The sequence below is a fragment of the Aegilops tauschii genome, chromosome 2 (genome assembly GCF_002575655.3).
Source record: "Aegilops tauschii subsp. strangulata cultivar AL8/78 chromosome 2, Aet v6.0, whole genome shotgun sequence".
NCBI lineage: Eukaryota > Viridiplantae > Streptophyta > Magnoliopsida > Poales > Poaceae > Aegilops > Aegilops tauschii.
In genome coordinates, this window is record NC_053036.3 from 13418703 (window position 1) to 13490331 (window position 71629).

The window sequence follows — 71629 nt, forward strand, 5'->3', positions numbered from 1 at the left end:
TATGATGATTAAATAGCTAGTGTTGATGGTAATGACTATGATGATTATTATTAGCTAGTGTTGGTGGTGATTAGATAACTACACTATGACTATGATGATTAAATAGTGTTGGTGGTATTGACTATGATGATTATTAGCTAGTGTTGTTGGTGATGATATGATGCAAATAAATATATATATTAATATGATGATGATGAGTTATTATATCATTGCACTACTGGAATCAGCTAATTTGCCATCTGCCGGATCTTTGCCGTCTGCTAGCTGACGGCAAAGAAGCTCTTTGCCATCAGCTACCCAAAAGCAGATGGCAAAGAAACGGCAGACGGCAAAGAAGCTCTTTGCCATCTGCGAGCTCTTTGCCGTTAGCCAGCAGACGGCAAAGAATCTTTGCCGTCCGCTGGCAGACGGCAAAGAGTGAGGTGGCCCCCACCCCCCGCCCGTTTGGAAAAAACTTAACGGCCCACCTCTTTGCCGTCCGCCAGCAGACGGCAAAGAGGCAAAAAGGGCGGACGACAAAGATAGGCGGACGGCAAAGAGGGCACTACCTAACGGCCCGTACCCCCCCCCGCCCGTTACTCACTTCTTCTCTCCTCACCGTTCTCTCCTCCCACCCCATCGCTGCCGCCGCCGCCCGCCCCGCCCCGGCCCCCGCCGCCCCGGCCCGACCTCCACCGCACCCTCGCCGCCTCGACCTCCACCCCACCCTCGCCGCCTCTTCCACATCGCCCCGCCCACACCAGCCCGTGCCGCCGCCGCCGACCCCGTCCGGCGTAGCCGGCCTCCCCGCCGCCCCGCACCCCTCCCCAACCTCCATCGCGGCCCCGCCGCTCCTTCCATGTCGGCCAGCCGCGCCGCGGTGGTCCAAGCCCCGTACCGCCGCGCCCGTCCCCGCCCCCGACGCCCGACCAACCGCCGCTGCCGCTGTAGCCGCGGGTCGACCGCCCCCCGAGGAGCGCCGCCCATCGCTGCCCCTCCCCTCCCCATCGCTGCGCCGCCTTGCTGCCGCCCCCTCCCCGACCCGTCGCCGCCCCCCACGGTGAGCCCCTGCCGCCCCCCTGTGTCCTATTTTTCTGTTTTTTTGTTTTTCTTTTCTGTTTAGATAAGGTTTTTTAGTTTAAGTTTTTTCAGTTTAGAATTAATTAGTTTAGGTTATTTAGTTTAATTAGTTTAGGTTTAATTAGTTTAAATAGTTTAGTTTTAATTAGTTTAGGTTTAGGTTATATAGTTAGCTAGATTAGATTAATTAGATTGGATTATATTACACTAGTGTTAGGTTTTAGTTAAATAGTCATAATTAAAGGAAGTGAAAAAAGATGAAAAAAGAAGACGAAAAGTAGAATAAGTAGAAGGGGGAAGAAGAAGAAGAAGAAGAAGAAGAAGAAGAAGAAAAGAAGAAGAAGAAGAAGAAGAAGAAGAAGAAGAAGAAAAGAAGTAGAAGACGGGGGATGAGAAGAAGTAGAAGAATGAGAAGAAGTAGAAGAATGAGAAGAAGTAGAAGTAGTAGAAGAATGAGAAGACCCCCTGACCCCCTGACCCCCAACCCCGACACCACACCCCGACACCCGACCCCGACTCCACCCCGACACCCGACCCCCTAACCCCCTGACCCCGACACGACACCCTGACCCCCCGACCCCGAAACAGCACCCCGACATCGACACGGCACCCCGACACCGACACGACACTCTGACCCCCGACACGACACCCCCGACACCCTGACCCCGAGACCCCGACCCCGACCCCGACCCCGACCCCGACACCCCGACCCCGAGCCTGACCCGACACCCCGACCCCGACACCGACACGGCACCCCGACCCCCGACAGCTCCCGAAAAGGTGTTCTTTGGCCTTCCAGAGGCCGACGGGGTCATATATTTGTGAATTATTAGTTAGGTCATATATTTTTCGATTTTGTTATGAAAAACATCATATATAATTGTGTTGATCGGGTAGTTTTAAATGTGCAGTTGTTTCATCGCTGCGAGGTTTGGTGTTCGACGACCTCGCCGTGCGTTTGACGAGCTCTGCCCCTTCGTTCGTGGGTGAGCACAAATGACATGTCCTCCTCCCCCATTAATTATTTGATCTATTCCGATGAAACTTGATAGCTAGCTATATATGTGTCTTGAATCATCACTATGCGTAACCAATATGTGTCTCCCGTTCGAAAGCGTCATAGTTATAAATATGCATGCATTTGCATATTTATAACCTTGATTTTTTCGAATTGTCCAAAGCTATCCATGGACAGCCCGAGTATGTTTAGATTGGGTTCGTTTTCCCATATGCTTTGCTCCGGATCCGACGCATAAATTTCGTCAGTGCCTCCCCTGTTGTTCTCCGGGTACACATCCTCTCTGTTTATTGCAGAGACGTGTATCAGGAGAACAGCGGGGAGGTGCTGCCGAAATTTTGCGTAGGATCCGGAGCATAGCATGGGAAAATGAACCCAATCTAAACATACTCGGGTGGGATTAGGACCTATCATTACCTATTAGAGTGTAGGTTGCATGGACGTAATAAAATTGACAAAGTAGATCAATTGATGAATATATACATGCTGAATTATATATATATATATATTTGTTGTGTGTCTAGTAGCTCTGAAAGTCAAGATGAGTGATCGTGCGTGGATGTACACCGGTCACACTGGTCAGAACAAATGGAGCACTGAATGGTTCACAAAAACCAAGGGGTTTGTGCGAGCCGCATTTGCAAATGGCCAGAGGAAAACCTGGTGCCCCTGTTTACGGTGCGGCAATTGGGAAAAGAGGACAGAGGCTGAAATGGGCAAACACCTGCAGAAGAGTGGTTTTACGCCCGATTATACGGTGTGGACATTTCATGGTGAGTCTGCCCAACGTGACCGAGCTGAGGTGGATCGTCGTCGCACCGACGAGCGTGGTACCGGGATGGAAAACATGGTGCAAGACTTTGATGATGCTCGGGATTCGGACGAGGAGATGGAGGAATCTGCAAAGGCCTTCAATGAAATGTTGGAGTCTTCAAAACGTCCGCTCCATGAGCACACTGAGCTTTGTCAGTTGGATGCCATCTCACAAGTAATGGCTCTGAAGGCTCAGTTCAACTTGGGCAGAGAATGCTACGATGCAATGATGACAGTATTTGGACGCTTTCTACCCAAAGGCCATGTAATGCCTGCAAACCTGTACCAGTCGGACAAAATCCTCCGTGCACTAAAGATGCCCTATGATAAGATACATGCCTGTGAGAAAGGATGTGTCTTGTTTAGGCTTGACTATGCGGACTTGAACTATTGTCCCATTTGCAAGTCTTCCAGGTATGTTGTGGTAGACAACGGTATGGGTGAGAAGACACAGACCAAAATCCCCGTTAGTGTTCTTCGGTATATGCCAATCGTACCAAGACTTCAACGTCTTTTCATGGTCGAAGAGACGGCCAGACAGATGACATGGCACAAAACGGGCAAAAGAACCGAACTAGATGCAGATGGGAATCTGATGATTGTACACACATCGGATGGTGTTGCGTGGAAAAAGTTTGATGAATTACATGGTGACAAAGCGGCAGATCCGAGGCATCCTCGAGTCGGCATCAGCACGGATGGGTTCAGTGTGTTTGGTATGACGGCAGCCCAATACAGTTGTTGGCCCGTATTTGTCTTTCCACTCAATCTCCCCCCCCCGGACAGATTATGCAAAGAAAGAACATTTTCCTGACGTTGATAATTCCAGGGCCCAACTATCCGGGGAAAAATATGAATGTGTACATGCAACCGCTTAAGGACGAATTGCAAGAAGCCTGGGATAATGGGTTCAAGACATACGATGCCTATAGCAAACGGAACTTCATAATGCATGTCTGGTACATGTACTCGACGCATGACTTGCCGGCGTATGCGCTATTTGTTGGCTGGTGTGTGCATGGAAGGTTCCCGTGCCCCACATGCAAGGGAGCTCTTGAGTTTCGTTGGCTTCAGGCCGGTCGCAAGTTTTCTTGCTTCGACATGCATAGACAGTTCCTGAATCCTCGCCATAAGTTCAGGAAAGACAAGAAGAACTTCATCAGAGGTAGAGTTGTCAAAAACTCTGCACCACCTGCATTGACAGGCCAATAGACCCTGGATCAGTTAAACGCTCTCGAGCCAGATCCAGAGCGTCCAGGGTACTTCAAGGGGTATAATTCTAAGCACGCCTGGACTCACAAAACATGCTTATGGGATCTGCCTTACTTCAAAGACCTCCTTTGCCCACACAACATCAACGTGATGCACACTGAGAAGAATATCGCCGAGGCACTTTTTGGTACATTGTTCGGCATAGATGGGAAGTCAAAGGATAATACTAAGGCTAGAGTCGATCTGGAGGCGCTATGTGATAGGCCGTTACAAAACATGAAAGAACCGAAAGGAAAGCAGAACTGGACGAAGCCAAAGGCATGGTTCAATCTTGGAAGGCCAGCTATGAGGGAAATTATCTTGTGGGTGAAAATGCAGTTGATGTTCCCCGATGGGTATGCAGCGAATCTACAGAGGGGAGCCAGTCTTGATAAATTGAAGATATTTGGTCTCAAGAGTCATGATTGGCACATATGGATTGAGCGGGTAATGCCGGTGATGTTGCGTGGCTTCATCCCTGAGGATGAATGGCTAGTACTGGCAGAACTCAGCTATTTCTTCCGTGTTCTTTGTGCGAAAGAACTATCGCCTGGCGTGCTAGAAGAAATGGAAGAGTTGGCGCCGGAGTTGATCTACAAGTTAGAGAAGATCTTTCCACCGGGCTTCTTTAATCCAATGCAACATTTGATTTTGCATCTCCCGACCGAGGCAAGATTGGGGGGGCCCGTGCAAAATCGTTGGTGCTACCCAACTGAGAGGATGCAGAAGACGCTTCGACAAAAATGTAAAAATAAACGTAGAATTGAAGCATCGATGGCTGAGGCATTCATCACTGAGGAGGCGGCAAACTTCGTGACAGCACACTACGAAGCCAAAAATCGTCATTTGCCTAATCCGAAGCCTCGGTACAATGCTGACGACCCTAAAAAGGGTGGATCCAACCTCAGCCTATTCAAAGGGAATCTCGCACCAGCCAGTGTTTCAAATCCAGTATCTTTGGATAACGAACAATGGCGGACCATTTCGTTGTATATCTTCAACAACCTGATAGAAGTGCGGCCGTACATCGAGTAAGTTCTCGGTACATAATTTCGCAACTTCTATTTCCTTTGAACTGCTCTTATTCCTGGATATTTCATACAGTCGATACGTCGCCTTATTCTCGTATGGAGCGGTGATCCAAAAGGATTCTGTCGAAGAGTATGAGCTTCTCGCAAAGCAAGGAGGCGGCTATCCCGGTTTCATCTCTTGGTTCAAACAAACGGTAATTTCTATTAGACTTGTAGGCTAATTTGTAGGCGGCTATCCCGGTTTCATTCGCTAATTTGTGCGTAATGCAACAATCCTTTCATATTAAACTTGTAGGCTAATTCAGAGTCTATGGACGGAAAATTGAGACAAGTCGCTAATGGTTTTGACTATAAGGTCCGTTCATTTGACAAATACGACATCAACGGGTATCGCTTTCGTACCTATGGCAAAGAGCTATCTATGGCCGACCGAAAGTCTACAAATTGTTGTGTATCTGCTATCGGCGAAGGAGGTACCGAGTATTATGGGAGAGTTGAAGCAATTTATGAACTTCTATTCTATGGTGAAAACCCACCGAATGTCGTAGTCTTCAAATGTTATTGGTTTCAGCCGAAGGAGACTAGAAGGACTCATGAACATATAGGGCTAGTTGAAATCAACCAAAGCACCCATTTAGATGTTCCTGATGTCTATATTACGGCTCAACAGGCGACCCAAGTATTCTATCTACCGTGGGCCTGCCAAACTAATCCAAATCTGAAAGGTTGGGATGTCGTTTATGAAGTGCCGCCACATGCTAGACTATCTCCCCCAAAGGAAGAGGATTATGAACCTCACATTAACCCAGACACATATGAAGGAGAATTCTTCCAAGAGACACGTCTTTCCAAAAAGCGTTTCAAGAACCGCTATACTTCACCCCAAAACATTGAAGTAGACAGCGACAGTGAATCCGACATCACCCCAGAGGAGGAACAAGAAGAGCCGGAACAAGAAGAGGTTACTGCTGCGGATGACCTGTCATTGCTTGACCGATTACGTCAAGGTGGCCTTCCACATGTTGATGCCACTGAACCCTATGAGCCCGTCATTGATTATAGTGATGATGATGATTATGCATTTATTGATGATACTGATCGAGATTATTAGTAGTGTCAGGTATTAAATTTTTTAATGTTGTACTTGATGATGATACACTTAAGTGATACACATATTATTATTCATGTCGGTCCTTTTTTATGTTGTACTAATTTCGTTTACTGTTTGTCATGGCAGGTGTTGAAAGATGGTGGGCGCTGGTCGGGAGCGCGCCAAGGCCCCTTCTTCGTCGGCGCGTGGTCTGAGGTCTTCGATTCCAGACGCACCTCTCCGCCGAGCGTTGCTGGACAGTATGTCCACACCGCCGGGCCCTTCTTCGTCGACCGCGGTGCCCAGCAGGGGACGAGGTAGGAAGAGAGGAGGTGGGGCACGTGGTCGCGGGAGAGGAGGTAGGGTGACTGCTACGGCGCCTTCCTCGCCGCCACCCCCAGCTGTTTCACCCGAGCACGTGACTGCTAGGGTGGACTCGTCCGAGGAGGAGGCTACACGGACTCCGGTCCACGAGCCTCCGGTCCACGGGTCTTGGGCCCACGAGCCTCGGGTCGACTGGCCTTCGGCCCACGAGAGTTTGGCCCACGAGACCCCGGAGGAGCACACGTCCGGATGGGGTACCTGGCCGGATCAGCCCGAGGAGCCGAGTGGCCATGCTGATGATGGCGGGGAGCCGACTGATCTTGAGGAGGAGGGTGGCACCGTCTACCAACGTGGTGCTACACGGCTCCCGTCCGTGCCGGCGACCCGCGAGCAGAGGTGGTTGATCTTCCCTGATGGGGAGAGGTACGTAAGTGCATTTAATATTTTTGTACCTTCTGCATTCATGTTTCTTCAAATAACTAATGCGTTGGCCTTGTCATGCTGCAGGGGTTGGGACCACCATCATAGTGTCCGCCGGCCCAACTCCGTCCTTTGAGTTCTTTGCCGGCAAAACTTCCCGGGGTTTGTCACGTTGCCTGGTGAGGGTCGGCTTCCAGAGCTTGGGTTGAGCTGGGAGCACTACGTGGCTTCCCCGGCCCCGCCGGATGTCATTATCGACGGTGTCGTGTGCGACACGAGGGCAGACATGGTGATCAGGACGTTCTGGGTAATTTCTCCTTTACACATTTCAAAATCTTCAACTAGCTAGTTATTAATTGTACTAATCAATATTGTCTCATTTGATTGCAGACATTCTACAGGTGTGAGGAGGGATACGAGGAGGACGCGGCAAATGTTATCCAGGACGTCTGCAAGCGCCTACTCCAGAACTTACGGCACGAGGCTCGGGTGCAGGCTGTTCGAGACTACTACGCCTTGCGTGGTATCAAGAAGACCAAGCCGGCGTGCCGCGATAAGTTCCTGAGTAAGGAGCAGTACATGAAGGTAATTCTTAAGGCCTTCTACTTAAGTTCCTTCATTTAGTAATTCTTAGCCGTAGCGCTCAAGTTTCTATTTGCTAACTTAGGCGCCTCCGAGATGGTGTGCGGATCGGATGGATTGTTGGGAGGTGTTGGTCGATGAGTGGTGCTCAAAAGAATGGCTAGCCCTCCACAACGAGGCCAAGGACAAACGTGCCCAAATGGAAGGTGTGCCACACCATCAAGGCAGCTCCAACTTATATCAGTTCGGGCGCAACTGGGTATGTGGTTTGCTTCATGATTCATGCAATTCATTCATCATGCTAGCTTGAGCCCTTTAATTACTAATTTTCATTGTTTCTCTCTTTCAGGCACGCTACAATAAGGCGGATAAGGTGCCAGAGGTGTACGACCTGTATGCCATGGCCCACACTGGCTCTTTCAAGAAAGTCAAGGCTTTCTCTCAGTCTGACCTCGATGATGCAAACAACTTCACCAACATCTCCTCCCACAACAAGCTCGTGAGATATAGAGATGAGGGGAAGGCGAGGAAAGGGGAGGACTTTAACCCGAGCCAGGGTCCCATTGATCCAGAGCTGGTGATGATATCTGGTGGCGGGAGGTCCCATGGCTCCATAGCCATTGGAGATGGACTTATCCGTTGTCCTAGCACTCTCCCGGAGATCAAGGCGCGCCAGTCGAGCTCCGCTCCTAAGATAAGGCCTCGTGAACGGCCAGTGCAACTCGCCATCAAGGTTAGTGATACGTACTCAGTTATTTTTCTCCATTACATTGTGTGCGCTTCCATCAATGATTACAAATGGTCATGTGAGTGGTGTTGCAGGCTGCTATACAGACTGAGAGAGATAGAACGGAGAAACTTCTGGCGGAGGCGGGGGAGAGGCAGCGGGAGATGGAGGAGAGGACGAGAAAGATGATGGAGGAGGAGAGGGCACGGAATGACATGCAGGCAAGGGCCATGTATGAGCTCCTTGTGGTAAGTTTCTTCTGCAGATTACTTGCTAGTCTTAACATTTGAGTCTCATTACTAACTAGTATGACTCTGTTCTAAAAACCAAATGTGCAGTCTGTGTGCGAGAAGTCCGGTCAGCCCGCTCCGCCGATGCCAGTGATTGCTCCTGGGAGCACGGTGAGTTTAATTTGAATGGACATTACTTGCTAGTCTTAACATTTGAGTGTCGTAATGCTAACGAGACATTGGAAATGATCTTTGGTGTAGCTTAACTCCAGAAACGCATCGCACGATCCTTCTCCAGGTAGCGGCACTAGCCACCCCGCTCCTACACCTCCCTGATCACGGTAAGTTTCTCTAGTGTTTTGCTTAACAAATGCATAAAGACCTAGACTTAGCTTTATTTCCTCCAATATGCTTACCATAATGACCTAGAGTTAGCTTCTTTTCCACCAAAATGACTTAATAAGCTTACTGACCTCATAAACCATCCATTTTACCTAAGTTAGCTCTAAAACGATATGTACTTAGCTAACTTATGTCAAAAATTGCATAATTAGCTCATAAACGACCCATTTCACCTAGGTTAACTCATAAACGACCCATTTCACCTAGGTTAGCTCATAAACGATCCATTTCACCTAGGTTAGCTCATAAACGATCCATTTCACCTAACTTAGCTCATAAACGATCCATTTCACCTAAGATAGCTCATAAACGATCCATTTCACCTAGGTTAGATAATAAACGATCCATTTCACCTAAGTTAGCTCATAAACGATCCATTTCAACTAATTTAGCTCATAAATGATCCAGTTCACCTAAGTTAGCTAATAAATGGCATATACTTCTTCTTCTAGTCTTCTTCTTCTTCTTCTATTCTTTTTCTTCTAGTCTAATTCTTCTTCTAGTCTTCTTTTTCTAACTTTCTTATTTGTCATTTTGCAGGTTTCGTTCACTTCACGGAAGCCAGCTTTCTATGATGGATTGCTTGTTTTATCCTTTGATGCACTTCTTGTATTCTGCTCGCTTGCTATGATGAAACTTTGCATATTGTAATATGTATGGATCGATGGAACTATGTGCAACCTACTATGTATGTATGGATATATATGTGCTAGATATTTATTATGTTGGATATATATGTGCTGGCTCCTGTGATATATTTGCTGTGATATATTTCCTGTGATAATTGTTGGATATAAGAAAAACAGAATAAAAAGAGGCAGTGCAGGCTCTTTGCCGTCCGCCGCGGACGGCAAAGACACCTTTGCCATCGGTGGCAGACGGCAAAGGGGGCACGTGGCGCCCACTTGTGCTTCCTGAGAGATGGGCCATTTGGCAAATTTGCCTACCGTGGCGGACGACAAAGCTAAGCTGATGGCAAAGACTTTGCCTTTGCCGTCCGCCGTGGCAGACGGCAAAAAACAGCGGGCGCTGACGCATTGCTGACGTCAACTGGCGGACGGCAAAGAGGCGCTCAAATTTGCCGTCCGCTGGCGGACGCCAAAGGCCGCCGTTAGCTGCCTAACGGACTAATGCTGGCGGACGTCCAGTATTTTTGCCGTCCCTCCTCTTTGCCGTCCGCCGCTGTAGGCAAAGGACTCTTTGCCGCCCGCCATAAAAAGCAGACGGCAAAGGACGTGTTTACCATAGCCTACTTTGCCGGAGCCTTTTGCCGTCCGCCGTTCGAGCCTTTGCTGTCCGCCGTGGCAGACGGCAAAATAGCTGTTTCCTGTAGTGTTGGGTGAAAGAACCGCAGATTAGTTATCCCATCCACTTGAAACTAATCCGCGGTTCTTTCACCTAGTGATTTAATAACTTATTATAATATACAAACAATCTCTAAATTGCTACTGTATGAAAACTTGTATAAAGGTGTATGAATACGACATGAAAAAATAGAATACGAAATAATAGTAGTAGCGCGGGCAGTGAGACGCGCTACTAGTAATTGCCAGTAGTGCGTTTTGCAGGAAGCGCTGCTACTAAGTAGATATAGCAGCAGCGCGGATGAACAAACGCTACTGCTAACCTTTAGCTGTAGCGCCGTAGCAGTAGCGCGGTCACCCGTGCTACTGCTAGGCTTTTCCCTAGTAGTGGGAGATCATCAATTATCTCTCCCATTGCTTCTCGTAAAGAAATATCTTTCCCGTTGCAACGCACGGGTATATGTGCTACTAAAGTCAATTGGTGGTGTGTGTTTTTCTGTATCATTGATGGTCCGCATTTTTTTGAATTCATTTCAAGCCTTCTGGTGATGTGCGTTCAGTGGGAGAAGACGTTTTCGTCAACTACGAAGGTGTATGTGGTAATTTTGTCAATCTCAAGATGTTGTTTCGGTTCAGTCTGTTGAAGGTGCTCATAGGAGTAGGCTGAACGTGTGTACCTTCATAGAGGTGGGTAACGAACCCAATGGCCTTTTTTCAAAAGAAAAGAAAAAAAGACGCGAATATCTGGCAAACGTTCGCCCGGAGAGAGTCGCCGGCGTTTGGTACGGGCTCGCCGCGCAGGAAAGGGAGAATGAGTTGCCTGCGGATGCAGTGTGATTTTATTTTGCACGGGGCATCCATTTGATGTTCGCTGGGAGCTGCTTCCCCGCGAACGTTCGACCGTTACTCACAGTACATTTTTTTTCCAAAAAAAAAAAGAGTACTCGTACTCCACTAGTGTAGTGCGATCTTCGCGGAACCCGTCCGGAAGGGAAGCCGTCGGCACAGCAGGACGTGCCGCGTCGCGTGCGCATCGCCGTCGCGCCCCCCACACCGGGTCGACCACCCAACCCATCCATCCGTCCGTCGACGCAAAACAAGACAAAGACAAAACAAATCCATCCCGATCGGTCGACCGATCCCCTCCCACTCCTCTTCCCCTCCTCCCCTCGGGCAGCCCAGTCGTCGTCGCGACCGAGGACCAGACACCAGACGCGGGCGGGGAGCTCGAGGCGGCCTGCGGGACAGCAGCATCGGCGGCGGCGAGTCGGGGCAGGGCCAGCAGCGATGGGGTTCGTCTCCTTCGTCGGGAGGGTGCTCTTCGCCTCCGTCTTCCTCCTCTCCGCCTACCAAGAGTACGTGCGCGCGCACCCCCTTCTTCCCCCTCTCGCCCCGCCAGATCTCGGCCCTGCCGCCTCCCGGGGACGCCCGGGCGGGCCTCCGGCGGAGCTAGGCCCCGCGCTCCTCTTCGTCGGCGCCTGCGCTTGGGAGAATCGAGGGCTGGTTCGCGCGGACGCGGCGCCGTGCCGAGATCCGGCCGGGCGGTGCATCCCGTCGCGGTAGATCTGGGCGGTGTAGGGTAGATGTCGGCCCGCCGTGGTAAATCCTAGAGGTGGCGACACGCCGGGGAGCACGCATGTTGCCTGCTTGCTGATGAGGGTTTCGGATCAGGCTGGCGGTCCATTTCATCATGCGGATAGCCTAGCGGGTAGAAGCGCGCGGATCCCGTGGTGGCCCCATCTGCTCCGGTTACTCCCAAGTCTAGCGTCTGGCCGTGAACGCCATCCGGGCTCATCTTTTACTAGCTAGCTGGCGTCGCTTTGCTGGCATTTTGGTTCGATACCAAGGGCTACGGTGCATTTGGATGCCAAATTCTCCATGGTACTAGCACAACAATGGACGCAATGGTGCATAGCTAGCTAGCTATAACTTCATCCTGCTGGCCTGCCTTTGTTGGGCGTTGGGCCGTTGGTTCTCATTTAACCTCATTTTACTGGCATACCTGTAGAATTGTTTCCATATCAGGGGCCATGTCAATTGTCATTGTTTGAATTTCATTTTTTATCTGGTAGTAGTAGTAGTAGTAGTAGTAGTAGTACAGGAAGTGCTGTGTTGCTTCTTATGCTAGTCCTGTTATGCTTCTGAGTTGGCTGTACAGGCCCAGTATCGCTTCCTAGTCGCTAAATTTCTGGTTCGTTCTTCCAATGTACACGCAGGTTCAGTGAGTTTGGAACGGATGGAGGACCAGCAGCAAAGTCTCTGAAGCCCAAGTTCAACCTGTTTGTCAAGCAGGTGTCCGCCGGCATTGGGATGGCGGTGCCACACATTGACGTATGGATATTTTCTGGTTGATTGCCCCATTGTACATCATTGTTTCCTTTTTAAGGATCCATTCACCTAGTTCCTGTTTTTTATGGCTTTTGTTCTGTTTGTTTGCAGATCAAGTCTGTCATTGCCTTTACCATGTTTCTTAAAGCCTTTGGTGGTCTCCTTTTCATCATCAGCAGCTCGTTCGGAGCGCTCGTACTGGTGTGTACTCTTCTTCTGCATGCGCTGTATCAAGAATTATTGTATCTTGAGGGGGGTATCAAGATGCATACTGTTGTGGTTGCCATTAAATGTAAACTTGCAGCACCATGTCTTCTCAAACTAATAAAAAGGAAGTACGGTTGCCATGCCATTTAGGTAGTTTTAAAAAACTTTTAGTGTGTCCATGTCACAGGCTGTAAAATGCCAAATCTGGCATTGTTGCTGCTTTGATGTTTGATCTTCATACGTTTTGCTTCTGCAATATCCTGTTGTAGCATCTGACAGTGGAATGCTTTAACACTAACCTTCCTGAAAGATTCCAGATGTGGTGGCAGGTTATTCTTTTTGTTTAACCACTTGATAGGCTCATGTCTGTTGAGTTTGTGCAACTGATTTGCTGTAGTCCAAAGTTATGTGTTTATGTTTATATTTATTGTTTGCATTGTTATCTATATCTGACAATGCAACAGTTCTTTGAGACATCAATCCATGATAACTGGGCATATCTGTTTATGCTTATATATAAAGAAACCAAATATATATTCTGTCTTATTATATGGAACCAATTATATTTAATCCATGTTAAAATGATTGTGCATTTATTATGTTGGTTTTGCAGTTGCTCTTTCTCCCCCGTTACATTTCTTAATTTCTTTTTTGGAACAAATGGAAATACTGATGCGGCTCACTTGTGCAGCTTGTTTACTTGGCATTCATAACCCCTGTCGTGTACGACTTCTACAACTACGAGATGGAGTCCCAGCAATTTGCCAAGCTCTTCACCATGTTTTCACAGGTTTGTTACACAAAATCTCGCTCAGCGAAAAGCTTCACCTTCTTTGAACAGTTCCATCAGTAGCTGTCATCAGGTATTCTAACTCAGATTCCTCTCTCTCTCTGCTCAGAACCTGGCCCTCTTCGGCGCGCTGCTCTTCTTCCTGGGAATGAAGAACTCCATCCCAAGGAGGCACTCCAAGAGAAGGACCGCAAAGGCTAAGACAACCTGAAGCCAGTAAGGGGATTGTGATAGGAGGGGAAGCTATCAATATGGAAACTCGTCGTGTTTTACGCATACTTTTGGAGCAGTACATGTCCCGCTTTTTGCCCATAGGATTCGTGAGCTGGGGACCTGCAGAATTCGATATGTAGGAGTTTTAAGCCGTCTTGCTCGGTTCTGTTTTTCGGTTTTATCGCGGTGGGTTTTATGCCTTGGTATGGTAGTCTTGTGTTTTGCTACAGAAGAAAACTGCTTGTCTCCATTCAGGATCGAAGGATACATTCTTGGCTGCCGTTGATTTCGAGCGTGTCCTTCATTGATCCCTAAATGCGGAGATGTTTTTTTATTTGGTGGGGAAAATGCACAGATGTTTTGTGTTTTAATAATTTCTTATTAGTCATAATAAACTTGATAAAGAGATGTATTCATCAAGGCAAATTTAGTGTTTTTGTATGTGGTTGATCCATTCCACAGGATTTTTTGAGGGAATTCCATGGGAATATGGGGATATATCTTATTATCTTAAGTAGTATAGTAGTCTTTTTTCTCGGCCAAACTGTTAAAAAAAGTCGCACTGAGCGAGAAGTCGGGGCCTAGAGGTGTATCACTAATTATAACAAACAGCATCATATTCATATGAGTAAGTAAACCATATCGAGTAAGGATTCTAAAAACACGGGAACAGAAAAACCGTAGGATTGGCATGACATGCACATCTCAATCCTACATGATTTTGGTTTGTTTGATTGTATCATAGGAAAAACAAAGGATTCTTTAAAAAAGGTTTGAGTGGATGCTAGAAATCCTATGGGAAATGGTACAAGAAATTCGTAGGAAAATTCCTATGGGATTTGATCGTATTTATCAAACAACAAGCATAGGAAAAATTCCTAAAAATTCTAATCCTCAAAAGTTCCTATGAAAAATCCTTTGAATCAAAGGAGCCCTCAGTTTAGTTTGAAATCCTTGACTCGAAAAGGCTAGGACAAAACAAGATTTTCATTCTAAAACCTAGTTTTGGAGTTGTGGACATGTTGTGCTCAAACTCATTTTATGAAAATAGATGTTGAATTAGTGACAAGGGTTAAATAAATGGTAAAATAAACAATAGTCGGTTAGATAAGCTGCGTTATCATAATCTACCACAATACCAAACGCAACTCAGGCAAGGCCTATGCATGGTGTTATTCTTCATATAAATATAGTACTTCTATATCGTGGCATGAAAAACCTTTTTTTTAACCAGAAAACAGTAAGGAAAATCCTTACCGCATGTCGTTTTCGTTATAATGAATTCAGAGAGTTGTGTTACATGTGCATGAAAGACCACTTGAAAAACGTAAATTAATTTTTCCGGTCTAGAAGCAAACAGAGCATCCCAAACGAAAAGAGCAACACACCAAGCACCTAACACATTTGCCGTGGCGACTTCAAGATGACAACGTTGTACTTACAAACTACTCGTATTTTACAAGGCCGGCAAATGTCGTATCTTGTCCTATGATTCCAAACAAATTCAAATAGCCGAGAAAATGGGGTCGAATTTGGATTCAAACCGAATGTCCACCCCCAACGCAATAGGAGAGCAAAGGAAAATCACGTTCGATAATGAGCTCCGTTCGATGTCGATCGGACGGCCGACGTTACCTCCTCCCGCCCCCAAACCCGCGGGGAGCACAGCCAAGCCCCGCTCCGCCCTGCTCCGCCGCGAAGAGCCGCCGCCTTCAACTCCGGCGCCCCCTTCCGCCGCGGCCGCCCGTCCGGGCCTCCAGCCTCCGCCGACGACCAGATGGTAAGCTCCGCCACCCCTTCCCCCCCTCTCCGGCTCGCGCGAATCCGGCGGGCCCGATTCGCGCCGCGGGCTAAACCCCTCCCGAGAAACCCTAGCGAGTTGCTGCTCACGCTTGTGCTCGCAGGATTACCTCAAGACGGTGGTGCCGTCGCAGCTCCTGGCCGAGCGCGGCTCCAACCTCGTCGTCATCAACCCAGGTGCGCCCCGCCCCGCCCCGCGGGAGGGAAATCCCCCAATCCCCCGCCTAAATCGCTCGCCCGTCTTCTAGATGCGCATTTTCCTTCGCCTGTTTGTTCTGACGATTCACGCCTGCTGGAATCCAAATTGGTTGTGAAAAACAACGTGTGTAGTTAGTTCGAGCAAATTTCGAGAAGCTCAAAGCGCCCAGTGAAACGCATAATGTGAATCAGAAGGTTGATTTTGTACGATATACTACTGCTGAGGTTCTAGAACTGGTGATGAAGCAGGATTGTTGTCTTCTTATACGGTGGTGATTTTTGCCTTGGGACATGGTCGTTGTCACCTGACCGAGGGCCCTTCCTTTTTGCAGGCTCTATGAATGTGCGCATGGGGTTCGCTAGTCAGGACGTGCCGTTCAATATACCGCACTGCATTGCCCGGCACAAGAACGATGCGCCGAAGCTGTCGGTGCGAGACCAGGTGATGCAAATGCAGGGGTGGTTCGCCCTTACTGTACCGGCATTGGAACATCATCGATGTAATCTCCAGTGTATGACTGTTGTTTTGGTTTGCAGAGGCTCAACTGTCGCGCTGGGTCGACGCACAACGCAGAGCGGGAGAGGGCGTATGATATTGTAAATATCTACTTCTTGCAATTACTTTGGATCATGTGTGTGGCTCGAACTAATCAGGCCTGACTCTTGCAGATCGCTTCAATGCTCAAAATCCCATTTCTGGGTGAAGTATCGCCTTCAGAGAACCAACCATTACCTCCTAAGGTACCGTGTACAGTCTATGTGATGAATACTTTGCATACCTGTTTTTGTGACGGTAGGATATATAACCTTTTTCCACCCAGCTTAAGCTTTTTTTCATATTATAACTGGGAAAAGTACCACCTTGGATGTAGGTTTCATCTCCTTGAAGTTCCATAGTGATGTCCAACTAGTCTAGAGTATGGGCAATGCATTTATCTTTTCCTACACATTGGTTACTTATCAATGGTTATTCTTATGCTTCTCGAGGAGTTATTTGGTCTGTCTATCTGGTTGCATACTATACTTGGGCATTAAAGGAGAACTAGCTACTTAGAGCAAGTTACCAACAAAACAGTGGCCGTGTGCCACATCTCACTAAATTAGTCCTATTTTTAGATTGTGAAAAATGTTTCTTCAGACCGAAATTATTTCATCTGCAGTACGCTGCATCATAATAATATTCTGATAATGATCCAGTTCACTACGGGACATACAGCAATTGGGAGCAATTGGGAGGAAGGGAACTTTGGGACTTGTTTTGCCCTATAGCTTAAGCTTGTTTGATAAGCTTGTGGCATTGAGGCTTACAAGCCGAGTTTACCTAGGATTTAGGGCTTAAACTATTATGAAATTTGTTGTCCTTATAGTTTATAAGTTCAACATACTACATTGTGTGGTAAACCTGACCTCTTGCACTGGTCCTCCATCCAGGAAAATATGGGAGATTTTGTCAAACATTTATACATATTCTTAAAAAGAAAGGTTAAAGTATTTGACAGGCATTTACATGTGGATATTCTAAATTTCTACTCATTAGCTCATCCACCCTCTTCCAAATTTATAGAATTATGTTTGAATTACCTATTGCCAAGTTCAGAAATTGTTGCCATTTCTTGCAATGTTACAAATCCTTATTGAAACAAGTACGCCTGTTTGATGTGTGCAATATAGATGTATTATATGATTTTACATCAATTTCCTTTTGTTTAGAAAGGTCAAATCATGGCCTCTGTTTGCTGATGGGGTTATATTGATCACTTCAGATGGGACGTCTTGATGGTCTTTCTGCACAGCAAAACAAAGATGATAGTATACTCACATGGACAGATGTGATGGATAAAAGCATCAAAACATCCACGTCAATTGGTACTTTCTGATATTTTACTGAAGTACCTTCCTATTTTCCCCCTTTTCCACTCTGGAGTCTTCTTTTGTCCCGTCTCCATATGACATGTATCCATCAGAACGAGATCTCATCAATCACCATGTTTTGTCTAGCTGCTTTAGATTGTTTGATGGGGCATCACACAGTTTTACATTTTTAATGGAATAGTTGGAGTTATATTATTTTGTCACTTCTTGCCCCTATAATCAGAGTTACTTAGTTATGCTCAGTTCTTTGGGTTATTAAGTATTAACAGTAGATTCAAAGAGCAGTTCTGCACTGTAGTAAAGTGGCATATATTTCGGAGCATTTTATAATATCAAAATGTTGATGACCCCTCAAATTGGCCAGAAAGGTCAGTAAACAGTGATGCCGATGAAGATCCTTCACAAAGCACATCCGATGATGGTAACAAGCCCAACTCTGAAGAAAACAAGTATAAGGAAATGATATTTGGAGAGGATGCTTTGAAAATCCCTCATTCTGCACCATACTGTTTGGGTCGCCCGATCAGGAGAGGCCATTTTAATATTTCTCAGAATTATTCGTTACATCAGGTATGCCTCTAGATTCCGATGATCCTCACCTTAAAGAATCATTTAGTTATAGTAATGCCCCTCTTGATATGTATTAAACAACTTTGCCCTTTAAATGGGAAGTTCAGTTTGAGTTCATTGGCTGAGACTTTCCATTGTTACACTGTCAGTTCTGTAAATATCTAGTAGGGGTGTATTGTTTTGGCTCCACTGTAATGAGTATGGGGAATGATATTTCTTGCAGCATTGTTTATCAAGGGAAAAAATGTTTTGAATCAGATTTGTGCCAGGATTTTGGTCAATCCAGTTGCAAATATTTACTGAATTTTATGGAAAACAGTAGGCGAGAGGTCTACTGAAATGTACTGAAGAAGGCTTTAACCCAATTTCTTCCATCTAAAACAATTAGTAGGAACACGTTGAAATTCTGCCTATTTGTTTGCGCGCAAATGTTCCATCAGCCAATCCTAAACAGATCTTCATGAAAAAGCTCCACTGCACCTTGCATACTCTAAAGGCACCATATTTGCCCAAAAGGGTTTACCTAACTTTGCAGCTACTTCACTGGTAAAACATAAAATTGAGCAGTTTATTCTGCCGGTAAGGCAGTTATTAAGTTTTAAATATAATGTCTTGTGGTCTAATATTTTAGAGTATTTATATTAGCTTAAAGGAATTGAACCATGAAGTCCTTATGCTAACAACTGTGGAGCTTGGGTTCAAAGCTAAGAACTAAAATTGTTCCATATTACCTGTTATTCTTTGCTTTTATGGTTTATTTATTTTACTGCATTTGTTTGCTGCCAGTGACGAACCGTGAAGAAAGACTAAGAATTAGGTCATGAGTTGAAACCCTGGCCTACATATTAGAATATTTACATTAAAAACACAGCTGGATTATTTTTCTTGGTTGAAATTGATGGTATCTGGTGCAGAAATTGTTGGAAAAGAGATGATGCACATGATAACCCTGTGTTTCTAACTGGTTACCGAACCTATGTGCGTCCATATCATTTTTCCTTATATATAGCATCATAATGGTAGATGATTTGGAAAAGCAAATATTGGCCGTTGCAGGTTTTAGAAGATTTGCGCACTATTTGGAACTGGATGCTGACGGAGAAGTTGCATATCAACCCAAAGGACAGACATCTATATTCTGCAATTCTTGTTCTTGGGGAAACATTTGACAACCGAGGTATTTCTCTTTTCATGTAATACTAACTGTGATATGTAGATGTATGTCATGTAGTGCTGCTCATATGCGCCGCCGCAAGGATGAGTATCCTTTAGGGCTGGTGACATGATCCTCAGGTGGAGCAGGATATCCTTAGTAATAATTATGTAGTTAGTTTTTAAGTTTGTTCGTTTGCCTTATCCTTGAAATTTGCTCAAGCTTTCCTCATCTCTGAAACCTATATATAAGGGAAGCTGCCATTGTAATATCAAGAAATCATCATATTGAAGGACATTAATCCAATCCCAAGGCTGTCCGATTGTCATCTTGGCAACTCCGAAGTCAAAAGCTGTACTCCCTTGTCCACAATTGTAACCTAAGAAACTCAGGCATGGTGCTGTGGAACGGCTGTAGCAGCAGCATACTCTTCACATGCCCCCTGCTGGAGCAGTATTAGTTGAGAAGGTGAAATAAAAGTAATTAGTCTCCTTGTTAGTTGGGTTTTATTCCTTATAGATATATTCCATGCATTAGGGCATGTACACAGCCGTAGCTGACTTTTCACTCACAGGCGTTATCGCTGACGTGGAGGAAGAGTGGAAAGTTATCTCTTCAAGGAAACTCAGGCTCTATAGTGGCGAAAGCCCTGACTCTAAAGAGGCGAAAGCCGAAGAGTCGACCCCAAACCACTGAACGTTGTTGTCCCTTAGATTGACTCTTCGTGTAAAGGGCTTAAGAGATAACCCATTGCATAAGATGTCTTTGGTGTTGACTTAAGATGACCTGGAAAGGTTGAAGAGTCAGCAGTTGCTCTACCTTTGTATATGCCCTTAGAGGTAAGTTTGCTTAGAGATAGAGATCCATTAATTAGGTTTTAGATCAGGTTTGTGAGCCCAAGAAAAGGCATATCATGCAGGTAGAGATCAGTTAAAAATTTGGTTTCAAATAAAGTTTGTCACCCTAGTAAAGGCATATCATGCATTCACTATTCATTATTAATCAAGCATTGAAGAATTAAATCTCCCATCTAAAGTTCATCATCCCAATATATTGTCTCTTTCTTCTTAACTCCCTCTCCTTCGTCCATGTCATCTGGCCACCTTCTGCATGGTAGTTTACACTGATGTGGAACAAAGATCACCTCGTTTTGCTTTACCTGTCAATTTGGACATCAACACTGTAGTTGTCCCACATGTACAACAGCAATGAATACCTTTCACTATTATTTTCCCTAAATTACATGGCACTAAACAACAGTCGCAGGAAAAAATAAATGCAGAAATACCTTGTGCATGTGACGATCAAGATTTCCAGCATTTGACTAGTTGTCAATGCCATGTTTTCTGCCAATACCGATGTTTATGTGCAATTCCTTTTTTCTGAACTTCTAACAACTCAAATCTGTTCATTCGACATGAATTTCAAATGCTGGGCAGAACACACTTCCTTAGCAACAAGAGAAATCTACACTGTTAGTTCTTCAATAGATTCTTTCATGCAATCCATGATCCATTACTCCGTTAGTGTAATAGCCTTGAATTGACGATTCATATAGGAAATCTTGAGTACATACTGTTTGCTTTATCTTTTTTCAACACCTTCTACAGTTCCAGTGCGAAGTGCATGTTCTACTGCATAAGGAATATTTTCTATTTGTTTTAATTGTGATTTTTTAAATATATGTCCATCAATCAGAAATGAAAGAGATGCTGTCCATTGTACTTTGCGATTTGGGGTTTAGCACGGCAGTGGTACATCAGGTTCATCCCCAATCGTCCATTTAGCATTTACTTTCTATTATGTTTTGAATGCAAGATTTGTTTCTCCATTTGCAATTGCTAAGCAAAGTAATTGGACCGTTCATCCCAAAATGGAACATCTTTCGATAATTTATGTAAGTTTACTCCATGGATGCTGGGATAATTTCCTCAATTCTGAGACTATTGTACTATGCTAACCACTTTAAAGTTGTATGTACCGAGTGGAGTGCGATCTGGCATAGTGCATGATGCGGTCACCTTTACGGAATTGCTGTGATGAAGTAATTTTACTCATGGGTTGATGTTTATATTCTTTTTCTTTTTATATAACTACATAAGTCCCATAGGTATGAAACCCATTTGAGCGAGAGTAGTACTAGGATGGGTGACCTCCTGGGAAGTCCTCGTGAAAGGGTTCCATATCTAAGGGTTGTGATAGGCTTGGCGAGCCAACGTAAAAACTAGCCAGTCTTTTGGGTATGAAACCCATTTGGGCGAGAGTAGTACTAGGATGGGTGACCTCTTGGGAAGTCCTCGTGAAAGGGTTTCATATCTAGCCTACCCCAACTTGTTTGGGATAAAAGGCTTTGTAAAGTAAGTAAGTACATAATTCTGGCAAGGGGGAGTCCGATTGTCAAAACCACTTGCGGTGAAGCAAAACCATTCATTGCGAAAGAGTGAAAGTTTCTTTATATATATGATAAAGGGAGCTGTACCTTTATTAGTCAATACCACCGTTTCTTTTCATAAGGCGTATTTTCGTCTAGAACGGGGATTATGGAAGGCATGCAGCCAAGATAAGAGTAGAGAGAAATTGCCATGCTACAGCTTGACACTGTTTGCCTGGTGCCAAGTATTCTGGATTAACACCAGTCCATATTTTGTTAGCAGCTTGGTACCTTAAATTAGGTACGCATGAAACCTTTCATGCTATTGGGTCAATATTAATATTTTGCATCTAAAGGCTGGATTTTAACTTTCATGTTTTTAATCTGGTGTGCTGTACACTTGGAGTTAGCCCATTTCTGGAGTTGTTTGCGTGCTAGTTGCCTGTTTCTAATTTTAGCTTATCTCTATTAATATACTATAGTACTATGACAGTTAAGTTTAATGTAATATTACTAATGAGAAACTAGAACTCGATACCTTCATTTTGGGTAATATTATCCACTTTCCAGACTATAGGCTTTTTTTTGTCTAGAATACCTTTCCAGACTATAGACTTGTAGAGACATAACCAAGCTCTTGTATTTGATGATTCACAAATTGAAACATGAAGAAAATTGAGCTTCCTTATTTACTCTGCTTATGTTAATACTTAATTAGGAAGCTCTAGCTGCGGCATTTGGGAATGGTTTGTCGACAGCTTGTGTGGTCAACATTGGTGCTCAAGTTACACAAGTAGTTTGTGTTGAGGTAATAACCATAGTACTTCTATATTTCTTTCAAACCACCAAGAAATTTAGATATCATCATATTAATGTATGATCTGCCCTGAGTGTTTGCAGGATGGAGTAGCTTTGCCCCACACAGCTTTGGCGCTTCCATATGGTGGAGATGTATGTTCTCAACTGTTCTCTTTAACGTAGACAAGATATTTCCGTTACTTGAGCAATCTGTTGTTCATGGTCATTATATCTGTATAGTTTGGTTACATGGTACAAATCTGTGATTCTATTTTTTCAAGTTATTATCTACTATCAATCTATCATGCACCCAGTCCCTTTTTTCTGTCAGAAAAACGGATCTTTGTTAGTTTCGTCTCATGTGACTTGTGTACGACTTTGTGTCATGCCACTTTTTTCCCAATCGGAAGATATGCATATTTTAGCTCTTTCATCCTGTTTTTAGTATAATATCATCTTACAAATACGAGCAACAATCTATTCCTTCTGAGTAGTTTCTCAGTTGAGATTTGGCTGTACTTTGGTTTCGAAAAATTATGCCACTGTCATTGCAAAGAGCAACATCTAGCAATATGCCATTGCAAAGGCATGGAAAGTATCATGACAACCAGAGCTCATTGGCAGTGTTACTTGGCACAGGTTGTTTATGGGGGGGGGGGGGGGGGGTTGAATCCTTATGTGGCAATTCTGGGAGGGAAGGCCCGAAGAGTATATGAGTGTGGGTGCGTGTCAGGGGTAGATTTGGCTTTAAAATGAAAATTAGCTGAACCATCACATTGACAGTATTTCTGATGATTTTTGGGCCTTTTTGATGACACTGATTTGTCAAGGACAACTTCAATGGAATATTTCTGTAAATATCAGTCATTGTGATGTCACCTTAGTTATAACATGATTGTTGGATGGTATTATTGTCAGTTATCAAGTGCTCTTTTTTACTGAGGATCTCCCTCGAGGCTACATGATAGATAGTCTGATGATCATATTCCCACTTTACTTCGTATAACTGCATGACTTGTTTTTATGGCTTTTGAACGTCAATATATTATTATTTTTATTATGTTTCCTTTTGTTACATCCTCTGCCATTTTTATTTTCTTTTGTAGGACATATCCAGATGCCTACTTTGGGTTCAACAACGTCATCGCACATGGCCAAACTTTAAAACCGATCCCATGAAGAAGCCTATAGATATGCTAATGCTCAACAAGATAAAAGAGGGATATAGCCAGATAAGAGTAAGTGGCTTATTCTAACTTCTAAGCTTTACTAAATCTTGAAAGCTCATATCTGTAAAGGATTTGATTGTTGGACAGTCTGCTTGTGTTTCAGTTGGAAAGAAAGATTTGTGTCGTCCACGCAAAGTTCATTATAGTGTTGTTGTATATTGCTTAAGTTCACCTGAAACTGTATATAAAGAGGATAAACCACAATAACGTATGCATCTGCCTTCGCACAATTCATGTATACAGATTTTCTCCAGTGCATGGGACCAGAGCAGTCCTAGAATCAATGCATTCATAACCTGAAACCTTTTCTCTAAATATCTGTGTGTGTGAGCAATGTCCTATCTCGTCAAAGCATAGTAAATTAGTAACCGACCTTGTGGAAACATTCAGACATGGGACATAGGAAGATGAATAATCTAATGTGCTGATGACATAGGGCATATCTCCTGTTTCTATTGTATGTGCAAGTCACTGAATCCTCTAGGAAGACAGAGTAATTTTCTTAATGCTTCCCTTGAACTTATTCTAGAATTTTTTTCCACAGAGCGGAAGTTATGATGCCGTTTCTGTTGTTCATTCATATGAGCATGAAAAGTCTGTTGGGCATCAGAAGACAAGGCTGTCAGCTCTCAGTGTAATTTTTTAAACCACTTATTCTCTTCTTCTTTTGTCTGTTTTTTGTGCTGAGGGTTTGTTTTGAAAAAGTGCACAATGTTTTGGTATTTATTTCTTCTTAGCAAAAAGAAAACCATGCAGGCACTCTCGCTCCCTCCTTCGCTCCTTCATTCTCTATTTGTAAAATCTATTGTGATGGTTGAGTTGTAGTTGGAGAGTAATTATATTTATACTTAAAGTGTTTCCTACTAGATCATATATCTACAAATTCAAATTTATTGTGATAAAATAGGTTCCTCCTATGGGGCTTCTTTATCCTCGGCTTCTCATTCCAGAAGAGTTCCCTCCACCTCCCCGACCTTGGTGAGACTTTGTTCTCTACTTTGGTGATTGTGCCCTTTGATACGATGATTTCAGACAAGATATGTGTATGTTTGCAGGTTCCAAGATTGTGATGACATGCTTGAAGATACTTGGCAAACAAACGACGGTCTTTCTGGAAATGGTGGGCTTGGTGCATGGGACAGTTATCAAATGCTTCCCACTAGAGTAAAGAAGTTTGATAATATCGGCCTCGTAGAAGCCATTGTCAGCAGTGTTCTTTCAACAGGTAGTCTCTTTCTTAGTACAGTATCTCGCTTCCCTGAGAGAGAATCTTTTCTAACAACTCCCTACAACAGGACGTGTTGACCTCCAAAGGAAGCTATTCTGTAGTATTCAGCTGGTAAAGTATCAGTGTTTTTTTTTTCATATCAGTATTGCTCTGATGCAAGAAGCAATAGTTGAGAGGAATGCTCTTTGCAGGTTGGTGGCGCAGCTTCAACAACAGGTCTTGCACCAGTTCTCGAACAAAGGTTAATTGTTGCCTTCTTCTGGCATTATTTAAGGAAGACTACTGGAATAATTGCGCTAACGAATAGAAATATTCCACCCTTTATAGCTACAAGTGTGCCAAGCGACTGTTCTGATCCTTTTTATGTTTACTACTCCCTCCGTCCCATAATATAAGAACGTTTTTGACACTAGTGTAGTGTTAAAAACGTTCTTATATTTTGGGACAGAGGGAGTAGTTATTATTAACAAGTGTTTGTTGAAAGGTTGTTTGTAAAAATGAATAGCACAGAGCTGCTACAATAAAAAACGCTGATGTGGCCCCTGTGTTTTCGGGAGAAAATACTAATGACACTTGACCTTTTTTTTAACATAATATCTTGGAAATCAACAATAAATTTATTGATCAATTTTGTTTTCTTTTTTATCAGGGTTCTTAATACCATTCCATCGAATCAACCCGTTGAGAAGGTTGAGGTATGTTTTCTTGCAAGGATATGCATCTGTATCTTTTTGTAAATTAGAATGCACACTCCATTTCTTGAAATTAACACACCTGGATTAATTGCGTGAGGTTTATATCTCAGTTTTACATTATACCGTAATTTATACTCGTGATTTATTTGTCTTGGCTTAACCTCTCATTTTAAATTCACAGGTATTACAGTCAAGGAGGAACCCCTTGTTTATCCCATGGAAAGGTGGAGTGGTAAGTAGTATCTATTTTGAATTCCTTTATATCTGTCCTTTCTTGTGCTCCAATGTTTCGGGTCCCTAAATCCTACTTTACATGCTCGGACAGATTTTGGGCGTCCTTGATACTACCCGTGATGCTTGGATCCATAGAGAAGATTGGATTAAAAATGGCGTTCATGTTGGGAGTGGCAGAAAATATAAGGATTCCTATTTCCTTCAGTCGCAACTGATGTGTTACTACAATTCATAACAGGTACTCTTATTGCCTGCTCAGTTTCTCCAAATTGTATTAATTATTGCATCTTCATATAGTATCAGCGTGTTAATATGGATATCAGGGTATGTATATTGGATGGTCTGGCCCTTTTTCTGTAAGATGCACACTTAAGAATAAGTTAATGTATAATTGAAGGTCCGGTCCTAAGAGTCTGAATATCAAATGAGCGTTGAAACACGAGAAATGAACTGACCTGCTTTTTTTTCTTCGAAAAATTGAAGCTTTTAGTTGAAATGGTTATCGTGCAAGCTATCTATCTATCTATCTATCTACTGCCAACTCATAAGATGCAGAATTTACATTTTTTATTTGTCCCGATCTTTGTTATGGTAACAAAGGTGTCTTTGTTATGGTAACAAGCTATCTAAGACGCTGCATTGCCCGATGAGTCTTGAGTATCAAATTAGTGTTGAAACATGAGAGATGAATTCATGTGCTTTTTATTCAGCAACTCGAGGCCTTTAGCTGAAATGGTTACTGCCATACCGTGCAAGCTATCTACAGCCAAATCATAAGACACAGAATTTGCATTTTATTTTGCAGGTGGTCTGCAATTGCCGGTGTAATCTCGGATACTTGAGCAATGCTGAACTTCATCCTTGGCGAGGTTGTCGAGGGACATGGAGAAGAGATTTTGATGATGAAGGCCCGCCTCTGTCTACCCTTCCATTCAGAAGAGATTCAGAGATTTAGAGGTGCCATGTAAACACATTCTCTATTTTCAGAGTGATTTACTGCCTGTAACTTGTAAATTAGTAAAATACAAAGCCTCGTCAAGCCAGATTATCTAACAGCAGTAGACTTTTCAGCCAGATTAATTATTTGTTCTGAAAAGGCAAATATGTGTACTAGTTTAATTAAGCATCAGCCATTTCCATTTGTACACTTGATCATGTGGTTGAAAGCGCTCGGACTGCCAGAGGCAGCCTGACCAGGTGATCTAGGCTGCCAGTAAGGACTATCTCTCCGAAGCTGAAAGCCCCTGACGCCCTGCTCACATTCATCTCAATCACAACCTCCTGTGTCTCTCCGGGAGCAATGTCGAACCACCCCGGCCGCACGCCGACGACTACCCCGTCCGGCGGTAGGGCGGAGCAGAGGTATCTCTCGGCGTTGCTGGCCACATTCGTCACCCTGCGCCGCATGGTCAGAGAACCTTGCAGTGCAGAGACAGTGATGGTCGGCAGGTTGAGGTCCGCTGGAGAATCAAGTGCAGCCTGGCATGTCTCTCCGGTGGCTCCTCGGACATCGTCGGGGCTGAGCTGCGGCAACGAGCAGAGGAAACTGATGTAGTCGTTGAACCCAGACTCGAGAACGAGTCCGGGGTCCATTGCGCCGGCAGGGTTGATGAACCCTGCGCCGCAATCGAATGGTGTCGCCGGCTGCGACATGCCAAGCTCGAAGCCCTCCGCCATGATGGGTCTCCCGCGGTTGTCATGCCTCAGTGCGGTGGTCGACAGCGCGGAGGCGATGGTCGACGGCCCCCACGATGGATGCCGCTGCTTGATGAGAGCGGCGACGCCACCGACGTGCGGTGCCGCCATGCTGGTGCCGGAGATCATCGCGAAATGGTTGCCGGCGAGCATGGGCTCGTTGGCGCTCAGCGCGCTCCAGGCCGCCCATATCTGGTCGCCGGGCGCGAGCACGTCCGGCTTGAGCACGTCCGCGGGCGTGGACTCTGCGTCGGCCAGGTCCGGCCCCCGAGACGAGTACTGCGCCACCACCGGCGCCGCGTCTGTGAACGCCGCGGCTCTCCCTTCCGTGATCGCCGCCGTGGCGAGACCACCGAACATCGTGCACTCTGCGTAGTATGACCACACCACCTGGGCGTCGGCGACGCGGGGGACCATGACGCCGGGGATGGGGAACGGGATGGGCTGCGCGACGAAGTCACCGTACCGAGCATCGGCGAGAAGGACAAAGCCGGCGAGCCCGAACGCCTCCGCCACGGTGATGACGGCGGCCACCGTCGACCTGCCCTCGTAGAATCCCCGCGAGAACGAGCAGAGGACGACGTTGCCGTGCACCACCCCACCAACGCGCCTCCGCAGCGCCTCCGCGTCCTGGCATTCCTCATCCTCTCCGGCGGCGACAAGCCTGTGCTGTAGCAGGCCACCGCCAGGAGTGGGTGCCGAGAGGCCGAGCCCTGGGACCCGGCGGTTGTTGCCGAGGACCAGCCACGGCGTGTAGGTTCGGCCAGTGGTGCCGGCGGCGACGGCCGTTACCCACGGGCTGTAGGAGGCGATGGATGACTGAGCCGGGCCGCCGTTGCCGGCGGCCTGAGCCACGAACACGCCGGCCCTCCTCGCGAACAGGAGAGCCACGTCGAGCATGCCGAGGAAGGTGACCTTGGTCGGTGGGGGCGCGCCTGGCCCGATGGACAACACCAGCACGTCCACCTCGTCTTGCACTGCCTATGAATTCAAGAGCAGAAATGTCAATTTTCTTTTTAAAAAATCGTACATGTTCCTACTTCTTTGTTTGATTATTACAAGAAAAATGTGCATATCTTTACTTGATCAATGGCAGAAATCAGATCGGCGGTAGTCCCCCCTGCCGGGTACATTGCCTTGTACACAGCTAATCTGAGTATATCGTGGCGAAAACAAAATGTGGTTATTCCAAATGTTTTGGTTAAATTGCAACATTTTAGTGGTGAATAAATTCAAGCTGTACTTGATATTTATGTAGATTATAGTTTCGATTTTGGCTATATGCATGTCTTACCTTGCATGTGGTGCCATTCCGCTGGCGAAGCCATACATTGCGCCACCGACAACCACCGGCACTCCATGGTTCCCCACGGCAATTGAAGCCACATGGCTACATTAATAACTTATGTCATTGAGTTAGCCTCTAGAAATCATGAATGGAAGTTTAAATCAAGATGAAACGTGAAATCACAACATCGAAGTAATTTGTCTTGCACAATTTTTTTCCCCATACACCGACATTTACCCGGGTTCCACTATCGTAATGATAATGGAACATAATATTGGGTTCAAACATAGTAAAAGTCAAGACTCTAAACTCTATGTGGATAGTGCACTCTTGTAGTTACTCACTTTGAAAAGAAATATAAGACCATGCTCTAAATGCTCTTATATTTCTTTACGGAAGGAGTACTTGGTAATTTTGGAAAATATAGTACCCGCCTTCAAAATATTGTTGCGCCAACTTTTAGAATTTGAAACTTTTGATTTACAAACGTTTCTCACCTTTTCTTGGAAATTTGAACTTATGGAAGTTGAACTTTCAGAATGTTGAGACTTAACAAAAAGAAAAAGAAAATAGAAAAGCTAACAAAAAGTAGAGCATCAAGTGCCTAGCCCACACTGGAGAGGTTTGCTCGGTCCGCTGTTTTCGGTGATCAGAGCTAAATAACTCGATTGAACACCGCACATACCTGCCGTGGCCGTCGGCGTCGAACGGCGACAGGTCGCGCGAGGCGTCGAGCGGGAGCACGGCCACGGCGCCGGCGGCGAAGTACCTCGCCGTGACGATCTTGCCGTTGCACGAGCCCGGCGGGAAGCGCGGCCCGGAGCTGCAGACACCTGTGCGAGGAGGCTCCCCGGACGGCACGTAGGCGAAGCTGGGGTGATCGGGGTTGGCCCCCGTGTCGATGACGCCGACCAGCATGCCCTCCCCTTCGTTGGTCTCCTCCCGGCCGCCATCGTGTTTATGCCGCCACACGCGGCCGGGGAGGCCGAGGAGGCGCGGCGTGTAGGTGGTCATGAGCCTGGTCCCCTTGTCCTCCTCCACGGCCGCCACCTCCGGCGCCGCTCTCAGCCTCTCAGCCGCCCGCGAGCCCTCCGCCACATGGACAGCGAAGCCGTTCACGGCGTGGTGGAAGCTGTAGAGCTTGCGGTACTTGCTGCCGCCTGCGCCGGCCATGGCGCGGCGGAGGATGCCGTCGTGGAGACGCGCCCGCTGTCTCCTCATCTTCTTCTTCTCCTGTGCCCGCAGCTCGAGCTCATGGTACCACGTCGCGTTGTCGTGCTGCCGCCGTCGCGGTGCCTTCAGGTGCGGCTCGCCGCGCAGCAGCACGAGGTAGATGGCGTCGGCCGGCAGGTCCCCGCCATGATCATCGACGTCGGCGAGCTTGGCAGCAGCTGCTCTCGCCAACGGTGGTGGCGCAAAGAAGATCACGGTGGCCAAGATGAGGATGAGATCATGGCAGCACGGCCGAGACATTGCAGGTTAATCGCAGGGTAACTGTGCAGGAAGCCTAAAAACTTTGATGCCCGATAGATGGGAAAATGGCAACGGAAGCCAGAGAGAGTGGAGCAAAGATGGCACATTTCCTGCTTCCGTTTTCCAACTTCTGTGTTCTGCCGCGTCATATTTATCTTTTACCAAGTAACCCCATTTATACTTTCTTTTGTATAATATTCGTATCTAGAGTAGTAGCCAGTAATTAACTTTGCTGTATAGTATGCATCTCTTTTGTAGATAAGCAAACAAAATATAAATACATGCACCATATAGTAGTGATGTTTTTTCGCACAAAAATACGAACACTCTTGATTCCGGTTTGTAAGCCCCCCTCGTATTTTTTCTTTTACAAAATTTTAACTATAAATTTGAGTAGCAAGATATAAGTTACATGTAATGATGTAACAAAAAATTATACCTGTGTTAGATTAGTGTTCGAAATAAATTTTCCCAATGTATAGTTTTTGTCGTATAATTTACAAACAACTACAGAAATGGCTTTTGGTGCTCGGGCTACATGGAGCTCATTTTCTCCAAAAAATTTAAAATATGTTTGAATTATTGTTTTTAGCTCGTTTGATTGTCGAGCCTTCTATAAGTAGCTTCTGATTAAGTTACACCTTTGGTTAGTACAAGCATGATTCTGAATAGCCTTAGTTGGTTCACAAAAGCGGATTCCTTCAATCAGCAGGCAATGTCGTTGTATGCAGTATGGAAATTATTTTTTGTGATTTTTCGGCAATTTCAGTAACTGTTGTATGTACTGAAATTTTGTGTTTCGGTCAAATTATTTCAACAGTTTTGGTCAAAAGAAATTTCCCGCCAGCGCCATCTTTGACAGCAAAAAGGCCCAGAAGCCCCAAACTCACTGCATAGAGGCATACGAATCACTCGTACCATCCTCTCCCGTGCCTTCTACTCCCTCCGTTTCTAAATACTTGTCTTTCTAGGCATTTCAAATGACTATCACATACGGATGTATGTAGACATATTTTAGAGTGTAGATTCACTCATTTTACTCTGTATGTAGTCACTTGTTGAAATGCCTAGAAAGACAAGTATTTAGAAATGGAGGGAGTATTCGGTATCTCCTATTTAGCGATAGGTCCCATGATAGCGACCAAACGCATACCCCGCATTCGTGATGTTTCATATTGGGCCAGCCCAAGTAGGCTTGCACGCAGACTCCATATTCCCTTTTTTTTTGTTTTCTTCCTTCCTTTCTTTTTTCCTTCTATTTTCTGTTTTTCCTTCTATTTTTATTTTTATTTTTCCTTTTCCTTTTTTATTTTTCTTCCTTTTCCATTTTAAGAAAATCTTCAAGTTTGAGACATGTTTTGAATTCACAAACAATTTTTCTAAATCATGATATTTTGAATTCATGAGTATTTTATTACAAATTTGCGAACATTTTTTGAAATTAATATTTTTTCTGAAACTCATGAACAATTTTTTGAATTGAGGAACATTTGTTGAAATTTGTGAATAATTTTTAAAATTCATGAACATTTTCTATGCATGACCATTTTTCAAGTTCGTGAACATTTTTTTAATCATCGATCATTTCTGGAATTGACAAACTGTTTTGAAATTTGGAAAAACTTATTGAAATTCGCATTTTCATAATTCATCAAAATTTGTTGTATTCATCAAGTTTTATTATATGATGATCATTTTTTGAATACATGGACATTTTTGGAAAATCATGGACTTTTTTGAATCGACGAACATTTGTTTCAGAACTGTGAACATTTTTTGAATATCGAAACATTATTTCCTTCAAAATAAACAAATATTTTTAATCCGAATATATTTCATGATTTCCCAAAGTTTTCTCAAAATCATGAACATTTTTGTGAATTCACGAACATTTTATGAGTTGTCATTTTTTTGGATGTTTGGAAGTTTTTTGAAATGCTGAATTAATTTAAAGACGTTAGAAAAAACATAAAAAAGATAAGATGAAAAAAAAACAAAATGAGAAAAACTTGATGAGCTGGCCGAAAAGCGCGTGCCGACGGGAGCGTAGGTCGTTGAATAGGAGCTGCCTTTCCATTCTTACTCTAAACCTGAAAATCCAAAAAAGATATCCTTTTTTGCTCTATTGTTGGCGCTGCCACTGCAGGCGGCTCCTCCTCCATTGAATCCAGGCAAAGTCCCTCTCCTTGCGCGTGCCTTTCCCCTTGCGTCTCTATGTTTTCGCGTCACTCGCCACCCCGCCACCCTGTCTCCTTGCGTCCGTGTACACTGGCAAGACCGTGGCACTGGCATGACTGTGTACGCTGCTGCCGGTGAAGATCAGGTCGGCATGAGCAGAGAGGTTGGATGCATTCTTGCCTACTTTCTTCAGATGCATTGTGTACTCGACTCCTCGTGGCTGTGTCTGATCCTTGATTATGTCCGGCCAATTTTCAGTTGGAATTTAAATGAAACTATTGGCCATTTGGTCGAACAGAAAACCATAATCACTGAAATTCAGTGATTTCAGCACTAGGTGATATTTTTATTGAACTGGTATTTTTTTCAAGAATTACAGGGCAGGTAGACATTTTTTCCATTTAATCCAAATTTTAAATAGCGTGCTATAGCTCCAAGTCGCTCACATGCAGGAGCATACAATCACCCCTATAAACACACACACGCCATTGAGAGACTGAGCCAGCAGCAACCAACTAGATAAGTAGGGTTATCACTCGTATACAACTTAAACATGTACCATGATGAAACTCAACAGAAGACGTGCTTAATTCATGCGTCAGCATCAACTTAGACATCTGGCAAGGACAGAAGAGGGTACTTCCTACATGACATCCTGGAATATGACCTTTGCGATGTATTTATCGACTGTTTCATGTGAGCAATGAGCCGAGTAATAGAAGCTTTTCACAACGTTGAGAAATGTCTTCCTGGTCTCTGTGTTGATGCCATGGCAACCCTGATGAACACGCCACGATAGTTCTTGCATCTCCAAGTTCACTTGCCGGTGTAAGTCCTTTGTGCTCTCCATACTTGCCCCATTCTGTTTTTCCCCATTGAACTTTTTTTGGTTATAATTTGACAAATCACATGCAACTCAAACGAAGGTAGATGCATTTATGAATCTAGGATATGCAATGCATGTACACACGCACCTGAGCAAGAACTATTGTGGCAAGCTTGCGGCAGATGGAAGAGGTGAGCTGCTCCAGCTGGGAATAATCCCAAAGGTTGAGGTTTTGCTCGGCCGTAACATGCCTTCCCGAGAAGATCTCGACTGTGTGAACCAACAACAGTGCTGTATCCCCTTCAATGGATCCATGGCTCTCCTTTGTAGTCCATGCCATGAGCCACTGCTTCCACTCAAGGTTCCAAACAAAATACTCAGTTTCGTATCTCGTAAAGAAAAATTCAGCATTATATATATGCACATTCATATCTGAGTGTAGTTGTTCCATGAATTATACAGCTTCATGAAGAGCACCAGAAGCGTCGTCAAACAAGACAAGGTCAATAAGGTCTTCAAGATTCTCTGTTGAGTCTTTTGGTCCCCTGCAATGCGTGCACACACATGTTACATTGACCACCACTAAAGCTAGACTCCGGAGAGGGAAAAAACTATGAAGCCGTATGCATTTCATACCCAGTGTGTCGAAAGTGAGAGGTCACCGCCCCGGCAAGCACCGCCATGCGAGCCCACCCTAGATGCTCTGCTGCTCGATCAGGTTCGAAGATGTTTGCTGAAGCTAAGAAGTAAGCCGTGAGCGCACTCTTTGGAGTGCCACCATACCTCTGCAGACGGTTCCTGAAATACCACCTGCATGTACTCTCGAGTAAGAATCTTTAAACTGACCCAACGTCTTATATTTAGGCATGGAGGTAGTAGTTGTCATTTCCCCCTAGCAAAGTTCCCTTTTATTAAATCTTAACATAACATCAATAGGATGCAAAGCAAAATGAGTCAACACCCTGCCTCTGCATGACAAGGATTCATACAACCAAATCTAGTTGTCTTATGTAGAAGCGAATTAACTGAACGCGAGGATAGAGTGGTAGATAAAATTGACCGTGACTTACTTTCTGAGGACATTCCACTCAAGTCGGGAGAGTCTTTGATATTCTCTGAAATCAGCTTTTGCCATTTTAAGGTACAAGTCATTGCTCACAAGTTTCATTCTGAAAAGTCAGGTGTCAGAACCAAATATATGACTTCCATAACTGCAATTAAGACTTGGTGCTAGCTGAATACCATTACTACACACTACATATAGGATGGTTGTTACCTGTAGAGGACCTTGCCTATCCAAACATCGGTGTTGCCTCCATACTGATCCAGATACATCCTTGTTTCAATCGAGGCAAACTTGCTTTCGAGGGGAAGTTCAGTGTGTACTCAACCTATTTTTACAAGCACAAGGCACCATAGAATTACTCATTACTCTGTGTCTATTGTCAACCAAGGAAATTAAGTTCTAGCTGGACCGCATTCCCTCATATATAATTAACTTGAATGTGTTGGGACATACCTCACCCGGCAGGTCCTTGGCGATGATCCACTTGTCGTACAGTTTGTTGGAGGCTTGTCTCTCTTGGAGGAATGAATGTCAATAGTGCCCAGCCCGTGCTAGGACATCGTCGTCACCGGGGAACATAAATTCAGATGCACGATAAGTGTTGTGCATTGGGGTGACAGATGAGTGGTTGGTCTCCATGGGGAAGCATACAAACTTGCCGTCCTTCTCAAAGTGCTTAAACACGGCTGCATTGTGGATACACATTAGTCAAACTTGATCTAGCATGACAGAGTAGTTATACAAGCCAAAGCGCTACTACCTCAAAACAAACAAAGAAGCACTTCTCGAATTTTGAATCTAGTTTCATTCATAAATTTGACTGACAAAATATTAGTTACATACATGGAGTGACGTCATAGCCATGCTGACGGAGGAGACGGAAACCCATGGCCGTGTCATCAATATCCGTGGTTGGGCAGTGCGCATTATGAGCCAGTCCCTTTTGAGTCCAGCGCCTGTTCAAAGTGTATATATACACAGCTCCGCTCAAAATAGTACTCTATTGGTCTTGAGGAAAAACACTATTAATACTCCATTTCAAAAAATATATAACTAGTACTTAAATGTATTGGGTGAAGGTAGTATCACTGAAATTATTAACATTTAGTCATATAAAATATGATTTTGGCTAGTTTTGTGCTAATATATAGGTATGAATAATAGCGGTCATGAATGTGGGAGATCAAGTAAAAGTCTGACTTAAGTTTAGGCAATGAGTTTCCAAACATGTACTCCCTTGGTTAAAAGTGAAATCTGATTTATGATTTGGAAGTCTCCACCATGCCTCTAACTGCTATTTTGATACGCAATATGTTGCTAAACAAAATATATATATGAGCATGTATTTTATGATAAATCTGCTGATACTTTGATGGCTTTACCAAACAAAATAGTCGTGTATATGCCTCAATTAAGTTAGGAACTCTTGAGTGGAATTATTTCCATCATTTATTTGCAATACAACAGAAGTAGTTTATTCTACCTGTAAATATAATCCATGCACTGCTCAATTTCACTTGTGAAGTGCCTTGATATCCCCAGACGCATCAGCCGATCGACCACCCATAACTGCTCAAAAATATCCATCGCATGGGTACATGGCACTGAAAAAAGGGAAATTCTTAGTATACACATTGGGCATTGCAAGGGTCTCCTACCCTAGAAAAGTGTGAATTTGTGCCGGTTATACAAGTAGAGAGATTTTGAATTACCTCCCCCGTCGAACTTCTTGACGAGTCTCTCCAGAAATGCAAGGCATTCCTTGTCACCAGTGTGACTGAGGGCAGCAGCTGTGGCAGCAGGCGAGGAGTGGAAGGAGCCGTCCGGACACTGCAACTTGAGTAGCTTTTCCCAGTCCAACTGCAAGTCTGTCATTCCCTCCAAGCTGAAAAGTAGGGTAGTTGGTGTGGCGTGTAGTAGTTCCAGAGGGATCCTATAGTTTGAGACTCAGATTAATTATTGCCTAATACTACATAAACTATTCAACTGAATGTGCAAATCAAGGTTAGATGTAGGTATGCATACTTCGAGAGCTTTAGATTTCTCTTGGCATATATCTCTTCCAAAACAGGGTGATTATAAGGGATGTCCAAATTTAGGTCCTTGGCCCTGTCTAGGGGTGCTGGGAAGTTAATCTCGAAGCCGGATGGCATCCAATCCTGTTCCTCTTCTACCAACCTGCTCATATTTTCTTGGATAAATGACACACCTACAACAGAAATGGTCCTCCACACATTAGACAAATGATCTTTTTGTGGGGATAAACAAGTCAATTCTTAGTCAAAAGAAAGAATCCAGCGATCGATATACCTCTATCATACAAGTTGGCGCTGTCAATTTTCCAAGACTTCAGTGCTACCACACATGCCAGGGTGCTAATCATCCGATCTTGGACCATAAAGAAAGCGGGGTCACCCCATGAACCATCCGGTAGTTGATTTTGAACAATCCAGTCAATGCATGAGGGGAATTGCGGTCCATCACCTCCCTCAAGGTTCTTGACAAGGGCGACCAATGCCGTGTCATAGGCAGAAATATTCGTCGACGTTTCACCATCACCCAATAACTCCAGCGTCATTCTTATGGCATCGATCATCTGTTGCATCTCGCTGGGTTCTTCCTTTAGGAACATTGCCATTTTGTTTTGATTAGTGTTCAGTATAGTAGTGTATGTTTGTAAGCTTGTGTGTAGTAGCCAATTAATCTGCTCAATGAGTTAATTCATATGCAATGTATGCTCACCATGTGTCGTCTGTTGTTATCAACATCCAATTCACCCACTTCTACCTCTGGATATGATGGGGATTTGCTAGTTAGCACCAACCCTAAATATCAGGCATGACAAATGGAAAAATAACATGTAAGTCATATGGAATTAATACCCATTTAAAATTATCAACTGAAGCACCTTATCACCAATTCACCAACGAGGCCTGCTTCGGCACACCCCCCTCCCCCCTAAAACTTTGAATAGGATATTATCGTCCATCCACCTTAATCAAATAATTAATCCCCTCAATTACTCAGAAATTAATCAGGGCTTAGGGCCTACTTCATCCGTCCGGATCAGCATTGTCCCTGATCAGAGTACGTAATTTTAGACTTCACTTAATTATTTCTTAACATTTCAAAAAGGAAATTCTTAATGCCCACCACACCCTTAATTATGAAGGAGTACGGAGTGATCTTAACCATTCATGTGTTTAGGGGATGTACCAAATTAAAAGTGTTCACGATTGGATGCAGTATGGATTTTTTTCCGGCCGGCCTAAACCTCTAGATCAACATCACTCCAAGCGCTAGGTGCACAAGAGACAAGATGCATAGAAGAAGTTCTATTTATTTTGAGAGGCGACAAAAGCTACCATGAAAACATTTTTTTGTGGGAGGGTGAGCAAGGAACACTGATTAAGTAGAGTTTTTTCCGGAGCGCTCAAGTTCTTTCTTAACCATGCATGCATTTTGGTCAGGAGATTACCACATTGTCGACGCTGAGAGTTTAGCAGGGAACGTCGTCGCCATGGCTCGGCTGTCGACTGGCCGAGCACGGGAACATGCTGGACTGCAGTGGTAAACGTAAGCATTCTCCGTCTTCTCTTTCTCTCTCTCTCTAACCTCGTGGATGTTGGCTCAGTGATGAGCTGCTGCTTGTCGCCATCATCAAGTATTTGTAGAAGAGCGCTCGAGGTGAAGATTGCACTTGCTTGTTGACAAGTACTCCCTCCGTCCCTAAAAAATTTGTCACAGATTTTTGATGTTAGATTCATCCGTATCTAAATAATTCTAAGACAAATATTTTAGCACGGAGGTAATAAGGCCCTGTTTGTTTCATAAGTCCTAGGACTTTTTTAAGTCCCAACTTATAAGTCCCGAGTCCCTACCTGTTTGTTTACAGGATTTATCATAGGCTAGAGGTTATTAAATGACATGCTAAAAGACCCAAATCACCACTATAAGTCCCTATAAGTTCCTCCCTGAGAGTCTTTTTTGATAAGTCCCAAATCACCACTTTAAGTCCCTATAAGTCCCTCCTGTTTGGTTTAGATGGGACTTATAGGGACTTTTTTAAGTCCCTAAACCAATAAGTCCCTGGAAACAAACACCCTCTAATAGTGACAGGACCATGGTCGTAATGAACCCTGGCCTTTGATTGCGGATGTTTTCACTGTGCAAAAAGATTATGTGGGATCCTCTCCAATTAATGCGTCGTCACATAAAAAGAGAATACTAATGCACATTATTGTACTTAAAAAGATTATGTGGGATCCTCTCCAATTAATGCGTCGTCACATAAAAAGATTATGTGGGATCATCTCCAATTAATGCGCCGTCACATAAAAAGAGAATACTAATGTACAATATTTCCTAAACAAGCTACCATATAGTAGTATTTTTTTAAGCTATAAACTATACACTTTATTCACCAAATCAAGGGGAACACATTAGTTAACTCCACATATTTGAAAATCAAACATACAAATTGTAAAGAGCTTTTACTTCCCGTAGTACAAGGATTTGGCACCATGCAAAAAAAGTACAAGGACTTGGCATACTTAAAAATGTTCTAATGCATTAGAAAAACAATTTTAATATGTATCAATAACTCCAAAACTTGTACGTGCCTTAAAAAATCCAAATAAAAATAAACCAAAGTTGTATGTGGAACAAACTATTATCAATGGATTCTCAAGTTTTGTTTCATAGAAAGACATATCTGATCGAAAACATATGCAATAATTTAAAACTGTATTTAGCACATATGTAAAATTAGCAATTTATCAACCTTGCTGAGTATACAAATTAACATGCACAATGTACTATGAAAGATAGTATTTTATTTTCACCTAATACTCGATATGGTAAGAGTTGTTAGCAATTTATTTTTATATCATTAATTGTTGTTATTGCAGAAAAATATTACCTATTCAGTAATCTTACCTCTTAGAAGGTAAGAGATTATATGACCTCTGGAGAAAAGATACATATGGACCGCTAAAATAATTTGGGGCCATGTTAATTTTTCTAGTTTTGGGCAATTTATATCCTGTAGGAGATGAGCAATGTTCATTTGGGATTATAATAACACTGTAATTTGCGAAAACAACCACATGAAAACATAGCATGTTCATATCGGCTCAACATAACTTGAGCAAGCGTGAGCTTCTCAATTAGAAAAAAAACTACTAATTAGGAAAGAAGTTGTGGAACAAAAGTGTTCCCGAGCCTTCTACGACTATCTAAACCATTCCCTACGTTTTGAATTATAAGATGTTGTAACTTTTTCCCGATTCAGATGTATATAGACGAATTTCAGTGTGTTTGTGCACTCATTTCAATCCATATTGAAATATCTAAACGTCTTATAATTAGAAAGGAGTTGGTACAAATTAACGTATATATTCTTAAAGCCAACCTAGATATCATTTATGATCGAACGAGATGTTGCAAACAAAGAGAAACCCTAGGCCCCTGCATTGCTCGCGAAAGACGACTCGGGTGACGCCCCAAACGCCGACCCGCCACATCTCCCCCTCATCAATGTCGGTTGGTGCCACGGCGGCGGTAGGTCCCCCCCTCTCTCTCATGTGCTGTGCTCATCGCCGTTGCCTCCGCTAGCTTTCTCACTGGATGCTGTTCGCAGGGTCGTGGGGCTTGTGCCTTGGCGGGTGGGGTTGTCCCGCTCTTGTCATAGGCCTGTGGCTGCCTCCGCCTAGATCAAGTGGAGCCGGATGCCAGTTGCTGAAATGGCTGATTTCCCCCCTAGATCCAGACATGGTGGAAGGTCGGCATACCCTGGGTCGTGGAAGGAGGCCTTTTCATGCAACTACTTCTCTGGTTGATGCTTTCCTAGACTCGGTGGTTGATCGGGACTCTCCTTTGCCAACATCTAGCCTTGGTAGTTAGAGCATCTCCACTCGTTCGGCGTCCCTAGGGATGAAAATAGTGCCTCCCGGGGCGAGCCAGCGTTATTTTTGCGGTGGGGGTGGCCGGGTTCCCACTTGCCGCCCCAAGTTGGCCCCCAGACGACTTATTTTGAGAATATAGTTCGGCTAAAGTTTGAAGAATTTGGACGACATTCATTCATATTTGTACATAATTTAAAAGACGTAACTTAAAACCTAAAACTACTCCGCCGCCGCCGTCCCGAGCCTTCTACATGCTGAGGAGCTTGTAGAAGGTGGTGTAATCACCGCCCTAGTCGCCCCGTCGCCGCCGTCCTCGTCGTCGTCCTGCATGCCGCCGCCGTCCTTGCTGTAGCCCTGCCCTGGGTCGCCTTGCCGGACGGGGTTGGTGGGCGGCGGTGCCTCGTCGGCGTTGTCCTCAAGGACGATGACGCCGGCCTCGTCGCGGCCGCAGCGCCGAGCGGCGATCTCCTCGAGGGCGCGACATTAGCGCTCCATCTTCAGCCGGACGTAGTCGTCCCGCGCCCATTTGGGGGCGGTCTCCTCGTCGGCGGCCATGTCCTCGTGCTCCTTCTTCACGGCGAGAAGCCCCGGCTCGGTCTTCACGGCGAGGAGCCCCGGCTCGGTCTTCGGCTTGACGAGGCGGGAGGAGGCAGGTGAGGGGCCATGGCCACCCTCATTGAGACGAGGGCGCCGCACCCGAGCGGCGTCTCCACGGGCTCTGCCTTGACAGTGGCGAGCGCCGGCGAGCCGGAGGAGCGGGAGGAGGAGGAGGGGGAGGAGCCGCTCGCCATGCGCCTCGGCAGCTAAGAGCTGCCGTTTCGTGGGTGACTGGTGCCGGGGCCGCCGGGTACTCGAGCGGCGGCTCGTTGCCGCCGTTGAGGTGCTCGAGGACGGCATGGAGCGTGCACCCGGGGACGCCCCACCACAGGCGGCGACCGTCGGTGTTGTGACGTCCCCTCACCGGCACATTGTTGGTGGAGGCGAGCTGCTCCTCGTGGCGGCGATGGCAGTACACTGTCCACAAAACGTGGTTGTCGTCGGCATACTTCGGAAGGCCCCACACCTCCTCCGGTAGGGACGCCCGAACGCGCGTGATATCGGCGAGGCGGCGGTAGGCGGCGGGGGGACGGGGACGCCTCCGGCGCTGAGCCTCCACGAGCCCGGCACGTGCATGTCAGGCGGCGTCGGGTAGTTCTCCTCGTGGAGGAGGTACGCCTCCCACTCGTGAAAGTGGCGGTGGCCGAAGCCGTTGGCAGCCGCTCCATCGTCGGGGAATCACACGCCCATCGACGGTTGTAGACACGGTGGCTGTAGACGTGGAGAGAGAGGGCGTCAGTGGCGAGAGAGGGACTGTGGCGAGGGAGTGTGCGGCCAGCGACGGGGGAGAGCGGTCTTTATAGCGTCGGGTGGGTGGCGAGCGGGCGGCAACCACATGGATGCATGGTGGGAGGGGGCGGGGCGCGCGGCGGCGCGCCTTCACTGCGCCGCCTGTGAGGAATCAAAGGAAGGCTGACCGCCGGCAACCTTCACATTGATTCCCCGCGGGAAAACGAGGCGATGAGGATGACGAACGCGCCTAGTCGCTGACTCGACGGGTCCACCAAGCTTCTGTGCCAAAAAAATTTCCCCCGGCGTCCCCAGTGTGCCGGGTTCGGCGTGGGTTCGACGGTGCCAAATTTGGCCCTAGCCGGCGAAAAATGGGCTTCTTGGGGCGCGACTGGGCCATTTTTTTGCGCCGGCGATAAAAAATGGCCTTGGGAGGGAGGGGGGCTGTGAAGGAAATATGCCCTAGGGGCAATAATAAAGTTGTTATTTATATTTGCTTATATCATGATAAATGTTTATTATTCATGCTAGAATTGTATTAACCGGAAACTTAGTACATGTGTGAATACATAGACAAAACAGAGTGTCCCTAGTATGCCTCTACTTGACTAGCTCGTTAATCAAAGATGGTTAAGTTTCCTGACCATAGACCTGTGTTGTCATTTGATGAACGGGATCACATCATTAGAGAATGATGTGATGGACAAGACCCACCCGTTAGCTTAGCATAATGATCGTTAAGTTTTATTGCTATTGCTTTCTTCATGACTTATACATATTCCTCTGACTATGAGATTATGCAACTCCCGAATACCGGAGGAACACCTTGTGTGCTATCAAACGTCACAACGAAACTGAGTGATTATAAAGATGCTCTACAGGTGTCTCCGAAGGTGTTTGTTGGGTTGGCATAGATCAAGATTAGGATTTGTCACTCCGAGTATCGGAGAGCTATCTCTGGGCCCTCTCGGTAATGCACATCACTATAAGCCTTGCAAGCAATGTGACTAATGAGTTAGTTATGGGATGATGCATTACGGAACAAGTAAAGAGACTTGCCGGTAACGAGATTGAACTAGGTATGAGGATACTGACGATCGAATATCGGGCAAGTAACATACCGATGACAAAGGGAATGACGTATGTTGTTATTGCAGTTTGATCGATAAAGATCTTCGTAGAGTATGTAGGAACCAATATGAGCATCCAGGTTCCGCTGTTGGTTATTGATCGGAGATGTGTCTCGGTCATGTCTACATAGTTCTCGAACCTTTAGGGTCCGCATGCTTAACGTTCGATGACGATTTGTATTATGAGTTATGTGTTTTGGTGACCGAAGATTGTTCGGAGTCCCGGATGAGATCACGGACATGACAAGGAGTCTCAAAATAGTTGAGAGGTAAAGATTGATATATTGGACGATGATATTCGGACACCGGAATGGTTCCGGACCGTTTCGGGTATTTATCGGAGTACCGGGAGGTTACCGGAACCCCCCGGGGAAGTTATGGGCCTTCATGGGCCATAGGGGAGAAAGAGAGGGTAGCCCACAGGGTGGCGCGGCCCCCCCAAGGGAGTCCGAATTTGACAAGGGGGAGGGGGCGCGGCCCCCTTTCCTGTTTGCCTCTCCCTCTCCCTCTCCTTCCCTTTTCCCTCCGATGAGAAAGGAAAAAGAGGAGGGGGGGGGGGGGCGAACCCTACTAGGAGTGGAGTCCTAGTAGGACTCCCCCCTTGGCGCGCCCCCTTGGTGGCCGGCCTCCTCCTCCCCTCCTTTATATACGGGGGTAGGGGGCACCCCATAGCACAACTGTTATTCTGTTAGCCGTGTGCGGTGCCCTCCTCCACAGTTTACTCCTCCGGTCATAGCGTCGTAGTGCTTATTCGCCCTGCGCGGATCACATCACGATCTCCGTCACCACGCCGTCGTGCTGACGAAACTCTCCCTCGACCCTCTGCTGGATCAAGAGTTCGAGGGACGTCATCGAGCTGAACGTGTGCTGAACTCGGAGGTGCCGTACGTTCGGTACTAGATCGGTTGGATCGTGAAGACGTTCGACTACATCAACCGCCTTAACCTAACGCTTCCGCTTTCGGTCTACGAGGGTACGTGGACACACTCTATCCCTCTCGTTGCTATGCATCTCCTAGATAGATCTTGCGTGATCGTAGGAATTTTTTTGAAATTGCATGCTACGTTCCCCAACAGTGCCATCCGAGCCAGGTCTATGCGTAGATGTTATGCACGAGTAGAACACAATGAGTTGTGGGCGATAATAGTCATACTGCTTACCACCAACGTCTTATTTTGATTTGACGGTATTGTTGAATGAAGCGGCCTGGACTAACCTTACATGACCACGTTCATGAGACCGGTTCCACCGATAGACATGCAACTTGTTTTGCATAAAGGTGGCTGGCAGGTGTCTATTTCTCCAACTTTATTTGAATCAAATTTGACTACGGCCGGTCCTTGTTGAAGGTTAAAACAGCACACTTGACGAAAAATCGTTGTGGTTTTGATGCGTAGGTAAGAACGGTTCTTGCTAGAAAAGCCCGTAGCAGCCACGTAAAACTTGCAACAACAAAGTAGAGGATGTCTAACTTGTTTTTGCAGGGCATGTTGTGATGTGATATGGTCAAGACATGATGTGATATATGTTATTGTATGAGATGATCATGTTTTGTAAAAGTTATGGGCAACTGGCAGGAGCCTTATGGTTGTCACTTTATTGTATGAAATGCAATCGCCATGTAATTGCTTTACTTTATCACTATGCGGTAGCGATAGTTGTAGAAGCAATAGTTGGCGAGACGACAACGATGCTACGATGGAGATCAAAGTGTCAAGCCGGTGAGGATGGAGATCATGACGGTGCTTTGGAGATGGAGATCAAAGGCACAAGATGATGATGGCCATATCATGTCACATATTTTGATTGCATGTGATGTTTATCTTTAATGCATCTTATTTTCCTTAGTACGGCGGTAGCATTATAAGATGACCCCTCACTAAATTTCAAGGTATAAGTGTTCTTCCTGAGTATGCACAGTTGGTACAGTTCGTCGTGCCGAGACACCACGTGATGATCGGGTGTTATAAGTGAAGGAAATATGCCCTAGAGGCAATAATAAAGTTATTATTTATTTCCTTATATCATGATAAATGTTTATTATTCATGCTAGAATTGTATTAACCGGAAACTTAGTACATGTGTGAATACATAGACAAACATAGTGTCACTAGTATGCCTCTACTTGACTAGCTCGTTAATCAAAGATGGTTGAGTTTCCTAGCATGGACATGAGTTGTCATTTGATTAATGGGATCACATCATTAGGAGAATGATGTGATTGACTTGACCCATTCCGTTAGCTTAGCACTTGATCGTTTAGTATGTTGCTATTGCTTTCTTCATGACTTATACATGTTCCTATGACTATGAGATTATGCAACTCCCGTTTACCGGAGGAACACTTTGTGTGCTACCAAACGTCACAACGTAACTGGGTGATTATAAAGGTGCTCTACAGGTGTCTCCAAAGGTACTTGTTGGGTTGGCGTATTTCGACATTAGGATTTGTCACTCCGATTGTCGGAGAGGTATCTCTGGGCCCACTCAGTAATGCACATCACTATAAGCCTTGCAAGCATTGTAACTAATGAGTTAGTTGCGGGATGATGTATTACGGAACAAGTAAAGAGACTTGCCGGTAACGAGATTGAACTAGATATTGAGATACCGACGATCGAATCTCGGGCAAGTAACATACCGATGACAAAGGGAATAACATATGTTGTTATGCGGTTTGACCGATAAAGATCTTCGTAGAATATGTGGGAGCCAATATGAGCATCCAGGTTCCGCTATTGGTTATTGACCGGAGACGTGTCTCGGTCATGTCTACATTGTTCTCGAACCCGTAGGGTCCGCACGCTTAAAGTTCGGTGACGGTTATATTATCAGTTTATGTGTTTTGATGTACCGAAGGTAGTTCGAAGTCTCGGATGAGATCGGGGAAATGACGAGGAGTCTCGAAATGGTCGAGACGTAAAGATTGATATATTGGACGACTATATTCGGACATCGGAAAGGTTCCGAGTGATTCGGGTATTTTTCGGATTACCGGAGAGTTACGGGAATTCGCTGGGGAGTATATGGGCCTTATTGGGCTTTAGGCGAAAGAGAGAGGAGAGGCTGCGCGCCCCCCCCAAGGCCTAGTCCGAATTGGACTAGGGGGAGGGGTTGCGCCCCCTCCTTCCTTCTCTTCTCTATCCCCTTTCCTTGACTCCTACTCCTACTACTTGGAAGGGGGGGAATCCTACTCCCGGTGGGAGTAGGACTCCTCCTAGGGTGCGCCATAGAGAGGGCCGGCCCTCCCCCTCCTCCACTCTGTTATATACGGGGAGGGGGGCACCCCTTGGAGACACAACAATTGATCTCTTGATCTCTTAGCCGTGTGCGGTGCCCCCCTCCATCATAATCCACCTCGATAATATCGTAGCGGTGCTTAGGCGAAGCCCTGCGTCGGTAGAAAATCATCATCGTCACCACGCCGTCGTGCTGACGAAACTCTCCCTCAACACTCGGCTGGATCGGAGTTCGAGGGACGTCATCGAGTTGAACGTGTGCAGAACTCGGAGGTGCCATGCGTTCGGTACTTGATCGGTCGGATCGTGAAGACGTACGACTACATCAACCGCGTTGTGTTAACGCTTCCGCTTTCGGTCTACGAGGGTACGTGGACACACTCTCCCCTCTCGTTGCTATGCATCACCATGATCTTGCGTGTGCGTAGGAAATTTTTGAAATTACTACATTCCCCAACAGTGGCATCCGAGCCTGGTTTTATGCGTTGATGTAATATGCACGAGTAGAACACAAGTGAGTTGTGGGCGATATAAGTCATACTGCTTACCAGCATGTCACACTTTGGTTCGGCGGTGTTGTTGGATGAAGCGGCCCGGACCGACATTACGCGTACGCTTACGCGAGACTGGTTTTACCGCCGTGCTATGCACACAGGTGACTAGCGGGTGTCAGTTTCTCCAACTTTAGTTGAACTGAGTGTGGCTACGCCCGGTCCTTGCGAAGGTTAAAACATCACCAACTTGACAAACTATCGTTGTGGTTTTGATGCGTAGGTAAGAACGGTTCTTGCTCAGCCCGTAGCAGCCACGTAAAACTTGCAACAACAAAGTAGAGGACGTCTAACTTGTTTTTGCAGGGCATGTTGTGATGTGATATGGTCAAGACATGATGCTATATTTTGTTGTATGATATGATCATGTTTTGTTGAAGTTATCGGCAACTGGCAGAAGCCTTATGGTTGTCTCTTTATTGCATAAGATGCAAGTGCCAAATAATTGCTTTACTTTATCGCTATGCGATAGCAATAGTTGGCGAGACGAGCATGTGACGACACATTGATATAGATCAAGATGATGGAGATCATGGTGTCATGCCGGTGACGATGGAGATCATGACGATGCTTTGGAGATGGAGATCAAAGGCACAAGATGATGATGGCCATATCATGTCACATATTATGATTGCATGTGATGTTTATCTTTTATGATCGGAGGTTTATCCTCATTACTGCACAGAAGAATTATGTCCTTGATGCACCGCTAGGTGACAGACCTATTGCAGGAGCAAATGCAGACGTTATGAACGTTTGGCTAGCTCAATATGATGACTACTTGATAGTTTAGTGCACCATGCTTAACGGCTTAGAATTGGGACTTCATAAACGTTTTGAACGTCATGGACCATATGAGATGTTCCAGGAGCTGAAGTTAATATTTCAAGCAAATACCCGAGTTGAGAGATATGAAGTCTCCAACAAGTTCTATAGCTAAAAGATGGAGGAGAATAGCTCAAGCAGTGAGCATGTGCTCAGATTGTCTGGGTACTACAATCGCTTGAATCAAGTGGGAGTTAATCTTCCAGATAAGATAGTGATTGGCAGAATTCTCTAGTCACCATCACCAAGTTAGTAGAACTTCGTGATGAACTATAATATGCAAGGGATAACGGAAACAATTCCCAAGCTCTTCGTGATGCTGAAATCGACGAAGGTAGAAATCAAGAAAAACATCAAGTGTTGATGGTTGACGAGACCACTACTTTCAAGAAAACGGCAAAGGGAAGAAGGGGAACTTCAAGAAGAACGGCAAGCAAGTTGCTGCTCAAGTGAAGAAGCCCAAGTCTGGTCCTAAGCCTAAGACTAAGTGCTTCTACTGCAAAGGGACTGGTCACTGGAAGCGGAACTGCCCCAAGTATTTGGCGGATAAGAAGGATGGCAAAGTGAACAAAGGTATATTTGATATACAGATTATTGATGTGTATTTTACTAGTGTTTGTAGCAACCCCTCGGTATTTGATACTGGTTCAGTTACTAAGAGTAGTAACTCGAAACAGGAGTTGCAGAATGAACAAAGACTAGTTAAGGGTGAAGTGATGATATGTGTTGGAAGTGGTTCCAAGATTGATATGATCATCATCGCACACTCCCTACACTTTCGGGATTATTGTTGAACCTAAATAAGTGTTATTTGGTGTTTGCGTTGAGCATGAATATGATTTGATCATGTTTATTGCAATACGGTTATTCATTTCAAGTTAGAGAATAACTGTTGTTTTATTTACATGAATAAAACCTTCTATGGTCATACACCCAATGAAAATGGTTTGTTGGATCTCGATCATAGTGATACACATATACATAATATTGAAGCCAAAAGATGCAAAGTTAATAATGATAGTGCAACTTATTTGTGGCACTGCCGTTTAGGTCATATTGGTGTAAAGCGCATGAAGAAACTCCATGCTGATGGGATTTTGGAATCACTTGATGCTTGCGAACCATGCCTCTTGGGCAAGATGACTAAAACGCCGTTCTCCGGAACAATGGAGCAAGCAACAGATTTGTTGGAAATCATACATACTGATGTATGTGGTCCGAGGAATATTGAGGCTCGCAGCGGGTATCATTATTATCTGACCTTCACAGATGATTTGAGCAGATATGGGTATATCTACTTAATGAAACAGATGTCTGAAACATTTGAAAAGTTCATATAATTTCAGTGTGAAGTGGAAAATCATCGTAACAAGAAAATAAAGTTTCTACGATCTGATCGTGGAGAAGAGTATTTGAGTTACGAGTTTGGTCTTCAGTTAAAACAATGTGAAATAGTTTCACTGCCCACGCCACCTGGAACACCACAGTGTAATGGTGTGTCCGAACATCGTAACCGTACTTTATTAGATATGGTGCAATCTATGATGTCTCTTACCGATTTACCACTATCGTTTTGGGGTTATGCATTAGAGACAGCTGCATTCACGTTAAAAGGGCACCATCTAAATTTGTTGAGACGACACCGTATGAACTGTGGTTTAGCAAGAAACCTAAGCTGTCGTTTCTTAAAGTTTGGGGTTGCGATGCTTATGTGAAAAAGTTTCAACATGATAAGCTTGAACCCAAATCGGAGAAGTGCGTCTTCATAGGATACCCAAAATGTTGGGTACACCTTCTATCACAGATCCGAAGGCAAGATCTTTGTTGCTAAGAATGGATCCTTTCTGGAGAAGGAGTTTCTCTCGAAAGAAGTGAGTGGGAGGAAAGTAGAACTTGATGAGGTAACTGTACCTGCTCCCTTATTGGAAAGTAGTTCATCACAGAAATCAGTTTCTGTGACTCCTACACTAATTAGTGAGGAAGCTAATGATGATGATCATGTAACTTCAGATCAAGTTACTACCGAACCTCGTAGGTCAGCCAGAGTAAGGTCCGCACCAGAGTGGTTCGGTAATCCTGTTCTGGAGGTCATGTTACTTGACCATGACGAACCTACGAACTATGAGGAAGCGATGATGAGCCCATATTCCGCAAAATGGCTTGAGGCCATGAAATCTGAGATGGGATCCATGTATGAGAACAAAGTATGGACTTTGGTTGACTTGCCCAATGATCGGCAAGCCATAGAAAATAAATGGATCTTCAAGAGGAAGACGGACGTTGATAGTAGTGTTACCATCTACAAAGCTAGACTTGTCGAAAAAGGTTTTTGACAAAGTTCAAGGTGTTGACTACGATGAGAGTTTCTCACTCGTATCTATGCTTAAGTCTCTCCGAATCATGTTAGCAACTGCCGCATTTTATGAAATCTGGCAAATGGATAAACAAAACTGCATTCCTTAATGGATTTATTAAAGAAGAGTTGTATATGATGCAACCAGAAGGTTTTGTCAATCCTAAAGGTGCTAACAAAATATGCAAGCTCCAGGGATCCATCTATGGACTGGTGCAAGCATCTCGGAGTTGGAATATACGCTTTGATAAGTTGATCAAAGCATATAGTTTTATACAGACTTGCGATGAAGCCTGTATTTACAAGAAAGTGAGTGGGAGCACTACATCATTTCTGATAAGTATATGTGAATGACATACTGTTGATCGGAAATAATGTAAAAATATTCTGCAAAGCATAAAGGAGTGTTTGAAAGGAGTTTTTCAAAGAAAGACCTCGGTGAAGCTGCTTATATATTGAGCATCAAGATCTATAGAGATAGATCAAGACGCTTGATAAGTTTTTTCAATGAGTACATACCTTGACAAGATTTTTAAGTAGTTCAAAATGGAATAGTCAAAGAAAGAGTTCTTGCCTGTGTTACAAGGTGTGAAATTGAGTAAGACTCAAAGCCCGACCACGACAGAAGATAGAAAGAGAATGAAAGTCATTCCCTATGCCTCAGCCATAGGTTCTATAAAGTATGCGGTGCTGTGTACCAGATCTATTGTATACCCTACACTGATTTTGGCAAGGGAGTACAATAGTGATCTAGGAGTAGATCACTGGACAGCGGTCAAAATTATTCTTAGTGGAATAAGGATATGTTTCTCGATTATGGAGGTGACAAAAGGTTCGTCGTAAAGGGTTACGTCGATGCAAGTTTTGACACTAATCTAGATGACTCTAAGTCTCAATCTGGATACATATTGAAAGTGGGAGCAATTAGCTAGAGTAGCTCCGTGCAGAGCATTATTGACATAGAAATTTTCAAAATAAATACGGATCTGAATATGGCAGACCCGTTGACTAAACTTCTCTCACAAGCAAAACATGATTACACCTTAGTACTCTTTGGGTGTTAATCACATAGCGATGTGAACTAGATTATTGACTCTAGTAAACCCTTTGGGTGTTGGTCACATGACGATGTGAACTATGGGTGTTAATCACATGGTGAGGTGAACTATTGGTGTTAAATCACATGGTGATGTGAACTAGATTATTGACTCTAGTGCAAGTGGGAGACTGAAGGAAATATGCCCTAGAGGCAATAATAAAGTTATTATTTATTTCCTTATATCATGATAAATGTTTATTATTCATGCTATAATTGTATTAACCGGAAACTTAGTACATGTGTGAATACATAGACAAACATAGTGTCACTAGTATGCCTCTACTTGACTAGCTCGTTAATCAAAGATGGTTGAGTTTCCTAGCCATGGACATGAGTTGTCATTTGATTAACGGGATCACATCATTAGGAGAATGATGTGATTGACTTGACCCATTCCGTTAGCTTAGCACTTGATCGTTTAGTATGTTGCTATTGCTTTCTTCATGACTTATACATGTTCCTATGACTATGAGATTATGCAACTCCCGTTTACCGGAGGAACACTTTGTGTGCTACCAAACGTCACAACGTAACTGGGTGATTATAAAGGTGCTCTACAGGTGTCTCCAAAGGTACTTGTTGTAGGAGATATGCCCTAGAGGCAATAATAAATGTTATTGATTATCTCCCTGTTCATAATTATGTTTATGTTCCATGCTATAACTGCTGTGGTTCCCGAGCCCGTATATCCATAAAGGCTCTGGGGAGAACCCATATGCACGTGTGGAATAATAAACGGTAAAATGTATTCCTAGTCGTGCCTCTAAGAATAGCTCAAGTGTTGCATGATGATTATGTTTTCCCAATCATGGGCATGTCTATGCCAAGCAACTTTGAGGGCACAATGTCAGGAAGGACATTTGTGTTGAATCGACCCGAATTGATGTTATGCTATGAGATACATTCGTCACAAGTTAATGGTTTATAACACAGAGATAGTTAATGTTTGCATAATTCCTTAGACCATGAGAGTATCGAGTTTCTTCATGCTTGCTTCATGAACTTTGGGGTTTGTTAAACGTCATCCGTAACTGGATGGCTATTACGGCGGCTTACGGGTTCATGGGAAAGTATGTTAAGTAACTTGATAGCTCGAGATTGGGATTTGCTCCTCCGACGATGGAGAGATATACTCGGGCCCACTCGGTGTTACGGTGTCCATCATCGTCTGGCCAGACACTTTGTGATTTGATCACGGGGATGCCGGAACACGAAACTAGAAAAGAGAACAAAACCGGTAACGAGGTAACTTGCATAGTGGACAAAGTGTTGGCCCACGGGGATGCAATAAATCTCACCTCAGGTGTTTGTGATATATCGTGAAGCAACAGGAATAGCTCACCTCAACTGGAGGTTCACTCGAATATTCATTCGTGTGGGTATAGGGGTCAATATGGGTGTCCACGGCTCCGATGTTGATCATTGATCGGAAGGGGTTCCAGGTCATGTCTATACTTCACCGAACCTATAGGGTCACACGCTTAAGGGTCATCTATCTGCTGAATACTGGACAGGGAGTCTGAGAGAAAATCACCGAAAAAGTTTCGGACACCGAAAAGTTTCGGACAGCGGAATCGTACCGCAGAGAGAGGTCACCGGATGAGTTTCGGTGAAACCGAAAAAGTTATTTCGGGGTATGCCATTAAGTCAAAATGGTTTCGGCACATGCCTGATAATTCTTGGAGGGTGCCAGAATCATTCTGGAAACTTTTTGGAATTTTCAGAAATAAAAACCGAAAATGTTTCGGAGTTGCCGGTACCGCTTTGGCTGTTTTTCGCAGATGAAATTCACTAATCTGAAATTGTTTCAGAACGAATCCAAAATCATTTTAGTGGGTACTGGAATTATTCTAAGACCCATAGAAATATTTTCGGATTTAGTGGACGCAAAAAATTGTCTTCATGAATAGTGAAAACGCATTCTTGTTTGCTTTTCGCAGATGAAAATCACTAAACCGAAATTGTTTCGGAACGCGTTGAAAATTATTTTAGTGGGTACTGGAAATGTTCTGAGCCCACATAAATATTTTCAGTTCGAACGGACGCTGAAAAATGTCGTCATGAATAGTGAAAGTGCTTTTTGCTTGGCTTCTTGGAGAAGCCACCTTGAGGGCCTTTTTGGTATTTCCCCCCTTGGCTTCTTGGAGAAGCCACCCTTGGGCTTGGCCTATAAATAGGGGTGGAGGGGGATGCCTAAAGGATCATCCCTTCTCACATACAAGTGCCATGCATGATCTGGCTTCTCTCTCCCTCCAAGCGAAATAGTTTCGTAGAGCCGAAAGGCTGTCTGGGTTCCGGTGGGAACTAGTTCTGGACGGCGAAGCCCTGCCGGATAGATGACACCGTATGTGTGCAACTCTGTAGAGAGATCGTAGTTTCGGTCTTAGTTCGTGAGTGCCTCCCGAAGGGTTGTCCGTGTGACCGTCCGAGTTTCGAAGGTCCTCCCGAAGGGCTGTCCGAGTGACCGTTCGAGTTTCGAAGGTCCTCCCGAAGGGCTGTCCGCGACACCGTCCGGGGGGCTGTTCGACCGCCTCCCGGAGGGCTGTCTGAGGAGCAGATGAGGGTATACATCCTCGCGGTTGGGAGGTTGTAAATCCTAGCTGCGGGGATCTGCACCGCCGATCGTCATCGACTCTACTTCCCGCTGCGCTATGAGTCGGTAATGAAAAAGATCAAACCTTGTATGCAGTCTCCATAGTGGTCCTGGGCTGGTGCGTAGGTCGAAAATTTTTGTTTTCTGCTGCGTTACCCTACAGTGGCATCAAGAGCCGTGCTATGCGTAGATGCAGGTTTCGATCTAGAATACATGGAGATGTATGGGTATTGCATAATATAATTAGGTAGTAGATGAGATCTATTGCTGAAAATTATTTATGCGGGTGACAGATGAAATCTGTTACCCGACGTTCTTGTTGCTTCCCTAGAATTTGCGTTTGCTCAATCTCGAGACAGCATGGTGGAATTTGACAAAGTTCTGGCAATCCGTGATCCTGATTGATCATGGAAGTGCTATCAGTTCTTTGGGTTCTGCCGTAGTCAAAAGAAAGATGAAATTCGCAGATGAAAGGGCATTGCAGATATTATCTGCACGGGGGTCATGCGTATGACGAAGTTTAGTATGGGGCTCGAGATTTAATTATCTCGTGTTTCATACACCCCGAGATGTTAATCTAGCAACCTGAATAATCATACTTGATGATAAAATGTTGGTAGCTGCGGTTTAAGTCAAAACCTTAGAAGCCACGTAAAATAAATTTTGCATAAACCGATTAGAGGCGTCTAACTTGGTTTTGCAGGATGTGCATGTGATGTGGTATAGCAGTGCTCATACTAATTCGATTATGTATGAGATGACTATATGATGTAATTTGATTAACATGACCTGCGTGTCATGATTCGGCATGATGGCTGGAGCCATATGATTGCACTTTAATGACCTGCGTGTCAACCTTGTTGTAATGCATTATTTTGTTAGCTATAGAGATAGCAATATTATCTGGTGCATCGACAAGGTGGTGGCAATCTTCGCGAAGGTGAACACCGATGCGAATGCCGAAGACGAAGAAATGAAACACTTCTCCGTCAGAAAGGGCTATACCATATCATGCTATTATGAATTGCCTGAGATGTTTATCCCTTATGATGCACCCTTCTTGATTGCGCGGTAGTCGCTTTTATTAGGGTGATCTCTCACTTAAAATATCAAGTAGTTAGTGTTCTCCCAAGTGTAGCACCGTCACGACACCTATCTTTTCGGGGTGCGCCATGGATGCATGGGTACGAACGATTAGAGAAGTGTGAGGCGGGTGAGGTCAGACCTCGCAGCAAGATCACTTGGTTGTCTTGACGTTCATGGCAGGATCGTCCTGAGCTCAGAACACACGCATCGAAAGATGAGCAAGAGTCACATAGAGATGTGATCGTCAAGTTGGCCTACCGATTAAAATTCCCGTTATGAGATGATGATTCTATGGCGATGAATTGAAGTCTGGATCTTGTATCACTCAAAATTAATTGTGAGAGATATTGATTTGAGTGGGAGCGCACTGTTGAATTAACATGTTTAATTCTCAGTGCAATTAATTATGAACACTGTCTAAGTGTTTCTTGCATAATAGTTGTAGAATAATGGCTCGCATTTCCACCTTCCCTATTAAAATTGAATAGCTGTTAAATATCTGGTTAAAACTTTACGATTGGTAACGTAATATGAGGATTGTCCTCAAAAGTGCCGAGAAGGACTTTGTCCTATCGCATGCTTTCCGTATCCTCCCGCTAATGCTATGGATCATGTGACTCTCGTCCTTCGATCCAAAAGCTAGAATTCTGTTACGGTCAAGTGGAATATGTTTGCTTCCATGAAACCCAAACTTCGAAAGTTGGGATAGTTATATGATATTCATGGAACTGAAAATTATTTTCAGATACAAACAAAGCAATGTTTGTTTGCAAGTATTAGTAAAAGTGTTTACTATGCATTTGACTGTTGGGAAAGGGATCCAAAAGAACGCCTGTCATATACTGAAAGGTGAATAAAACAACAACTTAAAGAGAAAGGAAGTGTCCAAAGGGTGTTAGTATGACTTACACGCCTAGGAAGTCCGGGGCTAACGCCACTCTTAAGTTGGGTGCTTCTTTTGCGAGTAGGAGAAATACTAAAAGTTAAACTGTTAGAAGTATAAAGGCAGAAAGAAAGATGACTGGAATATTCAGCTCATGTATGAATGTCATACAAGTTTTTGATGTATAGTAGGCTGGTCAAAGATATAGTTCTTGGGAATTATGGTTAAACATGTTATTAATTCTTGGGTATTGTGAGTTAATCACAAAGATACCCGCTCGATTGCATTCTGTTACGAATCAATGTAAGAGCTACTATGGCCTAAAAAGACTAGCCTGAAATGAGGTTAAGGTATACACATGGAACATAGTAAATGTTACTATACCTTCCGTCGGTGTATTGCCATCTGTATTTATTTTCATAATTCATTTAAAGTTTTACAAACTCTAGCCCATTGCATAAGGTATCTTGCAAGAAGGTTGTTCATAAGAGAACTTTTTATGTTCGATGTTATGAATAACACAAGGGCCATACTTTCATTATGAATGAGATGTATGTTATATTGATAATAATACAATACCTCTGGGTTTACTTTCATAATTCATTTTAGAGTTTCATACACTCTAGCCCATTGCACAATGTTTGTTGCAAAAGAGTTGTTCATAAAAACAACAATTGTTGTTAAGTATTATGAATAACATGAAGGGCCATGCTTCCATTCAAGATGGCATGTATGTTATGAATATTGAGGGTAATATGATACATCCATAACACTGACGCTAAATGTCGCAAGACTAAAAGAATACCACACAAGTGTGGCACTACATTTGGTCACATTGGAGAAACCCGCATGGAAAATTCCATTATGATGGATTTTGAAGTCTTTTTGATTTTGAATCATCTGACACTTGCAACTTTCCTCCGAAAAGTGAAGTGACTAAAATACCGTTCACAGGCCATAAGGAACGAACAACAAACTTATTAGTGATCATACATTTGATGTGTGTAGTCCGATAAGTGTTGTTAGTGGTGGATTTATTTATCTTCAGAAATGACTCAAGTAGATATATGGATATTTACTTGATGAGACGTAAGTCTGGATCTTTTGAAATCATTCGAAAGGTTCTCAAAAATAAAGTAGAAGTTATTGTAACAAGAAAATTATGTTTCTGCAATTTGATTGCACAAAGGAATATTTGAGTTACATGTTTAGCGAATGTCTGATGAGTTGTGAAAGGGGTTTCATAACTTGCACCTCCCGAAACACCACTGCAAGTGGAAAGTCCGTGGAGATGTAATCAAACCATTTATGACATGGTAAGGTCAAAGATGACATAAATAAATTTGCCATTATCCCTTTTAAAGTGATGCTTTAGAGACTGCGGCTTTTACACTGAAAAGAGCTACATCGGGTCTGTTGAAATGAAGCCATGGTATGGTACGCCCAACCATGTTATATCTTTTCTTAACATTTGGAATATGGGGCTTGTGTAAAAGGTTACAAACCTATTCCAAATCAGACAAGTGCTACTTTGTAGGTTATACCAAAATGTTGGGTATTCCTCCCTCACTATACCGAGGCAAATAGTTTTGCCGTGAAACGGTATGCTTTTAAAGAGAATGGTTCTTTCAAAAAGGTGAGTGGGAGAATAGTGCAACTCGACGAGATAAACAGTATCTATGTCATCAGATCAAAGGAAAGAGACCTTGGAAGTAATGCCAGAGTTTCCTACTGCGACTGATATGGAAGTCTCTACAATAAAATGTATGAACTTCGGTCGAATTTGCAGCTGAACCACATAGGCAAGGCTCGTGCAAACCTCTCAGGTGCGCAAACGAGATATTGTTGTTAGACAACATTATACCTACGATACACAAGGAAGCATTGATGGGCCCTGACTCCGGAATTGGCTAAATGCCAATACAACCCGAGTTAGTTTCCATATAAGTGATTCAAGATTAAAACCTTGATACACCTTTCGGAAGACTTAGAGTCTAACGAATATTTATGGAACTTAAAACTGATACGTATAAAATGTTTTATCCATAAAGCTCGACTTGTTGAAATAACAAGTTCAAGAGTTGACTATGATGAGGTTGTTTTCATCGTAGCGATGCTTAAAGTCGGTTCGGGTTGAACTAGCAATTAATACATATTTCAATCATGAGATATGAAACATGGATGATAAAAGGATTTCCATCTGATGGAAATGAAAGCTAGGACTTGTATATGATACAGTCCAAAGTAATTTGTCGATCCAGAGGATGCTAGTAGGTATGCAAACTTCAGAGTTCCAGCAATGGACAGAAGAGAGCAAAATGGAGTTGGAATCTTTGTGTTTTGATGAAATGGTCAAAGGGGTTTTGACTTCATCAATGGGTAACGAAGATTCTTGTAATTCAAGAAAGTAAGTGGGAGCGTAATAATATTTCTAAAAACCTTATGTGCTTGGCACATTGGTAATTGGAAATAAATTTCTTGACACAAATTAGGACTTCATTTGAAAATAATTTTTCGATGAAGTGCTTAGGCTAAATAGCCTCAATATTAGGCATGATGATCTATGGAGATAGATTTACCTAATGGGGCTAAGCAATGAATACATATTGACAAGATGCTAAAACCTTTTAGCATTTAAAACGCCAAGGAGTGATTCTTGCCAAAGTCACATGGAAAGAGTTTTTGCAAGACTCGGTGTCCCAAAACACTGATGAGTAAAATACATGATGCAGATTCCACACACTTTTGTGTTTGGATTAATCATGTATTCCATGGTATGTAAAACAACCAGATATGTCCGATACTCCCAAGGTGTTGCGAGTATGGATACCAAAGTGATCAAATTACTGATCATGGGACAACAGTGAAAGATGTCACAGAGTACTAGAGTAAGTACTGATGACATGGTTTTCTCGCAAGCAGAGATCATGAAGAGTTCGTTGTAAAATGTTACATCGATACAGTCTTCATCTTTTCTCCATGCGATTTTCGTTTTAAATTAAGGGTTTTGTGTAACACACAATGTGGTGGCACAGTTAGTTGGAATTTGTTCAAACTAGTTACTGTGGCCAATTCTATAACAAGGGCTAAGTATGTTGACGCTTTAGAAGCGACAAAGAAGATGTTGAATCATATAGTTCATTCATGAACTTAGTATAGTTCCAAGATGGCTTTTGACAATGGGACACTACTGCAGGTAGTTGCTCCATAACTCAGTCTGAGGAATCCAGGTTCAACCTGTGATTCACATACATACAAAGCCAAGTCCACACAAAATATGAATTTTGTGAAAACGTGACAACGCGAGGACATGCAAAGATACACACGGAACTGAAGTCGTCAGATCCGTTGGACATTAGGCTATACCACAAGCGAAGCATATTTACACCGGTGTGCCACAGGTGTGAAGTGCATTAGCATAAGCTAGATTATTGTCTCTAGTGCAAGTGGGAGTCTGTAGGAGATATGCCCTAGAGGCAATAATAAATGTTATTGATTATCTCCCTGTTCATAATTATGTTTATGTTCCATGCTATAACTGCTGTGGTTCCTGAGCCCGTATATCCATAAAGGCTCTGGGGAGAACCCATATGCACGTGTGGAATAATAAACGGTAAAATGTACTCCTAGTCGTGCCTCTAAGACTAGCTCAAGTGTTGCATGATGATTATGTTTTCCCAATCATGGGCATGTCTATGCCAAGCAACTTTGAGGGCACAATGTCAGGAAGGACATTTGTGTTGAATCGACCCGAATTAATGTTATGCTATGAGATACATTCGTCACAAGTTAATGGTTTATAACACAGAGATAGTTAATGTTTGCATAATTCCTTAGACCATGAGAGTATCGAGTTTCTTCATGCTTGCTTCATGAACTTTGGGGTTTGTTAAACATCATCCGTAACTGGATGGCTATTACGGCGGCTTACGGGTTCATGGGAAAGTATGTTAAGTAACTTGATAGCTCGAGATTGGGATTTGCTCCTCCGACGATGGAGAGATATACTCGGGCCCACTCAGTGTTACGATGTCCATCATCGTCTGGCCAGACACTTTGTGATTTGATCACGGGGATGCCGGAAGACGAAACAAGAAAAGAGAACAAAACCGGTAATGAGGTAACTTGCATAGTGGACAAAGTGTTGGCCCACGGGGATGCAATAAATCTCACCTCAGGTGTTTGTGATATATCGTGAAGCAACAGGAATAGCTCACCTCAACTGGAGGTTCACTCGAATATTCATTCGTGTGGGTATAGGGGTCAATATGGGTGTCCACGGCTCCGATGTTGATCATTGATCGGAAGGGGTTCCAGGTCATGTCTATACTTCACCGAACCTATAGGGTCACACGCTTAAGGGCCATCTATCTTCTGAATACTGGACAGGGAGTCTGAGAGAAAATCACCGAAAAAGTTTCGGACACCGAAAAGTTTCGGACAGCGGAATCGTACCACAGAGAGAGGTCACCGGATGAGTTTCGGTGAAACCGAAAAAGTTGTTTCGGGGTATGCCATTAAGTCAAAATGGTTTTGGCACATGCCTGATAATTCTTGGAGGGTGCCAGAATCATTCTGGAAACTTTTTGGAATTTTCAGAAATAAAAACCGAAAATGTTTCGGAGCTGCCGGTACCGCTTTGGCTATTTTTCGCAGATGAAATTCACTAATCTGAAATTGTTTCAGAACGAATCCAAAATCATTTTAGTGGGTACTGGAATTATTCTAAGACCCATAGAAATATTTTCGGATTTAGTGGACGCGAAAAATTGTCTTCATGAATAGTGAAAACGCATTCTTGTTTGCTTTTCGCAGATGAAAATCACTAAACCGAAATTGTTTCGGAACGCGTTGAAAATTATTTTAGTGGGTACTGGAAATGTTCTGAGCCCACATAAATATTTTCAGTTGGAACGGACGCTGAAAAATGTCATCATGAATAGTGAAAGTGCTTTTTGCTTAGCTTCTTGGAGAAGCCACCTTGAGGGCCTTTTTGGTATTTCCCCCCTTGGCTTCTTGGAGAAGCCACCCTTGGGCTTGGCCTATAAATAGGGGTGGAGGGGGCTGCCTAAAGGATCATCCCTTCTCACATACAAGTGCCATGCATGATCTGGCTTCTCTCTCCCTCCCAGCGAAATAGTTTCGTCCGAAAGGCTGTCTGGGTTCCGGTGGGAACTAGTTTTGGACGGCAAAGCCCTGCCGGATAGATGACACCGTATGTGTGCAACTCTGTAGAGAGATCGTAGTTTCGGTCTTAGTTCGTGAGTGCCTCCCGAAGGGCTGTCCGTGTGACCGTCCGAGTTTCGAAGGTCCTCCCGAAGGGCTGTCCGAGTGACCGTTCGAGTTTCGAAGGTCCTCCCGAAGGGCTGCCCGCGACACCGTCCGGGGGGCTGTTCGACCGCCTCCTGGAGGGCTGTCTGAGGAGCAGATGAGGGTATATATCCTCGCGGTTGGGAGGTTGTAAATCCTTGCTGCGGGGATCTGCACCGCCGATCGTCATCGACTCTACTTCCCGCTGCGCTATGAGTCGGTAATGAAAAAGATCAAACCTTGTATGCAGTCTCCATAGTGGTCCTGGGCTGGTGCGTAGGTCGGAAATTTTTGTTTTCTGCTGCGTTACCCTACACTTGTTGGGTTGGCGTATTTTGAGATTAGGATTTGTCACTCCGATTGTCGGAGAGGTATCTCTGGGCTCACTCAGTAATGCACATCACTATAAGCCTTGCAAGTATTGTAACTAATGAGTTAGTTGCGGGATGATGTATTACGGAACGAGTAAAGAGACTTTCCGGTAACAAGATTGAACTAGGTATTGAGATACCGAAGATCGAATCTCGGGCAAGTAACATACCGATGACAAAGGGAACAACGTATGTTGTTATGCAGTTTGACCGATAAAGATCTTCGTGGAATATGTGGGAGCCAATATGAGCATCCAGGTTCCGCTATTGGTTATTGACCGGAGACATGTCTCGGTCATGTCTACATTGTTCTCGAACTCATAGGGTCCGCACGCTTAAAGTTCGATGACGGTTATATTATGAGTTTATGTGTTTTGATGTACCGAAGGTAGTTCGAAGTCCCGGATGAGATCAGGGACATAACGAGGAGTCTCGAAATGGCCGAGACATAAATATCGATATATTGGACGACTATATTCGGACATCGGAAAGGTTCCGAGTGATTCGGGTATTTTTCGGAGTACCGGAGAGTTACGGGAATTCGCCGGGGAGTATATGGGCCTTATTGGGCTTTAGGGGAAAGAGAGAGGAGAGGCTGCGCGCTCCCCAAGGGCTAGTCCGAATTGGACTAGGGGAGGGGCCGCGCCCCCTCCTTCCTTCTCTTCTCTTTCCCCTTTCCTTGACTCCTACTCCTACTACTTGGAAGGGGGGGGGGGGAATCCTACTCCCAGTGGGGAGAGGGTCGGCCCTCCCCCTCCTCCACTCCTTTATATACGGGGAGGGGGGCACCCCTTGGAGACACAACAATTGATCTCTTGATCTCTTAGCCGTGTGCGGTGCCCCCCTCCACCATAATCCACCTCGATAATATCGTAGCGGTGCTTAGGCGAAGCCCTGCGTCGGTAGAACATCATCATCGTCACCACGCCATCGTGCTGACGAAACTCTCCCTCAACAGTTGGCTGGATCGGAGTTCGAGGGACGTCATCGAGTTGAACGTGTGCATAACTCCGAGGTGCCGTGCGTTCGGTACTTGATCGGTCGGATCGTGAAGACGCATGACTACATCAACCGCGTTGTGATAACGCTTCCGCTTTCGGTCTACGAGGGTACGTGGATACACTCTCCCCTCTCGTTGCTATGCATCACCATGATCTTGCGTGTGCGTAGGAAATTTTTGAAATTACTACATTCCCCAACAATAAGCTCTACGTTCACATACAACGGGTGCAAGCCAGTTTTGCACATGCATAATACTCGGGTTACACTTGACGAGCCTAGCATATACAGATATGGCCTCGGAACATTGAGGCCGAAAGGTCGAACATGAATCATATAGTAGATATGATCAACATAGAGATGTTCACCATTGAAAACTACTCCATCTCACGTGATGATCGGACATGGTTTAGTTGATATGGATCACGTGATCATTTAGATGACTAGAGGGATGTGTATCTAAGTGGGAGTTCTTAAGTAATATGATTAATTGAACTTAAATTTATCATGAACTTAGTCCTGATAGTTTTTGCATATCTATGTTGTTATAGATCAATGACCCGTGCTACCGTTCCCTTGAATTTTAATGCGTTCCTAGAGAAAGCTAAGTTGAAAGATGATGGTAGCAACTACACGGACTGGGTCCGTAACTTGAGGATTATCCTCATTGCTGCAGAAGAATTACATCCTGGAAGCACCGCTAGGTGCAAGACCTGCTGTAGGAGCAACTCCAGACGTTATGAACGTCTGGCAAGCTAAATCTGATGACTACTCGATAGTTCAGTGTGCCATGCTTTACGGCTTAGAATCGGGACTTCAAAGATGTTTTGAACGTCATGGAGCATATGAGATGTTCTAAGAGTTGAAGTTAATATTTCAAGCAACCGAGTTGAGGGATATGAAGTCTCCAACAAGTTCTATAGTTGCAAGATGGATGAGAACAGTTCTATCAGTGAACACATACTCAGAATGTCTGGGTACCATAACCACTTGACTTAGCTGGGAGCACTACAAAAAAAAATACACTTCCGTGATGATACGTGTTTGTCACAGTAGGTCGCGTTTTTTGTCATGCATGTACATCCATGAAAAATTTATGACAGAATCAAGATAGTCATACCTGTGCTGTCGTAGAAGTGTTCTATCACATTACCAAAATTATCATCACGGAAGTGTCCACTTCCATGACGATAAATCGCGCGTCACAGAAGTGCTTTCGTCAAGGGTGACCGACACGTGGCATCCACCGTAACGGAACGCCGTTAAGCTATCGGGTCGGGTTTTGGATCTGATAACCCGTTAACAGCCCCGACCAATGGGGATTTTCCACGTGTAAAATCATCATTGGCTAGAGGAAACACGTGTCGGCTCATTGCTGGGACAGATGTCATCCACTCACTGGACAGAAGGCGCCTATGATACGTCGACACGTGGCACGACCCAACAGTGGCCCATTCCTGTGAAAAGGCCGGCCCGTTTGACTTGGTCAAAAGCTGGCGGGCCTGCCCATGGAAAGCCTGTTAACGGCCTGTTCGCATATAGCCCATTTACAGCCCGCTAACCCAAGGCCCGTTACGCCCTATCCGAATTAGGCCCGGTAGCGTCATCTGGGCCATCCAATATGATTCCAGCCCGTTTTCACTTCTGGCCCATGTATAGCCCATGACGTCTTTCGGCCCATATGAGGCCCTTTGTAACTCTTGGCCCATTAGCGGCCCGTGCTGAAACTGGCCCGTAATGAACAGTGTATTACTTTACACCCATTAACGGCCCGTGCTGAAACTGGCCCGTAATGAACAGTGTATCACTTTATACCCATTAACGGCCCGTTATTCCGTTGGGCCGTTTCCATCCCAAGTTAACTTTCGGCCTTCTGAGGGCCCATTTATTCTTGGGCTCATTTGCCGCATTCGGTTACTTACGGCCCGTTACTGTCATTTTCTGCTTGTGGGCCAAATTCAGCCCGTCGTTACAGTCGGCCCGTTTGGGGACCGTTAGTCTGTTGGGCCATTTTCATAGCATCACCAAATACGGCCTATTAACGATGGCCCGTTATGGCCGGCCCATGAACGGACGATTCCAACTCTAGCCCGTTTACGGCCATAATGCGGTCTGTTTGGCCCATGTTTGGCCAATCGATCATACGGCCCGTATAAGGCCTGTTGATGATACGGCCCGTATAAGGCCTGTTGTTTCTACGGCCCGTAGAAGGCCCATTGTTTCTACGACCCGTAGAAGGCCCACTGTTTTCGCGTGTGCATCCACTGCCGCGTCTTCCCCGGCTCCGCATCGTCCCCTTCCTAGGCCTCGCCGTCGTCCACCGCCCTGGTGCTCTCGGCGCGGCGTGGTCAACGTGGTCAAGGAACGACTTCCATCGGACGTGGACTGTACGTGGAAAGGCTGACAGCTGGGTCCACGGCAGCCGCAAGGAAGTGCCTCCTTATTATGCGCAAAATAATTATTCCTCCACCTGACAGTGGATACCCACCGGACGGGCCACCGTATTTCGCGAAAAAAATGATTCGCCCCCTGACTGCTGGGACCCACGAGCTACATCTTCGCACGCAAGGAAGTGCATCCGAAAAAAAACGATTCGCCCCCCTGACTGCTGGGACCCACCAGCTACATCTTCGCACGCAAGGAAGTGCGTCCGAAAAAAAAGATTCACGCCCCGACTGCTGGGACCCACCAACTACAGCTTCGCACGCAAGGAAGTGCGTCCGGGCAAAAAAAAATGATTCGCCCCCTTGACTGCTGGGACCCAGCAGCTACACCTTCGCACGCAAGGAAGTGCGTCCGGGCAAAAAAAACAAAACGATTCGCCCCCCTGACTGCTGGGACCCACCAGCTACATCTTCGCAGGCAAGGAAGTGCCTGACAGTCGGGACCCACCTGGTCGAAGCATACGTAGCGTTGTCATTCTGGTCGCGAACGTGTACGTACATACTGGTCGATGTAGAGGCACGCACGTACAGCGGCCAGGGTGCAAGAAAGAAAATACGGCAACGTATGTGTACATACGGGCAGGGTCTCGAACGCCTACTCGCGCATACGTACAGCCAGGGCTCGTGTACATGACTGGGTCGGAACGGAGAAACAACGTCGTCGTCGTGTTCATGGGGAGGCAACGGAATGCGTCGTGTTCATGGGGAGGCAACAGAATGCGTCGTGTTCATGGGGAGGCAACGGAATGCGTCGTGTTCATCAGGAGGCAACAGAATGCGTCGTGTTCATCGGGAGGCAACGGAACGCGTGGGAGCCAACCGGCTCGGTCGGAACGGAATGCGTGGTCATGTTCATCAGGAGGGCTTGGACGGAAGAGGCGATGGAAACGAGGCCTGGCGTACCGCAGAACGGAGGAAACGGACCTCCTATGTTCGGAACGGGGTCCTGTTGATCGGGAGGGGTGTGGCGTACCGCAAAACGGAGGAAACAGACCTCCTACGGTCGAAACGGGGGTCCTGTTGATCGGGAGGGGTGTGGCGTACCGCAAAACAGAGGAAACAGACCTCCTACGGTCGAAACGGGGGTCCTGTTGATCGGGAGGGGTGTGGCGTACCGCAAAACCGACGAAACGGACCTCCTACGGTCGAAACGGGGGTCCTGTTGATCGGGAGGGGTGTGGCGTACCGCAAAACGGACGAAACGGACCTCCTACGGTCGAAACGGGGGTCCTGTTCATCGGGAGGGGTGTGGCGTACCGCAAAACGGGACTCCACGGGATACTGTTCATCTCCATCGTCGATCTCCTCCAGCCTCCACGGGCTACCGTCGACCTCCTCCAGCCTCCACGGGCTCCTATTCATCCAGCCTCCACCGCGCGCTACTCCACCGGCTACTGTTCAACCACCCCTCCACGGGCACCCCTCCACCGTCTACTGTTCATCCAGCCCTCCACACCACGGGGTCCTGTTCAACCACCCCTCCACGGGCACCCCTCCACCGTCTACTGTTCATCCAGCCCTCCACCACACCACGGGGTCCTGTTCATCCAGAGGCAACGCCACCGCTCACTGTTCATCCAACCCCCCTGCAACGCTCACTGTTCATCCAATCGACCGGCTTCAGTTAGCAGCAGTAGCGAAGGAATCGCTCGATCGGGTTCAGTTAACAGCCATCGATCGATCGCTCGGGTTCAGTAACGCGTAGCCTGCAGTGCAATCGCTCGGGTTCAGTTAGAGCCAACGCCTCGCACACACGCGCGTACGTGTATGAGAGAAACGCGCATCGCTCGGCCCCCGACCTCCCACCGTAACCGGGAACTTCCCGAAATTCCCCCCCGCTTCTACCACGGTTTTTTCGTCATGGACGGCCCAAAGAATGTCATGCGGCTGCGTCTCCGGCCCGCCCAGGACGAAAACCCATTTTCTGTCATGATTTTTTGTCATAGAAGTAGGAGCCCACCACATCTATGATGATACCGGGTTTTGTCACAATTATCGTCATAGAAGTGTCATATGTATGACATAATTTTTTTTCGTTCGGCCCAAAATGTCACGGATGTGTATTTTTTTTGTAGTGGAGTTAATCTTCCGGATGATAGTGTTATTGACAGAGTTCTTCAATCACTGCCACCAAGCTATAAATGCTTCGTGATGAACTATAATATGCAAGGGATGGAAACGACAATTCCCGAGCTCTTCGCAATGCTTAAGGCTGCGGAGGTAGAAATCAAGAAGGAGCATCAAGTGTTGATGGTTAACAAGACCTCTAGTTTCAAGAAAAAGGGCAAAGGGAAGAAGGGGAACTTCAAGAAGAATAGCAAGCAAGTTGCTACTCCCGGGAAGAAGCCCAAGTCTGGACCTAAGCCTGAAACTGAGTGCTTCTACTGCAAAGGGACTGGTCACTGGAAGCGGAACTGCCCCAAGTATTTGGCGGATAAGAAGGATGGAAAAGTGAAAGGTATATTGATATACATGTTATTGATGTGTACCTTACTAATGCTCGTAGTAGCGTGTGAGTATTTGATACTGGTTCTGTTGCTCATATTTGCAACCGAAACAGGGGCTACAGATTAAGCGAAGATTGGCTAAGGACGAGGTGGCGATGCGCGTCGGAAATGGTTCCAAGGTCGATGTGATCGCCGTCGGCACGCTACCTCTACATCGACCTTCGGGATTAGTTTTAGACCTGAATAATTGTTATTTGGTACCAGCGTTAAGCATGAACATTATATCTGGATCTTGTTTGATGCGAGACGGTTATTCATTTAAATCAGAGAATAATGGTTGTTCTATTTATATGAGTAATACCTTTTATGGTCATGCACCCTTGATGAGTGGTCTATTTTTATTGAATCTCGATCGGAGTGATACACATATTCATAATATTGAAGCCAAAAGATGCAAAGTTAATAATAATAGTGCAACTTATTTGTGGCACTGCCATTTAGGTCATATTGGTGTAAAGCGCATGAAGAAACTCCATGAAGATGGGCTTTTGGAATCACTTGATGGTTGCGAACCATGCCTCATGGGCAAGATGACCAAGACTCAATTCTCCGGAACAATGGAGCGAGCCACTGACTTATTGGAAATAATACATACTGTTGTATGGAGTCCGATGAGTGTTGAGGCTCACGGGGGGTATCGTTATTTGCTGACCTTCACAGATGATTTGAGCAGATATGGGTATATCTACTTAATGAAACATAAGTCTGAGACATTTGAAAATTTCAAAGAATTTTAGAGTGATGTAGAAAATCATCGTAACAAGAAAATAAAGTTTCTACGATCTGATCGCGGAGGCGACTATTTGAGTTACGAGTTTGGTCTTCATTTGAAACAATGTGGAATAGTTTCGCAACTCACGCCACCTGGAACACCACAGCGTAATGGTGTGTCCGAACATCGTAAGTGTACTTTATCAGATATGGTGCGATCTATGATGTCTCTTACCGATTTACCACTATTGTTTGGGGGTCATGCTTTAGAGACGGCTTGATACGTCTCCAACGTATCTATAATTTTTGATTGTTCCATGCTATTATATATTCTGTTTTGGATGTTTAATGGGCTTTACTATACACTTTTATATTATTTTTGGGACTAACCTATTAACCCAAGGCCCAGTGCAAATTGCATTTTTTTTCACTACGGGAAACAGGTAATTTGCCATCAGGAGGCGTCTTTGCCGTCAGCTTTTCGTCGGGAAGACGGCAAAATCAGTAGACGGCAAAGAAAAACTGCGAAAATAAATACAGACGGCAAGAAGCTCGCTTTGCCGTCTGCAGCAAAAATCACAGGCGGCAAAGAAACTTTGCCGTCTTTATTTGTTTTGGTAGACGGCAAAGATTTTTTACCGTCCGTGTTTTTTTGGCAGACGGCAAAGTGATCTCTTTGCTGTCTCTATTTATTTTCGCAGACGGCAAAGAAGAAGCACATCACGCGGATCAATCACACGGATTGATGACTTGGCAATATCTCAAACGCACATCCCACGCCGTCGGACGCATGCCTCCACCCACCGCACGACGCACACCTCCACCTACCCCACGACGCACGCGCGCCCACGCACGCCCCCACCCACGAGGCCACGACCCCACCTGCTCCACCCACGACTCCCATCTCCTCCCCCGTGCTCCCTCTTCTCTCCAGCCTCCACCTCCCCGATCGAGCAGTAGCACCCCGCCGGCCAGCGCCCTCATCTGTCCTGCTCCCCGCTCCCTGCTCCTCCCCCGAGCTGCCACTGGCCGCAGGGCAACGCCCGCCCCCCCGTAAGGCGCCCCGAGCAGCCGAACGCTGATCCCAGTGCTCGCCCGTCCCCAAACAGGTGCACGTCGCGGCCAGTGCCCTCCTGCCCGTCCATCCGCCGCCGCGCCCAGCATCCTCCGGCCGCCGCCCTCCGGCCCGCCCTCCCGCCCGTCCGCCGCAGCGCCCAGCATCCTCCTGCCGCCGCCTCGCACCACAGCTCCTCCGGTCGCGCACCCGAGCCCGTCCACACTCCGAGCTCCTCCTCACCCACTGGTCGTGCTCTCCGCCTCGCGAGCTCCGCCGCCAGAGCAGCCGGGCGCTCCACCTCGTGAGCTCCGTCGGTCAAGCACCGCCCATTCCCGACCTCCCTTGCTGCCTCGTCATGGCATCGGAGCGAGTCAGCTCCCGAGCGCGGGTAGGCCGGAGCGACATGGCTGAGCAGGTCTTGGAGACGATGCAGCGAGCAGAGCACGACAAAGCAGTGCGGCCAGCGTTGAGGCCGGGCGGCGGGGCGAACAGAGCACTGCAGGGGAGAAGAAGGACCCGATTGATTTTTAGATTTAATTTTTAGGGTCCTTTGTGTTAATTTCCAGGACTATTCTGTAGCTTTAGTTTTTTCAGGTCATGTTTACATTATGTACTGACAGCACTGTCATGCAATGAAAGCAATAAACATGGCCGAGCCTTTGCCTGTTAAAAGAAGAAGAAACATGGGCAGTGCACTGCGTGCGTTGACCGCATCCCTTGGGAACAACACTGATGTGTTTTTTTATTTGATCCTTTTCTTTGCCGTCTGTGTATATGAGGGTGACGGCAAAGACAAAAATAGCTGACGGTAAAGGTATAGTCTGGCTGACGGCAAAAGTACTTTTCTTTGCCGTCTGTGATTTATAAGGATGACGGCAAAGTAGATTTGGCTGACGGCAAAGTCTTTGCTGTCTGTTTGATGAAAAGCAGACGACAAAGTATTCTTTGCCGACTTATCTTTGCCGTCTGACTTTGCCGTCTGCTTCCTGACGGTAAACTCTTTGCCGTCTGGATTTAGGCCTTTGCCGTCTGTGATCCACAGACGGCAAATTACCTGTTTCCTGTAGTGTTTGCCTATTTCAGTGTTTCACAGAAATGGAATATCAAACGGAATCCAAATGGAATGAAACCTTCGGGAGCGTGATTTTTGGAACAAACGTGATCCAAAGGACTTGGAGTGGACGTCAAGAAACAACCGAGGAGGCCACGAGGCAGGGAGGCACGCCTACCCCCTGGGCACGCCCCCACCCTCGTGGGCCCCTCGTGGCTCTCCTGACCGACTTCCTTCGCCTATATATACTCTTATACCCCAAAAACATCCAGGAGCACCACGAAACCCTATTTCCACCGCCGCAACCTTCTGTACCCGTGAGATCCCATCTTGGGGCCTTTTCCGGCGCTCCGCCGGAGGGGGCATTGATCACGGAGGGCTTCTACATCAACACCATAGCCTCTTCGATGATGTGTGAGTACTTTACCTCAGACCTTCCGGTCCATAGTTATTAGCTAGATGGCTTCTTCTCTCTCTTTGGAGCTCAATATAAAGTTCTCCTCGATCTTCTTGGAGATCTATTCGATGTAATTCTTTTTGCGGTGTGTTTATCGAGATCCGATGAATTGTGGGTTTATGATCAAGATTATCTATGAACAATATTTGAATCTCCTCTGAATTCTTTTATGTATGATTTGATATCTTTGCAAGTCTCTTGGAATTATCAGTTTGGTTTGGCCTACTAAATTGATCTTTCTTGCAATAGGAGAAGTGCTTAGCTTTGGGTTCAATCATGCGGTGCTCGATCCCAGTGACAGAAGGGGAAACGACACGTATTGTATTGTTGCCATCGAGGATAAAAAGATGGGGTATATATCATATTGCTTGAGTTTATCCCTCTACATCATGTCATCTTGCCTAATGCGTTACTCTGTTCTTATGAACTTAATACTCTAGATGCATGCTAGATAGCAGTCGATGTGTGGAGTAATAGTAGTAGATGCAGAATCGTTTCGGTCTACTTGTCGCGGACGTGATGCATATATACATGATCATGCCTAGATATTCTCATAACTATGCTCAATTCTATCAATTGCTCGACAGTAATTTGTTCACCCACCGTAATACTTATGCTATCTTGAGAGAAGCCACTAGTGAAACCTATGGCCCCCGGGTCTATTCTTTATCATATAAGTTTCCAATCTACTTTTATTTTGCGTTCTTTACTTTCAATCTTTATCATAAAAATACCAAAAATATTATCTTATCATCTCTATCAGATCTCACTTTTGCAAGTGGCCGTGAAGGGATTGACAACCCCTTTATCGCGTTGGTTGCAAGGTTCTTATTTGTTTGTGTAGGTACGAGGGACTCGCGCGTGGTCTCCTACTGGATTGATACCTTGGTTCTCAAAAACTGAGGGAAATACTTACGGTACTTTGCTGCATCACCCTTTCCTCTTCAAGGGAAAACCAACGCAATGCTCAAGAAGTAGCAAGAAGGATTTCTGGCGCCGTTGCCGGGGAGTCTACGCACAAGTCAAGACATACCAAGTACCAATCACAAACTCTTATCCCTCGCATTACATTATTTGCCATTTACCTCTTTACCGTTCGCCTCTTTTTCGCTTGCTTCTTGTTTGCTTGTGTGTTTGATTGTTTGCTTGTCATGATGGCTCAAGATAATACTAAATTGTGTGACTTTTCCAATAGCAACAATAATGATTTTCTTAGCACTCCGATTGCTCCTCTTACCGATGCTGAATCTTGTGAAATCAATGCTGCC

The 71629-nt window shown here is 45.1% G+C and overlaps 3 protein-coding genes and 1 pseudogene across 3 annotated transcripts; 2 read left to right on the forward strand and 2 right to left on the reverse strand.

The window, feature by feature from the left end:
* The first annotated feature begins 11257 nt into the window (after positions 1-11257).
* Positions 11258-14075, forward strand: LOC109752465 (uncharacterized). Its single transcript, XM_020311355.4, has 5 exons — positions 11258-11606; positions 12468-12582; positions 12691-12780; positions 13478-13576; positions 13686-14075. Exons 1-5 carry the CDS (start codon positions 11539-11541, stop codon positions 13785-13787), a joined length of 474 nt encoding a protein of 157 aa, XP_020166944.1. The 5' UTR covers positions 11258-11538; the 3' UTR covers positions 13788-14075.
* Positions 14076-15406: 1331 nt separating this feature from the next.
* On the forward strand, positions 15407-27082 carry LOC109752458 (actin-related protein 9). The gene is made up of 21 exons (XM_020311349.4): positions 15407-15569; positions 15694-15766; positions 16120-16229; positions 16325-16384; positions 16457-16528; positions 17551-17653; positions 18024-18229; positions 19286-19406; positions 21081-21145; positions 22472-22561; positions 22654-22704; positions 23658-23789; positions 24325-24414; positions 24688-24758; positions 24836-25005; positions 25076-25119; positions 25200-25249; positions 25658-25703; positions 25885-25935; positions 26029-26175; positions 26743-27082. The coding sequence occupies exons 1-20, from the start codon at positions 15567-15569 to the stop codon at positions 26170-26172; spliced, it is 1752 nt and encodes a 583-aa protein (XP_020166938.1). The 5' UTR covers positions 15407-15566; the 3' UTR covers positions 26173-26175; positions 26743-27082.
* Positions 26911-30393, reverse strand: LOC109752429 (subtilisin-like protease SBT2.4). The gene is made up of 4 exons (XM_020311329.2): positions 29606-30393; positions 28927-29022; positions 28715-28784; positions 26911-28613 (listed from the first exon to the last, which is right to left on the reverse strand). Exons 1-4 carry the CDS (start codon positions 30391-30393, stop codon positions 27090-27092), a joined length of 2478 nt encoding a protein of 825 aa, XP_020166918.1. The 3' UTR covers positions 26911-27089.
* A 2661-nt stretch (positions 30394-33054) lies between these two features.
* Positions 33055-38047, reverse strand: LOC109752480 (syn-copalyl diphosphate synthase-like; annotated as a pseudogene).
* Positions 38048-71629: the final 33582 nt, after the last annotated feature.

What these genes read in the sequence shown, in the direction of transcription:
- LOC109752465 (XM_020311355.4), top strand. Translation starts at nt 11,539, where the DNA reads ATGGGGTTCGTCTCCTTCGTCGGGAGGGTGCTCTTCGCCTCCGTCTTC. An exon ending in CTCCTCTCCGCCTACCAAGA is followed by an intron (nt 11,607 to 12,467) that starts GTACGTGCGCGC and finishes ATGTACACGCAG; the next exon opens with GTTCAGTGAGTTTGGAACGG. An exon ending in TGGCGGTGCCACACATTGAC is followed by an intron (nt 12,583 to 12,690) that starts GTATGGATATTT and finishes GTTTGTTTGCAG; the next exon opens with ATCAAGTCTGTCATTGCCTT.
- LOC109752458 (XM_020311349.4), top strand. An exon ending in AGCTGTCGGTGCGAGACCAG is followed by an intron (nt 16,230 to 16,324) that starts GTGATGCAAATG and finishes TTTGGTTTGCAG; the next exon opens with AGGCTCAACTGTCGCGCTGG. An exon ending in AACCCGTTGAGAAGGTTGAG is followed by an intron (nt 25,704 to 25,884) that starts GTATGTTTTCTT and finishes TTAAATTCACAG; the next exon opens with GTATTACAGTCAAGGAGGAA.
- LOC109752429 (XM_020311329.2), bottom strand. Translation starts at nt 30,393, where the DNA reads ATGTCTCGGCCGTGCTGCCATGATCTCATCCTCATCTTGGCCACCGTG. An exon ending in GACGCCGACGGCCACGGCAG is followed by an intron (nt 29,023 to 29,605) that starts GTATGTGCGGTG and finishes TTATTAATGTAG; the next exon opens with CCATGTGGCTTCAATTGCCG. An exon ending in GGAATGGCACCACATGCAAG is followed by an intron (nt 28,785 to 28,926) that starts GTAAGACATGCA and finishes CGATATACTCAG; the next exon opens with ATTAGCTGTGTACAAGGCAA.